The following is a 60948-nucleotide window of genomic DNA, read 5'->3' on the forward strand; positions in this document are numbered from 1 at the left end:
CAATCTCCTTACTAATGATTGGTCTATTCAGATTCTCTGTTTCTTCTTGATTCAATTTTGGAAGGTTGTATGGTTCTAGAATTTATCCATATCTTCTAGGTTATCCAATTTGTTGGCATATAGCTTTCATAGTATTCTCTTATAATCCTTTGTATTTCTGTGGTATCTGTTGTAATTTCTTCTCTTTTGTTTCTGATTTTATTTATTCAAGCCTCCTCTCTTTATTTCTTAGTGAGTCTAGGTAAAGGTTTGTTAATTTTGTTTATCTTTTCAAAGAGCCAGCTCTTAGTTTCATTGATCTTTTGTATTGTCTTTTTAGTCTTTATTTTATTTATTTGCATTCTGATTCTTATCATTTCCTTCCTTCTACTGATTTTAGGCTTCGTTTGTTCTTCTTTTTCTAGTTCTTTTAGATGTGTCAGATTGTTTATTTGAGATTTTTCTTATTTCTTGAGGTAGGCCTGGATTGCTATACAATTTACTCTTAGTATCATATTTGCTGCTTCCCATAGATTTTAGTATGCTGCATTTTCATTTTCATTTGTCACCAGGTATTTTTTTATTTCCCCTTTGATTTCTTCATTGATTTAATAGTTGTTCAGTAGCATGTTGTTTAGTCTCCATGCATTTGTGACTTTTCCAGCTTTCTTCCTGTAGTTGATTTCTAGTTTTATATCATTGTGGTTGGAAAAGATGCTTGATATGATTTCAATCTTCTTAAATTTATTGAGACTTTGTTTCCCAACATATGGTTTATCTTTGGAGAATGTTGCATGTGCACTTGAGAAGAATGTGTATTCCACTGCTTTTGAATAGAATGTTCTATATATGTCTATAAAGTCCCTCTAGTCCTCTAGTCTAGTGTTTCATTTAAGGCCAACGTTCTTTGTTGACTTTCTGACTGGATGATCTCTACATTGATGTAAGTGGAGTATTAAAGTTCCCTGCTATTAATACTGTCAATTTTTCCCTTTAGGTCTATTAATGGTTGCTTTATATACTTTGGTGCTCCTATGTTAGGTGCATATATGTTTAAAAAATGTTATGTCTTCTTGATTGATTATCCCCTTTATCACTATATAATGGCCATCTTTGTCTCTTGTTATCTCTTTTGGCTTGAAGTCTATTTTGTCTGATATAAGTATAGCTACCCCTGCTTTCTTTTGGTTGCCATTTGCTTGGAGAATCATATTCTATCCCTTTGCTTTGAGCCTATGTTTGCCTTTAGAGCTGAGATGGATCTCCTGGAGGCAGTATATTGTTTGATTTTGTTTTTTAATCCATCCAGCCACTCTGTCTCTTTTGATTGGTGAAATCAATCTATTTACATTTAGGGTGATTATTGATATATGAGGACTTAATACTGCTATTTTATCTTTTGTTTTCTGATTGCTTTATATTTCCATTGTTTCTTTTTCCTTCTGTTTCTGTCTGTCATTTCAGTTTAGCAGTTTTCTGTGATGTTTCTCAGTGTTTTATTTTCTTGTGTTTTGTGACTCTGCTCTGAATTTTTGTTTTGTGGTTACCATGAGGTTTTATAAGAGATCTCATAGATGAGATAGTCTTTTTCTGCTGATAGCATGTTATCTTCATTTGCCTATTCAGGTTCCATCTTTTTCCTCTTCTTTTTCTGTTTTTATTGCTGGAATTATCCTTTTTTGTATTGTGAGTTCATTACAAATTGAAGTGGTCATAGTTATTTTTAATGTTTTCTTTCTTTTTAACTTTCATGTTATAATTGTCTACTAACCTATTCTGATTTAGACCTGCAATTTTCTGATTCTGTCTTTCTATTTATCACCTTGCTTAAAGCTTTGTACACCTTTGCCTTTTGTAAGTCAGGTCTAGTGATGAACTCCCTCACCTTTGTTTGTGTGGAAAAGTCTTTATTTCTCCTTCACATTTGAAAGATAACTTTGCTGTATAGAGTATTCTTGGCTGACAGTTTTTGTCTTTCAACTTTCTGAATATGTCGTTCCACTCTCTTATAGCTTATAGATTTTCTGCTGAGAAATCTGATGACAACATAAAGGCGGTTCCCTTGTAGGTTATTGCCTTTTTCTCCCTGGTTTCCCTTAATATTCTTTCTTTGCCATTAACTTTTGACAGTTTTAATATAAAATGTCTTGGAGAAGGTCTTTTTGTGTTGAGATAATTGGGTGTTATATTAGTTTCATGTACTTTGTATTCAATTTCTTCCCCAGGTCTGGGAGGTTCTCAGCTATTATTTCTTTAAATAAGCTCTCTACTCCCTTCTCCCTCTCTTCTCCTTCTGGGATACCCATTATCCTCATGTTGCTTTTCCTAAGTGAGTCCTCATTTCCTATTTCTTTATTTTAAAAAAATCTTAGTTCTCTCTCCAATTCCAGCAGAATTATTTCCATAACTTTATCTTCAACTTCATTAATTCTGTCATATGGTCTGTTCTATTTCCAATGCTTTCTACTTTATTCTTTATCCCATTTATTGAGTTCTTCAGCTCCAGATTTTCTGCTTGGTTCGTTTTTTAGAGTTTCAATCTTTTAGGTGAAGTACTCCTTCTGTTCATTAATTTTGTTCCTGAGCTCATTGAACTGTCTTTCTGAGTTTTCTTGGAGCTCATTGAGTTGCTTCATGACAGCTATTTTGAATTCTCTGTCAGTTTAGATTGCACTCTTCTATGACTTCAAGTTTGGTTTCTGGAGAATTGTCATTTTCTTTGTGATACTGTGTCATCCTAATTTTTCATGGTGTTTGATGAGTTGTTTCTCTGCTGGCACATTTATAGTAGTGAACATCCTTCTTATTTAGATAAGGCTTTGTTTACTTTGATTCTGAGCTGCTTCTGGTTGTATTTGAGAGCCAGTGTTTTCCACCCTCTACTGCCCATGCCTCTACTTCAGTTTCCTTGTTTTGCTGCTTGTGACTTCGAGGTTGCTGGTGCCTTGCTGCTTCCAGTGTTGCTGAAGCTGTGGGTGTTGCCACTGGGGATACCAGGCTGGTGAGCACCTGTGCTGTTTCCAGGGTCGCTTGGGTATAGATTCTCCCATTGCAGTGGGGGAGTGGGAGGGAGAGGTGGGAGCAGGGGTCACAGGCACCACCACCTCATCTGGGGTTGCTGGATCTGCAGGTACCGCTGCCACAGGTGGGACAGGTGGGGTTGCAGGTGCCACTGCTGTTGTGGGGAACCAGGGTAATAGGCTTTGCTGTCACTACTACTGGGCTGTCCACAGCCTCAAGAACTACTGTGGCTGGGGGTTTGCTGCTATGCACACTGCCACTGCTGCTGCTCCTGGGTTGTCTGGGGGTACTGGCACCACCACTGCTGGGAGTGCTGGGTTTGCAGGTGTCACTGCCACTGCCAGGTGGGTCAGGGTTGTGGGCACCACCACCACGAGGGGAGTAGTGCCTGGGTTATGGGCACTGCCGTGATTCTTGGAGCCTCCAGATACAGGCAGCACCACAGTTCCTGGAGCCTCTGCTCTCAGGGGCCACCCTAGTCCCTGGAACCTCAGGTCACAGGTACTGTTGTTGCCACTGCTAGGGACACTGGGATCTTGGATGTAGCTCCTGCTGCTGGGATGGTCAGGTTTGGAGGTGCAGCCTTCAAAGAAGGAGGACGGGCCTGGATCCCAGGCACCATGGCAGTTCCTGGAAACACTGGTCACATGTGCTGCCTCGATCCTTGGAGTGTCTGTTTGTAGGCATTGCTGCAGTTCCTGGAACCTCTGGTCATGGGCACCACTGTGGTTCTTGGAGCCTCCAGTCTTGGGAGCCATCACTCCTGCTCTCCTGGTTCCACCACCTCCACAAAGTCCAATCCACCCACCTTCAGAGGTATAGATGTATGGGTCTCTCAGGTGTTACAATGTGCTATGTAGAGTCCTTTGTTGGTGTATGGATGTCCTACTAGTTGTAACTAAGAGGGGAGAGACAAAGGGAGCAACTCACTCTGTCACAATGCTGATGTCACCTCATAAAATAATTTTTGAAAAAGCTCATTACAACTGAAATTCCTTAGAAAATGAAATGTAAGCCTATCCTGGGGTATATAGGCCCATTGCCATTCTTCCATGCTTTCCTGTATCTGAAGTCTGCCTGGAAGCGTACAGTTAAATACTGAGATACATATTAACCTAAGTGTTGCAATTATCATTCTGTAGAAATCATTCTGGTAGAGAAACTTTTTATTTTCAAATTTGCATGAGTGATTACTTGGTTAAAAAAACTCTATTAAAATTTGATTATTTTAACTAGTTAACACTAGAGTTAGATGAAAATATGAAGGATCAAGTGTGATTTTTTTATCTTAGTATAAACTCATAGAATGTTGTATATATACTGCAAGTCTTGCCATCTGAAGATTTTTAAGTCTTAATTGACTGGTGGATTTCACAAATCGGTTATCTCAGGGCAAACAAGGCAGTAGTACGTATTTTTTAATTTCAGAACGAAGTCCCTGCTCTCCTGGTAACACCTCTCTGGTTGCACTGACATTGTGCAACCAGGCAAGCCACACACAGTTGCAAAGACTCTTATCTTCCATCTCTATCTGCTCATGGCTTTGTGTGTTCATTGTCAAACGATCCTCTTTGGAAGCTGAGTGACCTTGCAATTAGTGCCCTTCAACAGCTGACTTCAAAGATGAAGAACAGTGCAGGGCCAGCCCAGTGGCACAGTGGTTAAGTTCGCACATTCTGCGTCGGTGGCCTGGGGCTCGCTGGTTTGGATCCCAGGTGCGGCCATAGCACCGCTTGGCAAGCCATGCTGTGGCAGGCGTCCCACATATAAAGTAGAGGAAGATGGGCATGGATGTTAGCTCAGGGCAGTCTTCCTCAGCAAAAAGAGGAGGATTGGCAGCAGATGTTAGCTCAGGGATAATCTTCCTCAAAAAAAAAAAAAGATGACAAAGTGCAGGTGGTTGAAGGCACAGATAACACAGGTTTTGTGCTCAATTGTTGGTATATGCAAGAGATATTTTTGGAAATATAGTGGTAAGAACATGCTGCCCTAAACATTTTTTATCAGGATTACACACATAATTTCAAAATATTTCATATTGTAACACTTGATTTTGGTTTAATCCATTTGGATGGATGGATGGAATCTGAAGACAGATGGTGTGTTTCACAGAGCTCAGTTTCATAAGATGCCCTTACTATCTAAAGGGTAACAAAAGGACTGGGCCATTTGCTTGACAAAGCTGCACCCTTTTCACATCAGTGTTCCCTTCTAGCTGCTCAATTACCAAAGCACAGTCTAAGAAGGTGATTCTGTCTCATCAATATCTTTTCTAGGCGGTATCTTATTGGCCACTTGGAAAGTATTGCTCTTGGTGGTGTGTTTGTTTAAAATAAACTGCTTCCTAGCAACTCAAAGCCAAATAGATTTACATATAGATCCTTAGAGTGTGCAGTATTGGACAGCATTTAATCTGCAGGCAGAAGCTATGGTTTTTATTTTGACCTTTGCCCAATGAAAAATAAGTAACTCTTTCAGTGTTGAATGATTTATTCACTCCTGACAGTAGAAATAAGTAGCCTTTCCCCTGAAATTGGCAGCCATATTCATGACACTTTGTTGTTGCTTCGGGAAAAGGTGTTTTAATGGTGTTGAAGGTTTTCATAACAGAAATCTTAAAATGGAATGTCACCTAAGTCATTCGCAATTAATGAAGGTCTCATTCAGAATCTCCTTTGAGGCACCAAATCAGCATTTGACACTCTTTTCTCTTCTCCTGCTAAAGGAGATACTTTTCTGACAAAACACACTCATCCACTGTACTTTGTAGGTTTAGGGTTATAAGACAAGGCTTAGTTGGCCGTACAGCTTTTCAGAACGGGAAGGGCAGGAACTCAAAAATTGGACAGATCCATGGCCTATATACCCTTTGACATGTGATCCTAGCACGTCTTTTCTTTTAATCAGACCATCTGATCAATTCCCTAAAAGTGTTGCTTTGCCCTTTACACAAAACAATTATGTTTACTGATTAATTTACCTTTTTCATACTGACCACTCTGAATTCTCCTTCAACTTTAGTAGCTGTGTCGAGACATTAGTTAGATGTGTGATATTGGACAATTCCCTTCACCACTCTGGACCTAATTTCTGCCATTAAATAAGATGATTGGTTGAGCTCTAAGGTTCTTTCAAGCTCCAAATTCTACAATTATAAAAACATCTAAATTCATTTATTCATCCACTTATTTATTATTAAATACATATTCAGCCCACACTACATGGTGGGCATTGTATTGGGTGTTGGTGATACTGCAAACAACTTTAGATCTAGTTCCTTGCCCTCTAGTAGCTTATGTTCCAGGCAGGGAAATACCAGAATCAGTGCTGGGATGCCTGGGACAGGTGGCAAAACTCCCCAGGTGATCCTGGTACTCACACCCTCTATCAATTGAGAACTTGATATGCACTCTGAAAAGGTCATAACAGGCCATTAGGATACATTATTCCTCTATAGATTGGCTAGATAAAAGCAAGCTGGAGGTCACCCCACTCTGTATAGCCAGGGTTTCACAACTCTACTTGCGATGCATGAGTTTAGTTTAGTTTTATTTATTCTAGCCATGTGTCTTTTAGAGATACAGGATTTAATTTGTACTAAAGCATTAGTTACATACTCTGTGAATGACTCTGTTTCTTTTGCAGTGTTGGGACTTGTCAGAGAAACCACTCTCTGGTTGAGTGGCGCATCCTCTGACTTGAGCTCCTGTTTGCTCCACACCTCCTGGTTGAATGGGGGAAGGGGAGAGTTGAACATGACAGCTGTTGGCTATGAGGGTGCAGCTGCCACACGTATCTGTTGCCATTCTAGGGGTGAGGGCTTCTGAGGCACTTTGAGGCTTATGACTCTCCTTTGGTTTGTTACCTATCCCTTTCTAGGAGCCAAAGTAGCCCTCTGTCTACTTATCACATCCATCAAGCCTTTGAACACTTCCTCGTTTATACACACACACACACACACACTCATACACATACCTGTATAATGACGGTTTCACGTTGACATTTATCTGTCCTCATCATTCATTCATTTATCAGTCCATTGATTCTTTGAGTCATTCACTGATTTGTTCATTCAGCCATTCGCTCATTTATTCATTCATGGCCACCGACCAGTGGTGTAGGTCCACCCAATAACCTGGCTGGTGTCCTCGTCTCCTCTTAGAACAGGAGCCTCTCTTGGCCTTGCCAGTCCAGCTCCCAGGGACCAGAATCACAAATATCCCCAGTGCTGACAGACCTCGGTTTGGTGTACTGGACCTCTAAGGGTGACCCACCTTAAATGCCCCATTCCTGTGCTTCACACGCCTGCCAAGCTCCTGTTCCCTCTAACGGCCTGCCCAGGCTATCTGCGGTTACACTCGCCCTGGGCCGCGCACAAAACTGGAACTCACTGCAGCTGCAGCTGCTGTTCTCTCTCCCTCCCTTGTGTTTGACCCCTAGAGACAGAGATACATCCAAGTGTTGCTGCTTCCTCCAGTCCATTCACCCATCAGGATTGCCAGGCCTGGCTGAATCCCACAGAGTGACACAGGCGACAGTCATGCGTGAATTAAAGGTTATGGCATTTGCTGTTCTGTAGATGCATGCCACAAAAAGAATAGCCAAAACTTGAATGAGCAGAGAAATTTCAGGGCCACATGCAAATCCTTTCTAAGTGAAATGTTTCTAAGCAAAAAAAAAAAAGACAAGTTGCTAAGTAGTTTTACTATTTCCCATCTTACATTCTGGAACATGACTATGAAAGTGTCCTCAGGGCATATGCTGTGCAGCTTCCTTTTATGTTAAAACCCTTTATTATATGATTATTTTATACTACTTTATCAAGATCATTTTCATGTGTCTTCAAAGGACCTGCTTAGTAGCAGTGTATCCTGGTTGAAGGAGCAGTGGGTTGTGTCCCAGTCCAGCCTCTCTGGAATGTACTAGCTATTTGAACAGTGCAAAGCGTTAACCTCTGTGGGGTCAGTTTTCCCATCTGTGGAATGGGAATAGCATTTCTCTGCCTGCCAGCTTGGGAAAATGCCTGGGGTGAGGGAGTGAAATATATATGTAGACGTATATATATTTAAAGAGTTTGGTTTCTTTGACATTTACCATTTACGTTACCAAAGATATTTATTTTAGGTTATTTGTAAATCTTTCTGAAAACCGCCTTTATGTTATCATTTTGTTACAAACCGCTTTGTGAAATAGGTTGAAAAGCATTATTGTTTCCATTTTATGGATGAGAAAACTGAGGTTAAAAGATAAATATGAGATTTTGCTCAAGATATTTCTGATAAGGAGTAGAACCAAGATGAGAAGCCAGTTCTGCTGCTTCCCTGGGCCAGGCCTCTTATACTCTCTTCGCTCGAGGCCCTTCTCTCACCAACTCTAACCCCATGTTCTTCCTTTGTCTAGTCTCCTCTGGACCAGGGGCAGAGGTGAAGCAAGCGTTCAAGCACCAGGCAGCAGGGTGAGAGGCTGAACACTAGTGGGTGGGTGGAGGGGTGGACTCTCCAGAGAAGTGGACCAAAGTTGAATTGCAGGATGGGAGCAAAGTTTGGGTATCTAGCCGGAGATCAACTATTGAAAGAATTCTTTAAAAAAATCTTAGTGAGTAAGTACGACAGGCAAAAATGATATAAGCAGATCAGGATCAAACCAACTGCAATTGACCAGTTGTCAGATACAGAAGTTGGATCAGGCATTGTGGTCTGGATTAATTTTCTGGGAAAGGGTCTGATTATGCCCCTCTGAAGCTTGGGGTCTGACTCTGAGGATGCGCCCTCACTCATCTCAAATGCCTTTCACTCATTTAGTCAGTTTTCCTGCAGTGCCAACACACATTTATTAAGTATTTACTGTGGTCCCATGAGATGTCAAGTGCTAGAGAGGCAATTGTGAACACACACCTGTATGGTTACTGTTCTCCTGAAGCACACAGTCTAGGGCAGCATTCTCCACCTGGGCATTATTGAGATTTTGCTGTGGGGACTGTCCTGGGCACTGTAATATGTTTAACAGATTTCTGGCCTCTATCGCTAGATACTAGTACCACCTTTTCAGTTGAAGCAACCAAAAATGTCTCAGATATTGCCAAATGTTCCTAGGGGAAGGAAGGCATAGACTGCCCAGGACTGAGAGCCGCTGTCTAGTATTAATAATGATTAACAATTACTGCATGCTTACTAGGTGCCAGGAACAGTGTTCAACACAACCAGCAAAAAGGTGGATAACAATGCAAACTCCTAAGCAGATCCCACTAAAACAACTCATCAGATTCTCCAAGGCTCTCTATTTCCTCCGTGAACCACAAGGTTGAATTTCAAGGGCACGTGGAATATTTACAGCCAAGGACTCTGGTTTGCGCTTCTGCTCCCTCATGTGAGTCGTATGGTTATGAAAAGAAATTGTCTTTGTTCTCAAACTTGTTTGTGCCTATTGTACTTGTTATAATTGTGCAATTTGATTAGATAGTACATAAACATTAAATATGAGTGTGAAGAGTTATTTTAACAAAATTAAGTGGAATGCTCTGGAAAGATATGATAAAAAATAAAACTTTCTGTCAATTAAATATGAGAAAGAACAATAACAGGTAGAAAAAATTGTAAAAATCTGGAAGATATAAGTTCTTGCTATACCTTAAAGAACCCAAACTGGAAATTAGCACCAATGGGTTACGGATCTGGATTAGGTAAGAAAAAAGATGTGAAGTACAGTTAGCCAAAGAAAAGACCTATGCTCTACTCAGATGTATGAATAAATGCATATTTGTTTGTTTTAAGTTAAAAGAAAATGTTTAACCTTTGCATGGTGTTTTATGACTCTCCATTTTTAATTGATCAACTACCTACCTGTTCCAGTTGCTACAGATGAGTGGGATTCTCTTACATTATCCCCATCTTAGAGATGAAAAGTTGAAAGTTAGAGAGGTAATTTGCCTAGATGTACACGTCTAGGAGATGGTGAGCCAGGAATGAAGTCTGGGTGTGTCTAGCCACGGTTCAAGCTTTGGACCGTGATGTGGTAAGTCAACAACCCTCTCCTTCCCACAAAGATGCTCTTGACTGTATTAAAATCAAGGATTTCTGTTCAATCAAGGACTTTGTGGACAAAATTACTAGACGGTAAATTGGGAGATTTTTGCAATGTCTAAAACCAACAACGGTTCAGTATCTAGAATATACGAGGAATTCCTGAAACCAAAAAGAAAAAGAAAGCAATCCCAATATAAAAATGGGTAAACAGTATAACACAATTTACAGAAGAGGAATTCCTAAAGACTAATAAGCATATGAAGAAATGATCAATAACTTTAGTAATCAAGGAAAAGAAACTTAAGGCAACAGAGAAACCACTCTTTGCCTGTTATCTGGATAATGCCACAAAGAGACAAGGATGAAAAGATATAGGAACCCCACATACTGTCGGTGAGAATGGAGATGGGAGCAGCCCCTCCAGGGAGCAATATGGCTCCACCCAAGACCCCAAATTCCCCTTCGAGATGTACATCCCCAAGGAATCTTTACATAATTAGAGGACGTGTACAAGGATGTTTGGGATAGCATTATGGTTAGCCTGCGTCTTCCAAGAAACAGATGCCAAGATGTGGATTAAATCAATTAAATGTACAGAGATCTTATTAGGGGAGATGCCTCTGAGAGAGAATGGGGAGGGCTGGGAGGACCGTCATAACATGATGCAAGTCTGATCCCAAGTGAGGGAGAGAGGGAAGGAAGGCTTGTGGAAGTGCCCTACACTGCCACACAATCTCAGGAAGGTTCTTCAAGTCAACCAGGAAGTCCTCAAGCCAAAATCGGCTGTGAGAGACATCCCATGTCTCCCAGGAACGAGCCTGTCTTAGTGTCCCTGCTGCGCTCAGTCACTGGTTGGGAGCAGCCTGTGGGAAGTGTGACCTCGGGTGAAACACAGAGATGGATTTCAGAGCACAGCAGCTGGGGCCTTTTGTGAATTATGCTCCCTGTGGCTGGAGGTCTGTGAGGAGCTTTCTCATGGATGCCACACATTATTGGGAGTAGCAGGGAGAGGAAGGCAGCCTGTATGTCAATCATGAAGACAGTAGAAAGGTAATTTATAGTGGACACATACCAGTGAGCAGATGGAAGCAAAGAATTAGATGTACACCTAACAACTTGGGTGGGTCTTAAAAAAGAATGTGTGGAATGTAAAAAAGGAAGAACCAGAATGAGATAGTAAATACATATTTAGTAAATAAATATTTACTAAATTTAGAATACATGCATACAGGCGCTGGCCTGGTAGCCAAGTGGTTAAGTTTGTACTCTCTGCTTCAGCAGCCCAGGGTTTCGCCAGTTCAGATCCTGGGCATGGACCCAGCACTGCTCATCAGGCCATGCTGAGGCGGCATTCCACATGCCACAACTAGAAGGACCCACAACTAAAATATACAACTATGTACTGGGGGCCTTTGGGGAGAAGAAGGAAAAATAAAATCTTAAAAACAAAAAAGAATGCATGCATACAAAACAATAACACTCAATGTGCAAGTACACAAACCAAAAGATATTCATTATGCTCATTAGAACGATTGATTGGGTGAGATATGGGATTAAAAAGAATTAAATATAGAGGAATATATGAAAAAAGGCCTTACATGGATCAATGAGGATAAAGTGTCTTGGACTGAGTATGAGTAACTCAACTTCCTGACCCTGAGGACGTAAATAAACAAATCAACATGGTGCCCACAACCTACCCGCTAAAAAACCAGAACACAGAAGCAGCCTCTTTGGAATTCTTTAATAGCAACTATAAAAGCAGTCTTCTGTTATAAAAACCACAGCTCGCTGTACAGATGTCTAGCCCATTCCTGGTCCTTTAAATTCAACTCATCCTATTAGTGCCTCATGTTGCAGCAAACACAGAACACCAACCACAGCACAGCACAGCCTGGGAACTGCCTCAGGCTGCTGCCTGCTTACTCTCTCTCTCTCTCTCTCTCAACCTCTCCCTTCTGGCTAACTTCTGGGTTTTTCATTCCTGCCCTGGTCCCCGGGTTCTTTTTTTTTTTTTTTTTTTTGTAATAGCTTTGTTGAAATATAATTCACATACCATACAACTCATCCATTTAAAGTGTAAAATTTAATGGCTTTTAGTGTATTCACAGAATTGTGCAACCATCACCACAATCAATTTTAGAATATTTTCATCACCTCAAAAACAGAGACTGCACTCCTTAGCCATTAACTTCCAACCCCTCCATGTGCCTCCTCTCCCTCCCACCCCACACCTTGCTCTAGGCAACCACTAATCTACTTCCTGTCTCTATAGATTTGCCTAGTCTGGACATTTCATATAAATGAAATTATACAATATGTGGTCCTCTGTGACTGGCTTCTTTCATGTAGCATAATGTTTTCAAGATTCATCCATGTTGATCAGTGTTTCATTTCTTTTTATTGCCAAATAAGATTCCATTGTATGGATACGCTATGTTTTATTTTTCCTTTCTTCAGTTGATGAACATTTGGGTTGTTTCCACTTTTTGGCAATTATGGATAATACTGTGTATAAGTAGCTGTGTGAACACATGTTTTCATTTCTCTTGGGTATACACCTAGGAGTGGAATTGCTGGGTCATAACGTAACTTTATGTTTAACCTTTTGAGGAATGGCCAGACTGTTTTCCAAAGCAGCTGCACCATTTTGCATTCCCACCAGCAGTGTGAGGGTCCCAATTTCTCCACATCTTCATCAACACTTGTTATCACATCTTTTTGGTTATGGTCCCCTAGTTCTTGCTGTTGGCTCCTGGCTCCCCCTGGGCTCACTGACCTTAGGTGTCTTGCACTTCATTGATTTCAGGGCTCTTCAGGGTTTTCTGTAAAAGGCATCTTCCATCACACTGGCGGAATTAGCCCTTGGCTTCCCTCATTAAGGAAAAGAGGTTGCAGGTAGTGTGGTTCTCCAACTCCACCCCCAGAAGAAAAGAGTAGAGGAAGAGGACAGCTGAATGTGACTGACAGTTACCTTAGCCCTTTCTTTCTCTTCTGCTCTAGTTGCTGGACTGACAAGCTGAGGGGTCCAGTAGGAGCTGACCTGGGGACAGCAGCCATTCTGGAATTCCAGCCTGAGAGTGAAAAGGATGACAGCACGGCCAGTGAAATTACCAATTTACAGGTAAACTCTCGTTTCCTTCAGTCTTTTCTTTTTCTGCAAATGGAAAGATAAAGGAGAGAAGAGTCAACATTAGGCACAGTAGTAATAAATCACTGTTTTTACTGACAGTAACTTATAATTGATCTTGTTAATTGTTCCTTTTATCAGTGACTTCTCTTTTTGGCTGGCTTACTCAGAAACAACCATTGGCATTTGTAACATTTCTATTTGTTCCAGGCTGAAGAGTCCTAGTTCAGGGTGACAGAGATGGCAAGATTATCACAGCTAAAGGGGAAACGTCAACACAAACAGAAAAACCATCAGAAAAGTCATAGACTGCGTTTTTGTTTAACTCTCTCTTCTGAGGCTGGGGTCACTTACACAGAGGTTTCTCCCTTAGAAAATTGACTCAGGTTTGAACTTCACCCTGGGAGAGCAGCCTCAGTAAGTACACTTTCCTACAGTAACCGTTCTATAAGCAGCAGAAGCCTTTACTTAACAACCATTTAGACGTGGGAATAGAGTAAATCCATTAACCAGGCCAGTGTTTCCTCCATTATTGTGGTCATTAACCAAATTGCTAGCTTTAGTTGTGACACAGATAACTATGTTTTAGCATTTTTGTTTCAATGGGCATGACTAGAAAATACATTCTCAACATATTTAGTTTTGTAGAATTCAACTACAAACTTAAATAGCAATCTCTTGAGGTGAAATTCACTTACATTTGAGTGCCCTCATTTTAAGGGTATTAATCGATGAGTTATACATTTGTATAACCACCACCATAAATAAGATGTAAAAAAATTTCCATCGCCATTTCCTCCTGCTTTTTGCTGTCAATCCCACCCACTTTCTGGCCCCAAGCAAGAACTAATCTACTTTCTGTCACTGGATTAGTTTTACTGTCTCATGAATTTAATATAAATGGAACTGGAGCATTTTTGAGATTTATCCATGTTGTTGTATCTATCAGTTGCGCATGCCTTTTTACTACTCAGTAATATTCCCATTGTATGGATTTATGACAGTTATAAAGTAAAACTTATCCTGGGAATGAAAGATTTGTTAAACATTGAAAATCACCATATTACCAGAATAAAGCTGAAAACCATATGATCATTTCAATATATGGAGAAAATGTATTTGACAAAATTCAACATCCATTCATGATAAATACTTCCAGCAAACTAGTAACAGAAGGGAATGTCCTAACATGATAAAGGACATATACAGGGAACACGATACTTAGTGGCTATATTAGTTATCTATTTCTGTGTAAAAAAGTACCCCCAAATTCAGCAGCTTAAACAATAAACACTTATTATCTCACTATTTCTGAGGGTTAGGGATTTGAGAGCAGCTTAGCAAGATGTTTCTGCCTGAGATTCTCTCATGAGGTGGCACTGAAGATGTCAGCTGGGGCTGTGCTCATCTGAAGCCTTGACTAGGCCTGGAGAATTTGCTTCCAAGATGGCTCATTCACAAAGCTATTGGGATAACAGCTCTTTGTAGGAAGCTTAAGGTCCTCACCATATGGATCTCTTAATAAGGCTTCTTGAGTGTTTTCACGGCTTGGCAAATGGCTTCCCCCAGAATAAGTAATTCAAGAGAAGGAGAAAGCAAGGAGTGGGCCATAACGCCTTTTACGACCTAGTCTTTTCAAAGTTACAAACAATCATTTATGCCAGAGTCTATTCATTAGAAGCAAGTCATTAACTACGACCCACATTCAAAGGGAGAGGAGTTAGGTTCCACTTTTTGAAGAGAGAAGTACCAGAGAAATTGTGAATGTCTTTCAAAACCACTACAATGGTAAAAGATGAGATGCTTTTCCCTCAGGAATAAGAGGAACAAGGAAGGATAAGTACTCTCAATGCTTTTATTCAACATTGTCCTTGAGGTCCTAGCCATTTCAATACAGCAAGAAAAAGAAAAAGGTATATGGATCAGAAAGGCAGAAGTAAAACTGTCTTTATTTGCAGATGATATGTTTGTGAACATAGAAAATCCTAAGGATTCTACAAAAAATAATAAATAAATTTAGCAAAGTTGTAGAATGCAAGGTCGATATACAAAATTTAATTTTATTTCTATATACTAGAAATAATCAATGGTAAAATGAAATTTTTTTAAGTACCATTTAAAATACTATCCAAATACATAAAATACTTATGGATAAGTTTAACAAAAGATGTGCAAGACCTGTATACTGAAAACTATAAAAGTTTGTTAAGAGAAAATAAATAAGACCTAAATAAATGAGGAGAAATGTCATGTTCATGGATTGGAAGACTCACTGTTGTTCAGATGTCAGTTCTCTCCAAATTGATCTATAGATTCAACACAATCTCAATCAAAACACTGGCAGGCATTTTGTAGAAGTTGACAAACTGATTCTAAAAATCCTATGGAAATAACAAAGGATGTTGACTAGCCAAAATAATTTTGAAAAAGAACAAAGTTGAAGGGTCACACTACCTGATTTCAAGATTTATTATAAATCTTATTACTATAAGTCATCAAGACAGTGTGGAATTGTCTTAAGAATAGACAGATAGAACAATGAAACAAATATGAAGCCCTGAAATAGGCTATATATATATATATATATATACACACACACACACCCACACATCCTGGGACAACTGTATATCTATATGGAAAAAAATGAATCTTGACCCTTAACTCACACCATACATAAAAACAAACTAAAAATAGGGTATAGACCTAAATGTGAAAGTTAAAACTGCAACATATTTTGGAAAAAAAAAAAGATAGAGAAAATCTTTGAAAACTTGGAGTAGGCAAAAATTATATCGGCTACAAAAAGCACCCACCATAAAAGACAAAAAAATTATACATTGGACTTTTTCGAAATTAAAATCATCTTTTCCTGAAGTGTAAATGTAACCAAGAGAACGGCGGGGATTGGGGTGGAAAAGGCCATGTGTGCACCAGATCCTCAGTGGGTGAAGGGCAGTGGCCAGGCAGTCAGTAAATGACAGTGACCAGAGTGAAGGCAATATGAGTGAATGCCAGAATTCTCAGAAGGAGGGGCATCTTGGCTTCCTATCAGAAGATCAAGAACATGGACCTCAACTCCTGATCCTGAGATTTGTGCAGTCTGAAAGATGGCGTCCTGCAGGGAGCAAGGACAGGAGGCAGATTTCATTTAAGGCAGGTTGTGAGGGAAATGCCTGGGGAAGTGGGTCAGGGTGTAAGGGGTGTGTTGATCACAGACTCTGACTCCCAGGGAATTGGTGGAAGGGTGTGGGAGGAAAGTGAGACATGTTAGGAAGAAGAGTACTGAGGATAGGGGACGAGAGACACATTTTGGACCATGATTATGGAAAAACAAGGACATAAAGCCAGCAAGACTTAGTCCTCTCTGTTTCCTAAAGCAGTGGTCTTTAAACATTTTTGCTTTAATGCTCTCACAAAAGAATTTTGAAAAACCCCTTTACTTTTTTTTTGTGCTTTTATTAAAATACAATTTTTATAAGGTACACACATCTTAACTACGTGGCTCAGTGAACTTTTCCACATTCATACACTCATGTCATGCCACCAAGATCAAGATGGAGAACATTTCCAGCACCTTAGCAGGTTCCCTCATGCTCTCTTCTTGATAACTGCCCTCTCCTACCCATACATAGCCACTATTCTGACTTATATCATCATCTTCTCATATTAAGTTAACGTGTAGATTTTTCCATTATAAATCTAAATAATTGCAAAGGATGTCATTTCTGGCATATTATATATTGTACCTTGTTCTGCAGATTTAGCCAATTTAATTCATGGAAATGTCTGCTATATAATCTAAATGGCAAAGTCAGTCCTCATTGTCAAACCAATTAGCTAGATTGAATTTTCAGTCAGAAAAAAATCTGACTTCATTTATCAATTCATATAAATGTGTTCACATGTCTCCCTGTGATCATTTATCTTACTTTGGGATTCTAATTCTAAGACATATAGATAGGTTCATAAGGTTCAGAGACTTGCCAGCACTTTGTCACCTGCATGAAACAAGGCACTGCTGTGTTCATATTTTTATGAAGCTCCTTCGCATGGCACTCAGGGAACTGCCTCACAGTTCCTCCTCACAGGAGAGAGCCACACATTCTCAGATGGTCCCTAATTGGGTGCCTTGGAAGTGTTTATACCCAGGAATGTATATTTGGGATTTGGGAGAAGGGTCATCGTGGAAAGGATGTGGGAAAAGGGAACTGGCAGACTGTGGCAGACCAAATTCAGGAAAGAGTACAAATGGAAATTGAAGATAAGGAACAATCAGCTTAAAACAATCTGTGCCTGCTCCCCCCAAGAAGCCTATGTCTACCCCTAGGGCAGGATTTCTCACTCTCGGCACTATGGACATTTTGGGTCATTTAATTCTTTGTTGTGGGGGCTGTCCTGTGCACTCTTTAGCAAAATCCTTGGCCTCTACTTAGTAAGTGCCAGTAGCAACTCCCTTACCCCAGTGGTGACAACCAAAAATGTCTCCAGGCATTGCCAAATGGCCCCTGGTTGAGTGCCACTGCTAGGGTAGTCCAGTTTGAGGACTGCTGTCCTGGAAGATTGTAGCTTCACAGAACTCATATGCAAGCTGGAAAGGGCCCACGGTTGCAGTGTGGAACCCAGTTTTCCTTCTCTTCTTAGTCCACAGAAGTGCAACTTGAATCTCATTTCCCCAAGGGCTGGGTGGCAGCAAGAGCAGGGAGTCTGGGAGTATGAGCCAAGTGGTCCTTCTTGCAGGGGTAAGCAGAGGGGGTGAGCAGTGGTCTTCATCCTTGCGTCTAGCCTTCAGCACCAAGAAAAGAGTGGGGACCTTCCGTGAATGTAGTTTGATGTCATCATCAGAGATGTCCCTTAGAGATCCCAAGAAATAGCTGAACAGGACTTTGGAGGGTTAGAGATCTTTTAACAACAGAGAAGGGCAAGTGTTAGAAAAACTCTTTTTGACTCTTAAAATAAGCCATTTTTTAACCTCTATTCAAGTGTGGTCTACTGTAGTGCTTAGTCAAAGTGTGGATCCATGAACTGTTCGTTACTAGTCTCTGACTAGAGAAGGAGCTTGTGCCAAAATATCAACCAACACACCACTTCCTTCACTGAGAATATCTTGCAAAAAAAAAAAATGTCAGCTGAATTTAGTGCTTAATGATTCTGGCGCATAGTGACAGAGTTTATTTACATTCTGGCTCCAGTTCCCTGACTTGTCACAGCAGCAGTTCACACTTTGAGTAGCTACAATAATGAACTAAGGGTCTTTAGAGGGTCATAAAATCAATTTGGGGACTTGCAACCTTTGTTTAAAAAGATCTAATGAAATAAAATATCAGAGTACAAGCTAGTTAGAAGGAATAAGTATTATCTTGTTAAACTTTTGTTTCAGTTATATATGTGTATGTATACAAACATACACACACGTGTACAGGATCACAATGTAAAAACAGATTTCTAACTGTGAATGTTGGTCAGGAAAGTGGAAAAGCACTGGTCTAGGGAAACGGGAAAGCACAGCTGTGCTGATTTAGGGCCAGACTGTGGCTCATTATGATTCCCAGATCTTTTTCAGCTATACATCAGCAGCACATCCTGCCCATGCTTGATCCACGTTCCTCAGTCTACCCTGGGGTCGCTTGTACCCACCTGGTCCCTGCATCTCTCTGCCTAAGAGTGTTCTCTGGCTGAGACAAGGGGCTTGGCCCTCCTGAAAGGCAGCCCAAAAGTTCCTGGGAGTCAATTCCAGGAGTGACCTTCAATGGGATTGGGAATTGGTGGAGAAAGTTCTAGCTTCTTCACACCTCAGTGGGACAATTCTGAAGAATCACATAGTGTTTTTAAGAGGGTTACAACACACTGAAAAAAGGAAAGTGAGGTTCAGATAAATTAAATGACTTATATAAGTTCACATGCTACTAACGCTTGAATTCCAATGTCCACTATACTATAACTGTCTTATATTTTTTCTCCCACAGTACACTTGCTTGGCCCATAAGGTTACTGACTTTTTAACAATTTCTCCAAGTTAACCTATCTTGTTTTCTGGGCCAGTATTTAGGCTGTGCCGTTAATTCCACTCTACATCCTTTGCTTGAATGGTTCTCTCTGACAGCGGCTCCAAATCCTGCAAGCTGCACTTCCCAGGCTCCCGGGTCAGCTGGCTTCTTCCTGGGTTCGGGTAATGAGTGGCATTGGCAGGAAATTGGAAGAAGAGAAAAGCCAGGCTGCTTGTCCCTCTCTGTGTGTCTCTGGCTTCATCTCCAGCGTATCAGCTCTAGCTCGTCAAGCACATCATAGTTCCAACTTCCCCCAGTGACGGGCGTCTGGCTGTGGTAACACTGATTCTTCCTTTTGTCTCTCCAGCTTAGGAGTGGTGGCACTTTCTGCTTTTGCAAATCTCTGAATTGCTTCACAGTCCTCTGTTTGGCATCTCAGCTCTTTCATGAGCTGTGTAATCAATTCATGAATTAATTTCCTTTGTTTTAAATCTTAGAATGGTTTCCGTTTTTCCATTTGGAACCGACTGATACACTTTCTAATGTTATATTTCGTAAAGAGTAATGATGAGTCCTCTGAAGTCCACATACATAATGCAGGAGCATGTTATTGATTAAATGATATTCAGCTCAGAATCAGTCCCGAGATTCCTCGTCAATGTTTGTGTCCAATTGACAGGTTCTTTTTTTTTTATTTTCCAGTCTCATTTTCCATTTGGCAAGTATGGCAGTGTTCTAGCCTGGATTCCCTAGAAAACAGAGCCTGAGGCAACAATTAAGTGATGATGCATTTGGAAGCTGCAAAGCCATGGCAGCAACAGTGAGGAAAAAAGGAAGTTAAGCTGGAAAGGGTGGGAAGCAATGTGAGGTGATGCACAACCGTGCTGGTCATTGCTTCACGACAAAGCCGCAGGAGACCCAGCAGGTCGCTCAACTGGTACAGCTGCTCCACCACGCTGGACATCTTAGGACAGGCTGTGTGGGAGAAACAGTGCCCCAGAGTCATCCAGGCAAGTGAGAGAGGAGAGGGAATTTAACTGCCTGGCACCCTTTGGTCTCCCAATTTCCGCAATCATTGAAGTATGCCTCAAATTGCAATAAACCTCCGTGTTTCTGGCTTACACCATCCAACCCCTCCAATAGTCACTCAGGAAGCCAGATTCTGTGCTCTGCAGCTGGTGTGTCATCTGAGGGCAGATGTGGCAGAAGAAGCCAGACACCAGCACACAGCTGCCTGCATGGAGTTGGTCATCCGTGGTGGAGGCTGCAAGTCTGAAAGGTAGATTGGGTAGAAAGAACCTGAGGGGGTACATGTTGTGAATTGAATCATGTGCCTGCCAAATTCATATGTTGAAGTCCTAATTCCCCAGTACCTCAGGATGTGACTGTATTTGGAGATAGGGCCTTTAAAGATGTGGTGAAGTTAAAATGAGGCTATTAGGGAGGGCCCTAATCCAATGTGACTGATGCCCTTATAATAAGAGGGAACTTGGACACACTAAGAGACACTAGTGGCACAGAGGAAAGGCCATGTGAGTATTCAGCACGAAGGCGGCCATCTGCAAATTAAGGAGAGAGGCCTCAGGAAAAAACAAATCTGCCGACACCTTCATCTTGGACTTCCAGCCTCCAGAACTGTGAGAGTATAAATTTCTGTTGTTTAAGCAACCGAATCTGTGGTACTTTGTGATGGCAGCAGCAGACAAACATAGCACATAAGACGTTTCTGACACAACCAGTTCCTAAAATGCCTTCTTTCTACGTGGAGAAGTTCTCCCAAAGGATAGGCTTGTTCTTGTACAACTTTGACGTGATAATTTTGGAGAGAAATCCACTCAGTGGTGGGGCGGATTCATTCGTGTGTAAATATAAATGTTGGGAGCATAAGCATTTCGAAAGTTGAAATACAAGTTGGTGAGAGAGGAGGGCTGTTTTGCAATGTAGATTTATAGTGAATCTCCTGACAGATCCCAGCTCAGTGAGCTCATATATTCCTTCCTCTCCCAGATGGAAGGCCAGGCAGAGCTGATGTGGCCAGTATGGGGCTTGTGTGGACCAGGAGAAACTTGCAGCTATGTGTGACTGGAGGTCCCAGAGGGAATGCTGAGGGTGAAAGCCAAAGAAGTATGTTCCAGTGAGTCACACAAGTAAGGGGGCCCCAAGGGACATTACTCTGTGGTGTGACATCAAGGGGAGTTAGGTGTCTGAGGCAGAGGAGGGAGAAGAGACTACAACAGGTTACAACAGGTAAGCAGGAGGGCTACCTGTCTGCACAATGAAGTCAGAGGGCTCGTGTCTGTGGTGGGGTGTCTTGGTACCAGTACAGCATGGGCAAGGCCAATCCAGCCAAAGGCCAGGGATGAAAATAATTTGTAAATGGATTAATAATTAATAAATGATTGTTGCCTCTATAATCCCCTTCCTAAGGATGTTTTAGGAAGCATCGCCTATTATCATCATTATTGTATACCTTGGGTCATTTCTCTCCAAGGAAGTGGCTACCGTTGGACTAGATCTTGATTCATTCATTCAACAAATACTTACTGAGTGTGCATGCACTACGTGCCAAGCTGTGTGCTAGGCCAAGTGTATGCAAAGAGGGACTGACATGGACATAGTCTGTGCTCTCTTAGGCTACCATTTTTTAAGTACTGTATAACTCAGATTATTTTCCCTAAATCTATTATTGTTGCAATAAGTAGATCTGATATACATTTTTTTCTTTTATCCAGTTTCGTGGGTTCTTCCAAAAGTTGCTCCCTTAGGTTAGCCCTTTTTTCCCTCCAAAAGAGATTGCTTAGTCTCATTCGTAATTATCAATATTTCTCCTAAATGTTACCTTTTTGTTTTTTGATGGTTCTCGGTTTACTCATTAACATCTTGATATACAGAAAAGAGCTCAGGCTTTTAATTCAAGCAGACTTGGGCCCAAATTCAGCTCTGTCATTTACAAGCTGGGTAAGTTTCTTTGTGTGTGATTTTTTTTTGTGAGAAAGATTGGCTCTGAGCTAACATCTGTTGCCAATCTTCCTCTTTCTTCTTTTTTTTTCCTTTTTCTCCCCAAAGCCCCAGTACATGGTTGTACATCCTAGTTGTAAGTCCTTCTAGTTCTTCTATGTGGGACGCCGCCACAGCATGGCTTGATGAGTGGTGTGTGGGTCCACACCCAGGATCCGAACCAGTGAACCCTGGGCCACCGAAGCAGAGTTCACAAACTTAACCATGATGCCACCAGGCCGGCCCCTGGGTAAGTTTTAATTTCTCTGAGTGTTAGTTTCCTTATCTATAAAATGGAGACAACACTCATCTCCAAGGTGGCTGAGAGGATCACAATGTGCTTAATAGGTACTCAATAAATGCTTATAATGTGAGTCAATGTTTCATTTACATTTAGTTTGTGCAAATTAAATGAAGAAAAAGGAAGACGTAAACTATTTAAATGGGATACTTTTTGGTATTTCTGAAGCATTTCATAATAATAGTTTAAAAAGAAATTCAACTGAGAAAAAAAGGCTAGGAAAGTGCCACATTGAAGGTGGACATATAGCCTCTCAAAAAGCCCAGTGGTGCCATTTTCCTGCTGCATTGGGTGTTTCCTTTGTTGAACAGCAGATGAAGGAGTTGGCTTGTGTTTACAGGCCATGCTGTACCCAAAAAAAAAAGTGTGTCTATAAACATCAGAATTACAGTCAGTGCAGCAACATGCTCAGACTGTGAGAAGCCAACAAAGAGCACAGAAAATTTAAGTCTCCCATCTCAAGCCAAACCCAGAGTGTATTCATTGAGTGGAACAGAAAGCTAAGTTACTAGCATTCCTTGAGTTGTACCTTCTTTCTCCAACATAATTTATAAGTCTAGTTCTGCTAATACTTCCCTTGGGAGGCGCTAACAATCTTGCATCAAGAGATGTCCCTGTTGATCCTTGCCCTACGCATTTCATCTCAAACCCAGTTCTCCAAGCTGGTGGCCCAGTCACTTTGTGCTAAAATTCTGAAAGTGTCAAGTTAAGCTTTTTCAAAATTCTCTCTAGCTCCCATTCTAACACAGTACAACACAGAACTACAAAGCAATTGTCACTACTTACATTTTTTTTTGTTCAACCTGTTTTGGTGAGTCTTAGAGAATTAAATTTTTTTTTAATAATTAGGGTTAATGAGGTACAAGAAGAAATCTTCACAGTACATTTTTAGAAATACACATTGAAGTAAAGGAAATATAGTAAGCTTTTAGGCTATGTTTAATAAATGTTAAACTTCCTGTTTCATATATATATTAGTTAAAGGTTAAGCACAGTGTGTGGAATGGAGTATTTTGGCCTTTCCTGGGATTTTTCTGATATCAGAGACAGAACAGTGTGGAGTGTAGGTACTGAGAAGGAGAGCAATTTTCATTTAAGACTTTCTTCCTTCTCTCTTGACCATTGTCAACGAATGCATTGCTCTTGAAGGATTGTTCTTGAAAGAGCAAAGAAGCCAGCGTTGGTAGGAAATACTAAACATTATTTAAATTTTAAGTAAATATTTTCAACTAGTCCTAATACTCATCTGTAAGCCATGTCTTTGAGAGGAAACTGAAATATTTTCAGAGACTTCTACATTTCTATGAACAGTAGATAAAAGCCACAAATAAAAATCCTTATACGATTTCATCTTATAATATTTTCCCACTTCCTATTAAAAATAAAATGAGAGACTAACTCCTGGACTGATTGTTTTTAGCAGCATATTCTTTTCTCTGTCATCAAATATATAAGAAAAATTTGAATACAAATAAAGTTAATGGAGTATTTCTGATTTTTCACTCATAATTCTTTTTTATTCCCAAAGCAAAAACCAAAGTTCAGTACGTCACGTACTCATGTTTACCAAAAGAATGCTGAGCATTTTATCATATTCCTTGCAATATAAATAACATCAATTTTAGCTACACATTACATAGAATGATAAACTAAATAATGAGGAATTGCATATTGATTTCTCTTGTTTTTATAACCTATTATAAAATGAATGAATTAATTTTATTAGATCTTACATCATTTTAATCTTGAATTGTCTACTTTTAGTCATCCGTCTTATAGCAAATGGTTTATAATTTATTTCTCAATGGTTTTTAATATGCTTCAAAATAAGATTTAACATACTCATTAGAAGTGAAAAATGAAGTCACGCTTTTTCTGAAAGAAAGCAAGTTTGACCTGAAAGTTTGATTTGACAAAGAGAACAGTCTTTGCTAGCTGGGTTATATGGCAGACATTTTCCGCAAACTGAAAGGGCTAAATCCGCAGCTTTAAGATTTTGACAAAAATGCATTTAAAATGTGTGACAAGACAAAAGCATTTTATTTAAAAACACTGTGTCGGCAAGAAAGTATTGAAATTAAGAATATTCCCATTTTCCCTCCCTTTTCTGAGTGTGTTGGATTAAACAGGTGCTTCTAAGTAAAAAAAGAAAAATACCTACTATAATTAATAGTCATTTGATAAGTCTCGGCAAAGTTTTTTTTTTTTGTATTCTTCATCAAAACTGAAGTGCATTATAGTGAAGGAATATAAGGGCTGGGTAACAAATCCTTTTGCAAGTCAGGTAGCTTTCAACTCTCTGCTTTCACAAAATTGAACACAACCAAAATATCAGTGTATGATCATTAAAAATACTGTTTGATAGAAGATCACAACATGATATATTACTAAGGACTTCAAAGAATTGAGTGATGATTTAACAGCAAAACCCTTCCATTCCCATCTACTTATTGTATGAATATGGTTTCTCAGGGCTTACTTCTATACAAATAAAGAATAAGAATAGAATTGATATTAAACATTCTCATTCTAGCGTTAAGTAATATTCATCCACTGGGACATGTATCAGTTTTTTAAGGTCCCATCCATCTTATTAAGAGACTGATCTCTAATGCAATTTTGATTTTTGTTCACTAAGCTTTAACCGAAATTTGTAATACGTGTATATTGTTTTGATCAATTGTGAATTAATAATAATTGTAGCGATAACCTAATCTAAAGGAAAATTATTAATTTTCAGTGTCAATTTATAGAGATTTTCTTTTGAAGAGAAAGAAAAGACTTCTAGGCATAAAGCATATTGCACTAGGATAAAATATTTTGGAGGAAATAAAATGGGAATACAAGTTCAAGAAGAAAAAGAAATCATGTAAAATTTCCTACTGTTAAATAAGAAACATGTTCATGGTTTGTTTTTTTTTTGGTGAGGAAGTTTGGCCCTGAGCTAACATCTGTTCCCAATCCTCCTCTTTTTGCTTGAGGAGGATTATTGCTGAGCTATCATCTGTGCCAATCTTCCTCCATTTTGTGTGTGAGACACCACCACAGCATGACTTGATGAGTGCCGTGTAAGTCTATTTCCAGGATCTGAACCCCTGAACCCAAGGCTGAAGTGGAGCACATGCACTTAATCACTATGCTACTGGGCTGCTCCCCCTTTTTTTAAGAATGATGGACATATCAAATTGCTATCGTATTTAGGTTCCGTTGCATACATTTTAAAGTGTTATATAAAGGCTTTATTTTTAAATGACTACCATTACAATATGTTGGAAAGTATATCTTGTGCAACTATTTAAACATATAATGAAAAAATTAGATGTCAACTTGAATGTGTGGAAAGGGGTACAGTTATTCAAAATTCTTCTGAGTATATCCCTTAAATTTAAAACCACTGAGTTGGAAGTCACCTTACAAAGTTGGGTCACCTTACAAAGGTATGTCAGACTGATGCATCCGTCTTATAATGATGGCCTTGACTCGCGGGTCAGATAGACCCTCATTTCTATGGACCAGGTTCCCTTCTCCTTCGTAATGAACTGAGTGTTCACTCTCTCTTTTTATCTCTGTGATGCTCTCTCTCTCTCTTTTTTAAGTTACCATAAAGACCATCTCCCTTCTGTTAATCTTTGTTTAGGCAAAGCTTACTCCAATGAATTAGCTTTCTGGGAGAATAATCATCGTTTCAACAAAAAATAATTGAGTATCACACAGGAGAAGTGGATACATTTAGAAAAATGCAAGTAGTTTGTTCTGCTGGAGAGCTGAATTGTTGGCATTACAGTCTTATCCAAAGCCATGTTGAGAGGTAATATTAAGAGGACATTCTAGGTTAGAGTCTGCAAACTGGAAGCTCATGGCTAATTTACTTCACATGATTTATTTGGCCTACCCTGTGTTTAAAAAATTCTTAATTAATTGAAAAGTTTTAAAAACCAGGAGATTTCCAGCTTTCCAGTTGTTCTTGGAAGATCAGAAGGTCTGGAAGCACAGGGCCCACAATCTCACAAGGCAGGAGTCAGTCTGCTGAGACTAAGCTAATGGATGCCCCATTGAGGAAGGATTACCATCTACTGCTTTGCTATTGCCCTCGCTTGTCTTTACATTGGCTTGCTTCCCTCATATATTGTGCTTGCCTGACTGCCATAGGCACTTGAGATTGAGACATTAACTTTGGATAGTCTATTATTTTCCCTTGGGTTAGATGAATCTGTAGAAAGCTAAATATTTGTATTGCATTACCATGGCCCCATTAAAACTGCTTTCAGTAGGTCATATATTCATATGGTGCCCTCAACTGTCACGAATGGTCACTGAAAGAAACAGTGTTGTAAAACCTGCTAGTGTGTTTGAGGATCTGATAGGGGATTTTCCCTCTACACATCTATTTTTCTACAATGTAGCTCAGGCAAGACATTTCTTTTAAAGTATCCTGAAAAGCTTTGTCTCCATTGAAGAACTTGTATATTTCTCCTCAAAAATAATGAGCATCAATCAACTGATTGTATTTACTTTCTTTTTTTTCTTTCTTTCTTTCTTTTTTTTTTTTTTTGCTTTGGGTCCAGAAAGCTCTAAGGTAAATTTATGGTTTCTCTCTCATATTGTGTGTTACACCTCATCACTTGCATGTTCTTGTTCCAACTTCTCTGGTGTTAACCTCCTAGTCTAATTAGTTTCACTCATTTTTTTATAATTAAATTTTTTATATTTACATTTTATTTTATTGTATCCATTTATTGTAAGCCATCTCAAATCACACATTTATAATCTTTTCTTGATTTATTTCATTTCTAAAGATGGCTGGAGGATCTGTAACATTTTGGTTCTCCATAGGAGGTTGCGGTGGTTTCTTTCAGTCTTGAGTTTTCCTTGCTCCCGTTCCCATTGACCACAGACAAGAATTACTCAGTTCTATGGTCAGCTTTTGAGGGACAAGGACTTTTCTGGTGATCCCATAGAGCCCAGTATCCAGCATTGGACTTACTTCCTATATAATGCCACCTGTTGTGTAGTGACAGGATAATAACAATAGTAAAAAGTAATTTTTTTTCAACTCCTTGGAACAAGGGGACTTTTTATCTGTACCAACTCCTGGAAGCCTTGTCATCAAAAAGAATGAAAGATCCATGTACATACAGTAGACTTTACACACTTTACCTTAAAAGGAATGTGTTATGTAAGACTGGGTAGTAAACTTTTTCTCTAGTGATTAGGAGGCAGGACAGTAGCTCAGCTACTTTGAACTGTGAATTAATTTAGCTTCACTATCTCTCTATGAATCCTTATTTAATACCCTGGACACAGAGTGCATAAACCGTGTACTATGATGGAGAGAATATAAGCAGTCAAAATTACAAAATGCCTATACAAAATCATTACAGTTCAATAAAAAGAGAATCTGCAGAAACTCTAATAAGTTTACGCAAGTGCGTGAGTCTGTATATCTCTCAGATATGGGAAAATGGAACCTCAGGCTACATTTACAGTTTGGATTAGCCACGTTTTGCTATGAAGGAGACGTTTTTCCTTGGTGTTAAGTTTGAGGCAGGCTGTTGGAGACACTTTTTTCAGGGCTAGTCTGTGGGGGTTCAGACTGTGTTCCAGCTTGATACGCTGTTTAATGGCTCTGTCCACAGGGCGTGCTCACGCCACACTTCTAAAGTTAATCACCTGCACTGAAGTTCAAGCCATTTTTTACTTTGAAAACTCTAAATGCCTCATTGAGGACAGTACATACAGTGTGTGCCAAGCCACTGGTTTCAAAGTTCAGCTGTTTTTTAGTTATTTCACTGGACAAAAGGTCGAAAGATATCTTTCTCAGCAGGGAAAGTGTAACTTTCCATGTCCTTATGATGTTTTGAAATGGTTGAAGTGATTTTTCCCTCTAAAATTTCCATAAATAAATTTTTCCAGCAACTGTAATTTCGAGATGCCTTGTTAAAAGCAAGTTGAAAGTAACCTCCTGCCCTGCTATCCATAATCCAGTCTCCAGCCTCCTTGGTATGCACACTTCGGGGGGAGAATCGAAGGCAACCCCAGGTTAAAATTCAGAATTTTCACTGCTGGTCTAAGAGTATGGAAAGTTTCAACTTCTAAAAAGTGCCTCAACTTCTGAGATCACAGCAAAAACCTCAACTCCATCATTTAATACTACGTGTTTCTGCAAGTTGGGAGAAGAGCTCAGGCACCCAAGATCACTTTCCTCTCCAAGTCTCTGTGGGGTCCTGCCAGACTTTTCTGATTGTTTGCACCTCACTTATCTGTGGACCTCACAGCAGACTTTTCTTTTCCACATTTTTTACTTTCCTTTCCATACATATTGTTATTTCTGGCCTCCTGCCTCAAGACAATCATGTGCCAAGACAACTCGGCATGCTGACTTGAACTTCTTGCACAATTTTCTTTTTTAATAGAAGTATAGTTGACATACAATATTGCATGAGTTTCAAGTGTACAGAACTTCTTGCAGGATTTACTTTTGGGCTACCAAGGAGTCGTTAGTGAATATTTTTGGGTACTTTGCTCAAAGTCGTTCAGTGTGGATATGGACCTGCTGGAAGTGAGACTTACCTCTCCCAGTGAATAGTAAAGCGTTATAAGGCATGTGTAGGGGCAGGTATACCTGTTAAACCTTGCTCTCTCTTCTCCACTCAACCACTTGCCCACAGAACTAGTTTCTTTTCTGACCCTAAGCAAATTTTGGACTTTTTGGAGGTAGAGTTTTTGAGACTCAGTTCAGGGTCTTTGAATACTATTCCTATCCTTCCACAGGTCTACCAAGCGTGTACCTCTGGGTCATACCCTGGACTATTTGGTGATTAATGACCCTTAGGACTGTTCTAATTTTTTTCGTTCGTGCACAGTTTATATTTTACGAGCGTCTTCTTTGAATAGTGCAAGTCTATTCATCATCAATTCTTCGCCCTGTTGATCTTCTGTCTTTTCTTCTGTACTGTCACTGTCTTCCACAGCCTGTCTGGCAAATGACCACTGCCTCCGTCCGTGAGCCAGTGGACGGTGGTCTGCATCCCCCATTCCTGCAAGTCTCCTCCGGGAAACCGCAAAGTGCCCGGTCGCTGTCCTTTCATCTGGACTGACGCTGCCGTCCATTAGCCACTTCGACCATTTCCCGGGGCTTCCTCTCGTCCATCAGTCTCCTCCATCGATCATCTCCTCCTCTCTTCCCTCTCAGGGAGGTCAGTCGAGTTGTCCCACCAGGTCTCCTGCCCGCTTCCCCCACGCCCTACCGGACCCGAGTGTCTGTCGGTCGGTCCTCAGCCGCCCCGGCCGATTCTTGGGCCTCGGCTGGCTGGCCGGGGGTCTGTCCCGCGCCCGTGCTTCCATCCATCCCCTGCTCGCCTCCACTCCGGCAGGAACTTTACTCCAGCCGAGAGCGGACAGGCGCCGAGCGCGGGTGCGGGCTGGGCGGCCGGCCTCGGGCACCGGGCGCGGGTTGCGGGCGGGGTGGGCGTGCGCGGTCCGGGGGCGTCGCGGGCCGCCCTGCCCTATAAGGGGCCGAGCCGCCGCCGCCGCCGGGCGGGTGCCGGGCGGACCGCGGCGGCGGCGGCGGCTGCGATTGGCTCAGGCGCCCCATCCGGGGACTGGGCTCGGCGCTGCTCGTTCGCCCTAAAGGTACCAATATGGCGGAGGTGAGCAGGGAAACCGGGCAGGAGCGGCCGGGCTGGGGCGGGCGTCCCGCGGCCCCCTCCGTCCCCGGCCCGGCTTGGGGGACCCGGGGCCCTTCCCGCGGCCCCACGGGGGGCGGCGCGGCGGCGCGGGGGCCGCGGGGCGGCGACGGGCCGCGGCGGGGCCGGCCGGGGGGCGGGAGCGGGCGCGGGAGCGGTCTCCCTCCGGGACTAGGCCGCGGCGGCTCCGGCCCCGACCCGGCCCGGCGACGGGGCGGGACGGGAGGCGGCGGCCGGCAGCAGCGAGCCCCGGTCGGGGGACGGCGCCGTGCCGTGTCCCCGGGCCGCTGACGCGGGCCGCCGGAGCCTCCCGGGGTCGGGGTGGGTGGAAACCGGCCGAGCCCCCCCTCCGCGGCCGGATTGCAAAGCGGGGAGCGGGCTGCGCCACTGCCCTGCGGGAGGAGTGCTCTGTGCCCCCGGCCCCGCGGGCCCGGGCTGCGGCGGGGAGCAGCCTCCCGCTCCACTTTGCTCCGGGCGCGGAGGCGAGCGGGATGCGCGGCCGCCGGGCTTCGCGGGAGGCGAGCGGGACTCCCCGCCCTCAGCCCGGGAGGTGCCGGAGCCCCTGGGGGTCAGGGGAGCCGACCAAGACCCTCGACGCTCCTTCCAGGGACCCTCGGGGGCCCCACTTTTCTCTGGGCTGGAGGCGGGAGGCAGGGCGAGCGGAGCCGCCCTGGCCGTGTCCCCCGGGACTAGTGAGCTGGGGGGAGGGGGTGGCGCAGCAGGAGCCCCTCTGCAGGAGCCCGCTGAGGCGAGGGTCTCGCTGGCGGGCCCGAGAAGGGGCTGAACGCCCTGGAAGGAACCAGCATCTCTGGGACGCGGGGCCCGCGTCTCTGAACTCGGGAGAGAGGATGGGGGGCTTGAGCTTTGGTTTGGGGGCAAATGCCCTGTTGCGAACCGACCTACGTTCGGGAGCAGGGGACAGCCCAAGAGTTGGGGCTCCCGGACCCCAGGAGGTGGACCAGGTGCTCGGAGGGCGAGTCCCTTCCAGGAAAGGTTGTTGCGTTGCGAAGTGTTGTTTGGGGCGGTGGAGAGCCGGGTGGGATTTGGGGGACTCCCGAGATGCCGAGGGTGGGGGACTGATGCTGCGAGCCGACTGCTCTGGGTTTTGCTCTTCTGCTTTGTAACTTGCTAAGCTCCAAGGGGCGGCTTGGAGTTGCCTTTTAGACTCCGGGCTTCGTCCCGGGTCTGCGAGTTTGTACACTGGGGACTCGAGGAGGAAGGCGAGGCAGCCAAGAGGGGCCCGAAAGGGGCCGGGAGCGATTGGAGCGAAGCTACGTCTTGCACTTTTGGCAGCTGCGGAGGATCGCTGGGCTCCGCCTCCTCTGCGCCCTGTTGCCGGCGCTGTCTCTTTCCCCGGCTGCGCGATCTAACCGCACATTTTCTTCTCTCTCCTAGGCTTCTTTTGGAAGTTCGAGCCCAGGTTTGTCTTGTTTTCTTACCTCTTCAGTGGGTCCCAAAGGGTAATGGGGGTTCAAAAATCTGTTGCTAAAAGTTTTCCCACAAAAATTTGTCCTGCTACTTTCTCATCATTTGTTTTCAAGAGTTTTAGTGTACATTTTGGTAATTAAATTGTTCGAGGAAGGAACAGTTATACTGGCCTGTCTCTTTTTTTTTGCATGTTAAAAAACTACCTTGTTGCAAAGCTGCCAAGAGACGTGTTCTTTTTAAGTAATATATCTTTGATTCTCATCTATCTTGTTTTTTCTCCAAGCCTGAAATAGTTAATCCCAAATCAACTTTACACTAACTTTAGATTTTAATTTTGGTTTCTCCGAGAAATCGACTCTTTACTTGGTCAGAACTTTGGGGTTGCTTATATCAATTATTAACCATGACTCCGCATCTTCTCTTATTTTGTCTTAAAAATTTTTATAATTGGGAAATGTCTATAGATTGTATTAAAATTGAAAATTGAGAGGTAAAGCTGCCTTAAAAGACACACAGAATTTCCAAGTTTGGCACAGAAGAGTGGTAATAAAGAATCTTTAAGGTGAGACAGCTTTAGATCACCTAGTACAGTATTTCTTATCCTTTTTTGGGTCAGAAACCACTGTCAGGATCTGATGAAAGTGAGGGACTCTCTCCCCAGAACTACGCACATATGCATAATTGCATACATTTTGGGGTTTGTAGAACCCCCGAAGCCGATCCCTGGCAGGGACCTTTCCTCATGTGCTGAAATGTAAGGACAGTTTTGTTTCAGTTTCTCATCCTTTTTCCAGCCTCCTCTGGGCTGCCTCTTTTCCCTCTCATAGTCTCCAGGAAAAGTACTTCTGAACTAGTCCAACTCTCTTATTTTACTCTTGAGGAGACTTTTAAATAACTCGACTGAGAGTCACCAGTTAATAGCAGAGCCTGGATGAGCTCCCAAGTCTTCCTTTACAACATGTGGCCTTAGAGGGAACAGTCCATTTCCATGCATATTACTTTGTGTATTTAATTGACTTTTAAAGTCTCACTTGATTATTGTTATAAGATATTATAGAATAATTAATGCCAATTAGAGGAAATTTGTGGCTATTTTAAAAATAGCTGTCTATGTCTTTACATTTAAAAATTGTTCTAAAAAGTTTCTCTTGTTTTGAGACAAACATTTCTTTGTTATAACTTATTTCAGGAAAAGACTATTTATGTACCTGATGCCAAACATCTGGATGATAATGGAATTTTTCCATTTTGCATCACTGTCTGCTTTTAAGAAGTTGCAATGTAAATAAAAAGCAAAAGGACAGTGTGGTTTTGGTGTTTAAACAAACTTATAACCTGTTTTTAATCAATTAGCCAATTTTAAAGACAATTTTAGAGCTACAAGAGACTCTTGAGGTCATTTAAGCCAACCCCATGTATTTTACAAATGAAAAACTGGATCCAGGCCCAGAAAGTTTAAATGACTTGCCTCAGGTCTCAGAAAGGCAGGGACAAAGCCAAGAGTAGACCCTTGGGCCCTTCATTTCTGGCTCTTATTGAACACCTTCCACTTTAACGGGGAAGCCTGCTGTGCCAAGGGATATGTGGATTACAAAAGACGGGAGAGTTCTGCCCTCAAAAAGGTGGAAAAGTTACCATTTATTTCATCCCTGACACTTGGGCGTACCACAGAGGTTTCCAGGAATTCCTCAATAAAAGAAAACTTGTGATGGTGGATGTTCTGCTTTTGAGCTATTTAATAATCATTCATCTTTCTCTTTAAAATTAAGTTAAACTACCTATACTTCAACAGGTTTTAAAATGAGCAGATAAAATCTTTCAACATTAAAGGAAATAATATCATAATGTAGACCTCCTAAAGAATTAAGTCCCATAGAAATTGTATTATTTTTAGGACTAAGGGTTAGAGTTCTCCAAACTCAGAATCAGAAGCACTGAAATGTATCTGTGGTTTTTCTCTGTAGTGGAAAATCTTTGGTCTAGTTCAGTGTTTTGGTAATGTTCTCACACCGTCCTTAAATGTTTGAAATTTTAAACTGTTAAATAGCTTGACTAAAACCAGATCACACTTTTTATGTTGCATATGCTTCCTTCTACTTCTTCGTTCCTCCATCCCAAGGTTCTGATACTTCTTTCCTTCCCTGCTCTGAGAGTCACTGGTCTAATTGAATTAGATACTAGAGTAAAACAAATGGAGAAAATCCTATTGTTCATAAATTTAGTTTCATTCTCTTGGGATTATGGATTTTATTCATTTCTCCACTTGGTTTCCCAAGGATCCCGTTTCATATTTGCCCTTAAAAAAGTATTATGATTTTATAAACAAAGTATGAATTGACCAGAACAACTTGCAATGGGATACATCTTCCAAAACTTTTACATATGATTTTGTATATTCCCTTCACATAATCTTAAGAACATTATTAGTAATCCAAAGGAAAGCATGCTCCTACGGTTGAATGCCTGTTTGATTAATGCTGGGGAACTTGAAATACTGTTCCAGACATGACAATGATATCGTGCTTTTAAAGATTGAATTGCTGTGTAGCTACTTCACAGAAATCTGTATTTGTTTATAAACCAGATTTCTGTTGTGTTTTGCACCTCTATTTGAGGTTTAGAATTTGGGTAAATTTCTCTTCACTTGAAGTGTTTAGTCTTAGTATATAAGAGATTCTTGCACAATCTTCCATTCCGACATAATCCTTCTGACGTTTTTCTGTTGCTTTTAGACAAATATGTTAAATTGAAAAAGTTTGACTTTTCTGTTAGAACCTTTTGTTAGGACCACTCCATTTAAACCCCTTGCTGTTCTTCTAAGTCGTGTTCTCATGGACTTGACCTCTTATAAAAGTGTTTTTAAATTACTCTGCCTTGTTCTTTTGCTGATTTAGATATCTTTTCAGAACTGTGTAGTCTTACCGTATAACTTGAAAGCATATAATACATGCATTTAATAAAGTTCACATATAAACATTAAAAGGAACTGACAGTAGAACACAAGTTGTTTTCTTTTGTAAATAGCCTTGTCAACATGTAAAATGATTCAGTTTGTTTCATTCCAGTTGGGTCTTTGTCTTCTGAGGATCATGATTTTGACCCCACTGCTGAGATGTTGGTCCATGACTATGATGATGAAAGGACTCTTGAAGAAGAAGAAATGATGGATGAGGGTAAAAACTTCAGCTCTGAAATTGAAGACTTAGAAAAGGTAAAGGATTTTACGTTAGTATTTTTATACAAACTTAGAGATTTTGAAATTCTCTTGTAAATTATTTTAGAGTATAGCTGAAATAAAAATAGAGATCAGCATCTTTGTTTTTGACCTGACTTTTACAGAATATCACTGACTTCTTCATTATTTTGTAGAATAGCCTAATGAATACATTTTCATTTAATATTTCAAAGTTATATCTGTTAACCTAATTTTTAATTTTATACCAGCATAGTGAAGTAGGTAAATCTGGTCATTTTACAGATGAGATTATTGAGATGTAGAGAACTGTGGGCCCTAAACTTAGTTTGAATGCTAGCGCAGCCCTCTTTGCATTTTACGACACTGTTCTACTGAGGGTTAAACTGAAGTTTGACTAAGCACTGCAGTAGATACAGAGAGAAATCTTTTCCTTCAAATAGCTTGTAATCTGGTAGAATACTGTAAGAAAATTGGAAGAGAAAAAGTTTTACTCTGTTTTTAAATGTAAATTAGTAATATCCCATTCCCTACCCATCAGTATCTTTTAAAAAGTTGGCAAGAGTGAATGTAGTTTATAACTTTTTAAACCCAAAATCAGTAAAAATTCACATGAACTGGATTTTAAACATGTTTATACCACGACTACAAAGAGAGGCTTCTATAGGCGTCACCTTGAAAAACTGTAGAATTATTCTTATGTATAAATTTATTTGCAAATTTCTAATCAGCCCAGAAGGACAAAAGCTTTCATGAGTAATGTTGAATAGTAACAATCCTTTGAGTTTTCATACCTCTTTTTCTTGAAGAAGACCTAGCACGTTCTTACGTATTCTCTTGTGCTATATTTGGGAGGGAGGATGAGCTGTTGTATTTCTTCCTGCGTGTTAATACACAGAGAAACGCAAGGCAGAGTCTTCAGGGACTAGACCTCAGGCTTGGTCCTGTAGACCTGAAATTTTCTAAACACATTCACTCATTTGGCAAATTAATCCAACACTTTGCAGTTAGATTAATCATTTTCTTTAAAAAATATATCTCCTGTAAGAGCCAAGCAGATTTGGGAATGTAGAGATAAAATTGTTAGAAAGTACTCAAGAAGAAAAGTCTTGCCTGTCACTCCTTTCAGGGGTGATGATAAAATGTTGCTTGTTGATGAGAAAAGATCCCAAGAGTCTCGAGCTCTGCCTTGGCTTTATTCAGGCAATTCCTTCCTACCTCTTGTGAGTGGGTAGCCTGGAATAATTGAGAATTATAATCCACCTAACGTTATCTCTAAGCCAAGGACAGTGGTAGGGCCTGGGATTGCAGAAATGAGCAATTTGACAATATCCTTGAACTGTAGGAGCTTACAGTCTAATTTGGGGTGACAAATGGGAACAAAGATTTTTAGTATGATATGTTAAGAACTATGAAAGTGATAAGCAGTGAGAGCTGTGGGACAAGTAGTATATATCCAGTAAAAGATGGTTAGCCTGATGTGAAAGCTCATGAAAGGCTTCTTAGAATAGACACTTTTCTTCTGTAGTTTTTTAAGTCAGGACACTGCTGTAGGCATGGGGCAAAAGTCCCAGGTGGTCTCATAATGCACCTTCCTTGATTACCTGTTTGTTGTTAAAGATAGGGAGCTCCAGTCTAGTTACAACATGACATAAGAAAATGAAATAAATGTGCTGGACTGCATTTTACCCATGCAGAGCTGTTTTGTCAGTAAAATAGTAAGGATTAAAAATCTCATTTTACGTGTTAATTCAGTTACTACTTGAGTGTGGGTAATTTGGTAGAGATTTTTATGGGCTGGTAAAATTTTATTTTTCAGATTTGAAAGTTTTGTTCTTCTAGAGATGACAGTAATAGCTGCTTTGATCTGTGTTTAGTGAGTTTTAAAAGGAAATTGGGGAAGATACAGAGAAATAATCAACAGCAAAGAGTTACTCACTTAACTATTCACAGAAATATCTAGTCCCTATTCTTTGACTTTCATTTTGTCTAGTAAATGCTGGTAATTACATCTTCACTTTGTAATGCTATCTATCATTGAATTTGTAGATTCAGAAAAAGTATAGGCCTTTAAATATTTCACTTTCTCCATTCTTGGACAGTTTTACTTCTTGGCATTTTATCACATTCTTGGAAATTGAGACCAAAAAGTACAGGTGATCTTTAAACAAATGCTAGTGAAGACCTAAGAGCTGTGCTCCAACCCAGAAGGCCAGTCCTTTTCTCATTGATCAAGGAGCAAGGGGAGCTGTTTCTAAGAGTGACTGACTGCCCACGTCCTCTGATCTGGGATTCCTATCTGTACTAAAGCGTAACTCTGTAGATGTGGTCTCTCTTCTTTATTGATATTTATTGAAACATGAAAATGAATAAAAGAAACAGTAGATAGAGACACAATATTGAGTAAAGATCATTTAATTTTTAGAAGAAATTTAAAATTATTTCTATACAATTTAAAATAATGTATTAATCTTTTATTATTGAAACAGTGATTTAGGTATTGGCACACGTTAACAGTCTTAGGGGTTTGATGTTAATGTTCATTTTAAAAAATTACAAGAAGTTTTTATACTCATAGTAAATAAACTCGATAGTTTGTGGACTAAATATGGCTTATATTTTGGTGCCTACAAATTTTTAATACATAATGTATTATGGAAAGTAAGAGAGATACAAAATCAGCTTTCTTAGAGTAGTGCTTTGATAAGTATAGAGACTTATGTGACTAGATTTTTGTGATTAGACATTAAAATAAGGTTTATGTTGTATCTTTCTATGTTTTAATTTATTCATGTTTCTCTTGCCTGACAGGATTTAATTTAACACCCCTTGATTTAGAGCTGTAACTTTAAAAATGTTCTTTACAGTTCTGCTTTTATTAATATATAGATTTCTCTCTCCCCTGATATTCATTGTGAAATGAGAAAGTAGAAATCACCTTTTTACCACTTAGACTTTGGTATAGGTCTTTCCTTTTTTTTTTTAAAAGCATTTTAAAAAGTTGTTTGTACACTGTTTTGCAAACTGTATTTTAAGATATCAGAATGGTGTTATATTAAAATTGATCTGCACTTCACTTAGACAATCTCGTATGACTCATCCAGCAATACCATCAGGTATGTCAAATGAGTATTAGCATTATTTCCTTGGCTCAGAGGCCTTGTTGATTGTAAGATGTACCACAGATTTAGAAATAGTGTAGATGGTGGCAGGGAGGAACACTGCTGTGAGAAATCTGCCTGTTGGTAATGGGATGCATCCTCAATTCTGATATGTGAGGGTATGCATTATAGGGTCAAGGAAATTATGGGATCTTTCTATTCACAGGTGAGGAAATGGACCTGAGCAGGGTTAGGTGATTTGCCTACAGTAATAGTTAGCAATTACTGAGTCCTCTGTCTCTAAATCTTGTGCTCTTCCTAATGTAAACCCTTCAGCTTATACAACAATTCCTTTATAAGTTTGACTAGACTCAATTGGGTCTCTTAAAATTTAAATAGTTTTAACAAAATACCTGAGAAGAAGGCAGAAGAGAAATATCCTCATACCTGGGATAAGGTGCTGGGTCAAACTTCTAGGCTGAGTTAGCCACCACAGATCCTCAGAGACTTTGAGATTTACTAATTCAATTTTGAAAAAAATTTTTTGTGCTTCAAAGGACCAAGTGCTTTATTAATAGGCTCTAGTAGAAAGCTCCTTTGTGAAGTGTTTCAGAGACTGGATTCACCTTTTCCAGTTTTGCCTTAGTTTTGGTACAGATAATTTCTGTGTTTTAGTACCAGCTGCCTTTCGGGGACTACACGTTGTCATCCCTTGAATGTATTAATGAGGTTTCCGCTAAGATGGTTACCTTCTCCCTCAGCAGATGATCATGTTTCTGTCTTTATAGGGAACGTAGGGTTTTCGTGAATGACTGACAGGAAGCTCCTATTCGCCCCACACATACAGTCTTAGCTTTGTATTCATTCTTCCTTCTTTCCCTTCTGTCCCCAAGGTAACTACCACTTCCCAGGCTAACCCCTAGATTCCATCCCTCCTGCCCTCAGTTTATTCTTCTGCTTATTTTTGTATTTCAGCAAAGAATCCTCCTCGTACATTTCCTACATTTGGAAAAAATTCTCTTTTAACCCTGTGTTATCCTTAGTCATTCTTTTATAGTGTATGTGCTTGCTTTCCTTCCATTCGGTCCTCAGCTTTGCCTCTCCTGACAGGCCGTAAGGTCACCAATAATTCCTGATTGACAGATACAAAGAATTCTTGTCTTGTCTTTATCTCGCTTGATGTCTCTTTGATATTTGACCCAAGTGACCATCCCTGGTTTCTCCACACTTGCTTCTTCCTCAACTTACATAATTCTGTTTCTCCTAGTTCCATTTCTACTTTCTGGTGTCTCCCTCTGTCATATTTATGGGCTTTTCTTTCTGTGCCCACATTTTAATCGATGGTATTCCCCTGGGTTGTAGCTTTTGTCTTCTCACTCTGTATGCCTTTTATGGATGATTTCATGCAAGTCCATTACTTTAGCTTTCACCTTAAATCATCATTTACCATCCAACCCTCAAGTTTATTTGTCTTGTGTTTCTGTCTCATAATGGTGCTATAGCTATTTAGCCTTCTCAGGCCAGAAGTGGGCAGTCTTTTTAGATTCCTGTGTCACTTTCATTCACTCTATCAAGTAAGTCAAGAAACAAATGCTTTTTTCTTAATTTTGCTTAGATAATTCCATTCCTTAGTTCAGGTTCTCATTCTTCTACTCTCCCTAGAACCTTATTTCCAAAATGCAAATCATGTTTAAAATTTTCCATATACATACTATAGGGTAATATATCTGAAAGTTCTTCTAATAAAGTATATGTCCCCTTCTCTTTTCTCTCTACCCTCTCCCTGAGTGAGCTCATCAACTCCTGTGGCTTTAAATATCATCTAGATGCTAATGAATGCCAGATTTATATCTTTAGCCCAGCCTGATCCTCTGAGCTCCAGGCTCCTGGCCAACTTGACTTTTCCACTTGGATGTTTCATAGTCCTCTCAAACTTAACTTGTGTCCTCTACAGAACCCTTAATTTTTTCTTCAAAAACCTTTCATTTCTTGAGTCTTTTCTATCTCAATAAAAGTTACCAGTATCTAGGCAATTGCTCAAATACAAATCTGAGGAGTCATATGCCCTCCCTCTCCCTTCCACTCCTACATCCAGTAATCCATTGGATTCTACCTCAGTTCTTATCTTGCCTATTCATTTCTCTCCCTGTCTATGTCGCTACCCTAACCCAGCATGAGGCTTCTAAGTGGTCTGCCTGCTTCTGTCTTATCTCTTCACCTCCCCGAACTTTCCTTCATGCAGCTGCCCAACATTTAAGAAGAAAGAAAGTCATGTCGCTCTGTTTTTATAATTCTCTAGTGGCTTCTCATTGTCCTGGGAATAAAGTCCAAGTTCCTTTCCCATGAGGCCTTTCGTGATCTGCCTGTGTCTGTCTTTCCAGTCTCCTCTTGAGCTACTCTTCAATCTACTCTCCATGCTCTAGCCACTGGCTTAGTGGGAAACACCTTCAGGGCTTGAATTTGTCATTTCCTTTGCCTGGAATGCTGTTCACAGGATTGGTCACTTCTCAGACTTCGGGCCTCAGCTGAAGGTCACTCACTGTCTTCCCCTGTGACTCTTTGAAAGTAGACTTCCTACATTACTCTGTATTTCAGGATCCTATTTATTTCCTTTACACGCGTCATAATTGGCAGTTCTATATTTGTGTATTGTCAGTATCCCCCTTAGACTGTAAGTTGTGGAAGGGCGAGATCTGTGATTCATACCAGCGCTTGACACAGTGGCCTCCTGGCGCACAGTCACTGCTCAGGCAGTGTTTCTGGTGACAGACCACAAGTGCCTAGTACACTGCCCTCTCTGCATCTTTTAAGACTTAGCTCAGACTTTGCCCTCTGTGTGGTACCTCCCTACCCTAGACCGTTATTCCCTTCTCTGTACCCACCAATTTATAGCACCAATTCCAGAATGGATTATTGCAGCCATCATGTTGTATTATAAATTGTTAACTTATAGGCTCCTTCCACTAAGACTGAGCTCCTTGAGAACACTGATTTTCTGTAAATTTCATTTCTGTATCCGTAGCCGGTAGCTCTCCACACAATACCGAGAACCCCATAAATGCTATATTGATGGGAAGGTGGACTATTAGTGTATGGTGAATGAAAATTGCCATCTCCCCAGCTCATGGAGGGAATCTGAAACTGAGGTTTTGGAGAAATATTACTGACAGGTGGTTGGCAAAGGCTGCACCCCAATCTCCTCTTATGTTATAATCACTATGAGCTAAAGGGAATGGCTGCATGGACTCTTCGAGGAGCAGGAGTTAGACTCTAAATCTGGTTCTGGGCACCTCAGAAAGCTTCTTTGGTTTGGGAGAAGAATAATTTATGAGGTTTCTCCATAGCATGGGTAGATTTCTGTCCATCCTGACCATCCTACTCAGTTAGTACTGACTCCGTGTTCCCAAAGCAGCTTTGTACTGATTTGAATCCCAAGCTGAAAAGATTTCATGAGTGACATGATTGGTATGGTCATTGGAAAGGTGCATGTCTACTACTGCAAATTTACAAATTAGCATTCTGTCATATACCTTATTTTAAGTTCATTTAGCATGAATCTGTTTCAGTCGGCCACAGTTAAAAATGTAAGTTCCACACCTGCAAAGATGAAGGCCAGATTCTTGGGGACCCCCCCAAAGCCTGCGTCCCCTGTGGGCCCTGGTGGGTAGTCAGCTGGCTCTCTAGGAGTCATCACTGGCTCCTCTCAGCTCACTTTGTGACTAACTGTGTGTATGTTTTGTACACTTTGCTTTAGCATTTTTGTGCTGTTTGCTTCATGACTTAGGTATTTTGTCTTAAAGGGAAAACTAAACCAAAAAGTAAGCTTTAAAAACAAATCTCTTAATAAATAGACTTAAACGTCTTTAAAATATTTTACAAATTAACCAGTCCATGCATATGTTGTTTCAAATTTATTTCTTTGAATAATTATAAATAGTTCTGTACACTTTAGTAGGTGAATTAAAATATTTTTTAAAAAGGGAGTATAGCACTTATTTTCAGATGGATTCGAGGAGGGAAAAACAGTGACTGGGTGCCGCTCTGTGGCCTGGCGCAGGTGTTTCTAACGCAGGCAGCGCTGTAGCCGGAGCCGGTGGCTTTATCAAAGCAGCGCAGCCGCTGAGAGAACTGGGCAGCCTGGGCTTCCAACCCAGAGCGGAGCCTCAGGTTTCTCATCCATAAGATGGTGGTACTGATACGCACTTCACTAGATGGTGCAGGAAAAAACCCCAAACAACTGGTATAGAATATAGATAAAGTAGTAGGAATGAATATAAAAGGATAATTGTGTTTTGAAAATTAATAAATATTGTTTGCATTAGTAAATGTTCAGCAAAGTTTTCCCATCAGGGGTCTTCTAATGAGCACGAAGGATAAACCAAGTGATCAGCTATTAGTTACCAGGAAACAAACTGAAAATTACATGAAGTTATTGATTGATTAATCGGAAATATTTTCAAGGCAAATGTTTATACTAATGTGAAAGCTGAAAAAAGGAAAAAAGGTCTGCACTAAAGCAAATATTTGAGGAATTGTTAAGAACCTAAAATGGTGGTGGAAAATAAAAATTCAGATGTTAATTGTTAGGCTTTTGTTGATATAGGTGTTTGAGTCGTTTTCTGGCAGTGATACAAATAGAAAAACTAAAACTTGGCTTTGATTTGATACTGCTGTTTTTATAGTGTGCTTTATGAACAGTGAGGGCATCACAGTTTATCTCTGGTCCGGCATTGTGACATATGAGTGTGTGTTTGTGTCCTGGCTTGAATAGGAGGGAAACATGCCTCTAGAAGATTTACTGGCGTTCTATGGCTATGAACCTGCAATTCCTGCGGTTGCAAATTCTAGTGCAAACAGTTCCCCAAGTGAACTTGCAGATGAACTCCCAGATATGACACTAGACAAAGTGAGTACAAGCGTTTAAAAGAAAAATTCCAGATCTGTTACCATTGACTGTTTTTATTAGACTTGCCTTAATTTAAAGCATTTCAGAATCCTGAAATGTAGATTTCTTATTGTCCCGTTGCTCTCATCATTTTGGTGACTGATTTAAATATTGTTTGGCTTTGTTCACACTACTTTAAAAGTAGTAGTAGCATTGTAATACTTTGTGTTTGAGTGTTCTCATAATTTTTTCATCTTTCCTATGTAGACACGTTGTATCTAAACTTAGATTTTGCCCTAACTTCTTTTGATCCTGTGAACACTTGAATACATTGATTAATAAATCCCCCAGAAGCTTGAACCCAAGCTGGCTTAGGCATGGAGTAGTTGCAGAGAAGTTCTGTTTTCTTGGGCTCTGGGAGTGACAACAGCCACAGCGGCCAAGGCCTCAGTGATCTGTCTCTAACATAGACTGGTTGTGGGGGCGGCTTGGTCCCTGCTGAGGAAAATTCACACAGCCACAGTCTCTGCTAACACATCCCTGGAAAGCTTTCCTCGCCTTTCAGATCTCAGGCAGGGAAGGGAATCCACGCCTTGGAACCTCTTCCTCTGAGTTGCATTGTTCCCAGTTTTGAGTCAAATGTGATATTAATGTACTGGAGACCTTAATGACCGAAGTCATCCAGCAAATATTGAGTGCCTACTGTGTATCAGGCACAAGGGTGACTATACACTTACGTAAAAATTAATTCAAATCTGTTCCTTTTAAAATTATATCACTAGTCCGGCCTGTTCCTTACTTAGACTTTAAAAATTATTGGAAGACTGGAGTTTGGAGACTTTTTTTTGTTTTATATATTTATGTTGGCAGAAAGTGAGTTTAATTGTTAACCACTTAGAAGTAAGATTTTTTTGGTAAATTCACTAAAAATTAGCCTGCAGCTTTAGATAAGCTCTCTTGCATACCTACAAATTAGGCAAATTGTTTGTTAAAAGTGTATATTAATGTAGTTATTAAATATTATATGTAATTAAATATTAAATGTTATGAAATATTTATCTACATAAAGTCAATTATAGGAGAATTTCAGATTTACGTCTCTCAAAACTAAGGTTTCAACTAGTTCTTAACTATATCATAATACCATAATATGTTTATGAAAATGTTATAAAAAGACTTTTTTTTAATTGGTGAGATGTAATCATTTCTAACTCTGCACTGCACTCCTGTTCTTACAGGAGGAAATAGCAAAAGACCTCCTGTCAGGTGATGATGAGGAAACGCAGTCGTCTGCAGATGATCTGACACCGTCTGTGACTTCCCATGAAACTTCTGATTTCTTCCCTAGGCCTTTACGATGTAAGAAGCCCAATCATTACTGATTATTAGTAACATTGATACTCCCACTTGAGTACATTTATTGTATTCAGTAGTTTGTCAGAATATTCTAAGTGTTTTATTTAATTTAAAAGAATGCTGTTATTATCTGAACAAGATTATACCCTTCTTTTGTTGAGTTAGAGGTAAACTAATATACTGTTTAAAAATTAAAACGTTTGCTTAGTTTTGCAAGACTGTCTGCTTTCTTTTCTTTTCCAAGACTCATCTGTTGCTATGGTAACCAATCTTAGTTCAACCATGAAATTTTATAGACATTCTTTGGACTTCTGTTAAAAGGCCCTTACTGTCCTGGTTTTGAAAACTATCAGCTCCTCAGAAACTATTTTTTATTTTTACTGATTTATTTAATCCTTTTCTTTCCTTTTGGGTCTTGGTGTTTTCTTTTAATGAGTATCAGTAGTATTTAACAGGTCTTTGAACTGAAATAATTTCTTTTCTTTCTTTCTTTCTTTGGTGAGGAAGATTGCCCCTGAGCTAGCATCCATTGCCATTCTTCCCCGTTTTGCTTGAGGAAGATTGTCTGTGCTAACATCCATGCCAGTCCTCCTCTATTTTGTATGTGGGACACCACCACAGCCTGGCTTGATGAGCGGTGTCTAGGTCTGTGCCCAGAATCCAAACCGACAAACCCTGGGCTGTTGAAACAGAGTGCACCAGACTTAACTGCTATGCCACCGGGTTGGCCTCTGAAATAGTTTCTAATATGCAGCTTCACTTATTTCTCAGATATTTTTATGGTTGAAGAGCTGTTCAGTTGAGTTTAAACACACATACACACATTTATTCCAGAAACATAATTTTGCTGGATTTAACGTGCAGCTCTTTGTGTGGATCTTACTCTGGTTAGTATAATCAGAACTCTTGTGCTTTATATTCTTTTTTAAGGTGACCATAGTGGTTTTCCCTTTGCCTCCCCGAACTATTTGAATGTATACAAATAATTATAAGGATACTATACACTTTCTTAGTGTTTTCAGTGTCTTGTTTTGACTAGTGTCAAAATGTGAGACTAGTACAAGAGGGTTAGTGTATTTGTGCTGATCTCATTTATTCAACAAATTTTCATAAAATCCCATGTGCCAGACAGTCTTCCAGGTGCTGCACAAATAGGCAATAAAAACCTGTTTTAAAATTTGGTTTTCTTCTCTTAAGCAAATACTACATGTGATGGGGATAAGGAATCAGAAGTTGAAGATGTTGAAACAGACAGTGGTAACTCGCCTGAAGACTTGAGGAAGGTAAGTTTAGTTACCATCATAACTTATCAGACTGTTTGGACTAAAGTAGCTTTGAAAAGCATTTCTTAAATAATTGGAGATAATTTTGTTGTTGCAAGAAGTTTCTTCTGACTTGTAGTAACTGATTAATGAGTTGGAACTTTTTTCCAGTGTTTATTTTTACAATGAATTGTTTTCTATTTCTCAATTTTCCTGTAGGAAATAATGATCGGTTTACAGTATCAGGCAGAGATTCCCCCTTATCTTGGAGAGTATGATGGTAATGAGAAAGGTAAGGAAGGCTTTTGATTTTGATATTTGGTAGGGCAAGTTACCCTTAATATGTTTATTTAAATATCTGATTATAGCCTTGGCTTTATAAAGGTAGATTTGGAGTCAGGGAAAATTTGGATCTGACTTAGGAATAATATATCATAATTAACCATGAGACTCGGAGAACTACCCCCTCTCCATACAGTGCTTCTTAGCCAGTATGCTGAGCTCCTTTTAAAGTTGTGGAGAGCCTCTTAAGGTGCAACTGCATGGCCTGTATCCCCCTCCAATAGAAGTGGGTTGAATCTTAGCACCTGAGATAATGGCAATGTTGGGGATATAATCTTCTTGGAAGGAAAACTGTTGAGGAGAAAAGAGACCAAAGAAATTCTCCTGCCCCAGCCCTGATCAAGAAGGTGGTGGGATATAAGGATTCTGCTGCTTTTGTTGTACACCCTTGATTAAGTGTAATCAGTTTTTCTTCACATTTTTGGTAGATTGCAACTATAGTTGGTTCTGAAAATATGGAAGGGTGAGGTGGTGGAAAATAAAAATACAGGTACACCTTCCTAGTGGAACTTGGGAACCAAGTAGATTTGACTGTGGGCAGTTGACTTTTTCCCTAATGAGTTCATTGGTCCCTGTGAGGTCATGAGGGTAAAAGCAGGACAGCGATACAACACTTCCTGAGTTCTTTCTTCCTTTTCCTCTGCATTGGGTCATCCCTCATTTAAAGGAAGGGAGGACTGGCTACCATGGGGTCAGTAGCCTTGACAGCCCTTAGCAACACCGTTTTCCTATACCTCTTTCTACGTGATGGAAGACAGTTGTTCTGGGGAAGCAGACAGTAGCTGATCATCTTCAGGTGCCCCAGCCTTGCCCCCCCAACCCAAATGCCACACGCACCCTTGGAGCTAAGCACATGCAGAGCAGCTGTTGGTCCACAGCTTATATATAATGGAGGTAATAGCGTCTCAGTTCTACACATTCAGGAGGGAAGGCATACCTTCTCTATCTCTTGAGAGAATAAATCCAAATTATTTTACCTGTTTCAGTTTTGACCAAAAAGTAAAGAAACTAGTTCCAGAAACTTACCTCAAAAATCAGTCTTATTGCTTCACAGCACACTTTATTTTTAACTTTCTCACTTACTAGGAATGATAATGTCTACCTTACACAGTTGTGAATACAGAGCACTTACCACGGTCCCTGCTACATAGTGTGCTCTCAATACGTTATTTTTATTAGCTATATTCAGTACTTATACCCTTGAAGAATGGATTGTACGTGAAGCAGTGGAATAAATACTTAGGCCGTCTGTATTGTCTGAAGTAGAAGATTTGAGTATGGGGGCAGTGTGTGCATTAGTGTACACCTTGTTTTAGTGACATTTTGCTTATTAATAAATCAGCCTCTAAGAGACTGTGGAAAGTTTCCTCCCCTTCTATTTATCGTTCTTTTCCATTTTTGATTAATCTGCTTCTTCCTTTAGACAGAAATTCACCTTCTGGGAGGAAATTGGTAAAAGAAAAATATACCTTTCTTAGGTGTTTCATTATTGGCACATATTTCAGTTTTTGTTTATTTTTGTTTGTTTCTTTTGTTTGTAATTTTTAACCTCTAGACGTCTCATAGAACCATTTTGGGAGTTCAAGAGAAAACTCCAATCAAGTCATTAAAGAATTTACGTAGGGTTTTTTATCCCCTCATTAGAGGAATGTAAGATACCACTGTGGGGTTTTACATTAGACTTTACTAGGCATAGAAAGCCTGTGATTGGTTAGTAAATTCAGCCACCAAAAAAGCTGCAAGCTCTAGCCACTGGAACACTTGGCCCTTAATAAAGTTAGAAAGAACTTTTTTAAACCTTTACTGAGGAAAGGCTCAGCTTGCCAGACAATCAAATCAGTGGTGTCCTCAAAGTTAGTTACTTGTCTCAGTGTATAGCCTATTAAGAAAGAGAAAGAACAGTTTGTATACATCTTGGAGGGCATTCACTATTTTTAATGTGTTAATGGGATTTTTCTTTATCAGTGTATGAAAATGAAGACCAGTTACTTTGGCGTCCTGGTGTGGTTTTGGAGAGCAAAGTTAAGGAGTACCTTGTTGAGACCTCATTAAGAACTGGAAATGAAAAAATAATGGATAGGATTTCTGCTGGAACACACACAAGGGACAATGAACAGGTATACTTTAACGTCTGTTGAAACAGCAGCTAGTAGTATCTTCTTGATTTTCTTAGATTTGATTCTTCTGTTTCTTAAACGTGATGTGGATACCTCTTTTTCTAATAGATTTTCAAAACTTAGAGTATACTGGTTTAAAAGAAAAATCCCGAGACCTGGTGATAACCCCTCTCTATTATTTTGTGTCTTTTCTTCTGGTCTTTTCTTCTATACATATACACATATCTTACTTTAGGTACCATTTAATATCCTTATGATCACGTAATCTTATTTTCTTTTGCTGTTGAGGATTCTTTAATACTTCATTCTTGATGACTGTGTATTCCACCCTGTAGTTGTAATAGCACTTGTTTAAACATTTTCCATGGTTGGACTTTTAGATTTTATGATAAAGGTATTTTTTGGATTATTCTTGAAGTTTCTTCAGGAAGTGATTAAAGGTAATGTCTGTTAAGATTGTATAAATTTGCTTTAGGAGCATTTGTTAAACACTGTTTACCTGTAGAAGCAGAACATTCTCCTGATCATAGGTGGGATGAGGGTGGGAGTATTGCCTATTAAGGGCTTTTTGAATGCCCCTAGTTTTGCCCTTCTGACATCATTTTGCCCCTATCATATACTTTGTCACTCTGTATTGCCAGCCAAGATGATCCTGACTAATAAATACCCAAAGATAGGTAGACTCAAACTCGAATCCCCAAGTAACATAGAGAAGTCATACAAGCTGAACTTCAAAGTAGTTTTGTCAACTGTCTAAAAGAAATCCCCTTGGGTTTTTGTACTGACATTCCTATAAACTAATAGTGGAAGAATTAGTCTTTAGAACGTTAAACCTTCCACTTCAAGAACATGGTCTGACTCTCCATTTATTTGCCTTTTTTAATCACTCAAATGTTTTTGTTTGAACATCACATGCATCTAATTAGCTTAATTCCTCAATATCTTTTGTATATAATACTCTTGTAAATGAGATCTCTATTATATGTATAATTGTATATTGTTGATATAGAGAAAGCAATCTTTTAAAAATTTTTTTCTCAAGCTATTGAAACTCTTTAGTATAATGAGATGTTTCAGTTGTGTCTCTTAGGTTTTCTAGTCTTAAAATCATTACTGAATTATACTATTGTTCCTTCCTTACCATTATTATATCTCTTATTCCTGTTATATGTCTTACTGCATTAGCCATAACTCTCAGAGACATTCGGTAGTAATACTGATTTAAGGCCTGCTTTTGCTGGAAAATAGTACATCTTCAGATTTTTACATTAAGAATAATAGCAGCACTTGGTTCAATGTAGGTTATCTTTATTATAGTAAGGTAGTATCCATCTACTTATAGCTATTATATTTTTGTCTTATTTTAATTAGAAATGAATACTGATTTATCATGCTTTTTTAGTAACTGTTGAGATTATTGTTTTTAATGATTATTAATGTATTCATTATTAATCTATTGATGTATTAATAGATATCCTAATATTGAGCCATCCTTGCCTTTCTTGAAACTTACTTGGGAAGGTGATTATTATTTCTTACCCTCAGTTGAGTTCTGTCTGCTACTATTTAGTATATTCACAATTCTAAACAGATTTAGTAGGAAGAAATTTTTTTTAAAATGGCACCTTTCATAGTAGATGGAAATAATTGAGACCATTATAAACTCTAGTCACTAATGTAGCTGTCCTCCTGTTCCAGACCTGCTGTTTTTCTATTTTGTTAAAACTGTAAAAGGCAGGGTGTAGGTGATATCAAGAGATAAGACCATAGTTCTAATTTTTCCCAGCTACGAAAAATGTCACCTAAAATAGGGGAATTCCTCCAGCCCAGAAGGTGTAGCAATAAAAAAAAAAAGTCAAGCATGATACTGGTAGATGACTTCTGAGAGATAGAGTGAGAATGAACAAACTCATGGGTTGCCAGAGTCCGTCTGCAGGATTTATATGGACTAAATGTCCGGGCAGACATACGTCAGGTGTCCTGAAATTAGAGACATTTCAGCCACTAGTTTTCAGGATTCTTACAGTATGCCTTTTTTTAAAAAATACTGTTAACATGAACTTCTGGTGATTTTTATTGAGTTTTTTGCTCTCTGTCCTAGGCATTATATGAACTTCTCAAGTGTAATCATAATATAAAGGAAGCCATTGAAAGGTACTGCTGCAATGGAAAGGCATCTCAAGGTACGAAACAGTTGGGATCAAGAGAGGGAAAAGGCAGGGGATGGCCATTTGGGGATCAGAATAAGCAAAATAGCATAAAGGATGGAGCAATCCTATAACACTTTTGTAAGATCTGTGTTCATCTTCATAGCAAATAATTTTTTCCTTTTCTTGCCCTCTATTTTTAGACGTACCAGAGATTGTTCAAATACAAATTAGTTACCCCCCTGTCACCTCCACTTTCTTGAAGAAATAGTTACAGAACAAAGCAGACCCCAGAGATGACAATATATCCAAAGTAATTAAAAAGAATGATTTTATGATTTCGTTGACAAAAAAAGTTGTTTTTTCTTTTTTTAAAAAATCGGACAGGAAGTGAAAAGGAGATTAAAGATTAAGAAAAGAAACATGTATATATATTCCATTGATTTATTGCCAGAAATGTATTTTTCATAGTTATGTAATAACACTTTTACAATGCTAAGGTTTTGTGTGTGTCGGAAAAATGGTTAACTTTAATTTCAGTCTTTTTGTCATTGTATAAATGGATTGCATGCACCATAGTTCTCATTAAGAATATGTAGAGTGAAACAGTACTTAGTAATATTATATAAATGACTTGGAAAAATGTAAAAGCTGGAAACTGTACATTTAAACTTGTAGATTGTGATAGCCTGTTGAAATGTTTCCTTGTAAAAGCTATTTTTTTGAAAAAATTATTTTAAGCTCTCATAACTCTCAAAAACTAAATACTGATTTCCTCCTCAGTTCAAACTATTTGCCACCTTTTTGATGGACTACTGTTAATGGCTTTGGGGACCTGGTCTCCATGGTCATTGAGTGAGGCACTTTGTCTCCTCTGCCCCAAGTAGATTTGACTTCACCATTAACATCTGCCCGGAAGTTAAATGGGATTTAGTCTTTTGAGAGCATGGGCTGTTTCTTATTCCCTTTATATTTACAGAGTATAGCACTACAAACTGACTAAATAAATACGTCTTGTTTATGTATGGTCTCTGATTAAAGAACTTAGGGTTTTGATGTAAGACCAAAATAAGGCTTTTTTTTTCATGAAGGAAATAACCTAATTTAAAATATATGCTCACTGTTTAAAAAAGTCAGAAAAATGGTGAGCATAAATTATAGAAAAACATTAAATTCTAATCCCACCATGCAGAGGAAAAAAACAGTGTTTATATTTTCGTAGTCTAGATTTTTTGATAGGATTTATAGTATGCATTCTTTCGGTAATCCTAACTGAAATCTCCTACATACAGAACTTGTGTGTGTGTGTGTGTGTACCTTTATGGCCTTTTATTGGTAAAACATACTGAAAGTAAATCAGTGATTCATAGAAAAGAGTTTTGAGGCCAATGAGTTTTGTTTTAAAATTTCTTTAGAAGGAATGACTGCATGGACGGAGGAAGAATGCCGGAACTTCGAACATGCACTCATGCTTTTTGGAAAAGATTTTCATCTTATACAGAAGAATAAGGTAACTTAGGCAAATTAGTACAGAGAAATTGCTTAGTGATTACAATGAGTATAAGCTACTAACTTTTAAGTCACTTGGGTAGGAAAAAAAAAAAAAGGCAGCAACTTGTTAATGCTCCCCTGCCGTTAACATATCTCACATTGCTCTAAACATGACTAGGATTTGCTCAAAGATGCCATAGCCTGCTCATGGGTTGGCTGATAGTACACTCAAGTATCATTTGACAAATACAGTTATCATGCTCTACTCACAGAAAATGGATTCACTGTATTTTTCAGGAAGTGTTACTCTTCTACTTTTTTCCTTGACATTCATTTCTTTCTAAGCTATTCAGAGGTTTGTGGCCTCAGAAATGTTTCTCTTTAGCAGTGAGAACTGCAGTTACTGAAAGAAGAAACATTGGTTACTAAAAGCAACTAAAATATTCTAACAACATCAAATGTTGACAAGGATATGGAGCAGCAGGAACTCTCTCATTCATTGCTGGTAGGAATGCAACATGGTGCACAGTCTCTTTGAAAGACAGTTTGGTGGTTTCTTACAAACCTAACTCTACTCTGACCATACAATCCAAGAATCTCACTCATTGGTATTTACCCGAAGGAGTTGAAAACATGTCCACACAGAAACCTGCATGTGAATATTTGGTAGATTTAATCATAATTGCCAAAACTTGGAAGCAGTTAAGATGTCCTTTGAGATGAATGAATAAATAAACTGTGGCACATCCATACAATAGAATATTATTCAGTGTTAAAAAGAAATGAACTATCAAGCTACAGAAAGACATGGAAGAACCTTAGATGCATATTGCTAAGTTAAAGAAGCCAATCTGAAAGGCTACATACTGTATGATTACAACTATATGACATTCTTGAAAAGGCAAAATTTTGGAGATGGTAAAAAGATCAGTGGTTCCAGGGGCTAGTGGGGAGGGAGGGATGAATAGGCAGAGCGTGGAGGATTTTTAGGGCAGTGAAACTGCTCTGTATGGTACTATAATGGTGGATATATGTCATTATACATTTGTCAAAACCCATAGGACGTACAATACCAAGAGTGAACCCTAATACAAATGATGGACTTTGGGTGATAAAGATGTGTCTATGTACTCATTAATTGTAACAGATGTACCACTGTGGTGGGGGATGTTGATAGTGGAGGAAGCCACGTGTGAGTGGGAGTAGGAGGTGTATGGGAACTCCATACTTCTCAATTCTGTTGTGAACCTACAATTGCGTTAAAAATAGTCTATTGTTTAAAATGTGTGTGTGTATGTATATTCTAATAGTTTGGAATAATTAAGTCTCATTAAAGTATGCTTTGTTTATTATTCTCTCTCTTCATCCTAAAGGAACCTAGGATTCTGAAGTATTTAGGTGGGTAGGTCAATATTTTATGCCTTTTTCTTTTTAATTAATAGACCTTTTTAGAGCAGTTTTTGGTTAATAGAAAAATTGATCAAAAGTACACTGAATTCCCATACATCCCCTCTTATCCTGTATAGATAGCTTCCACTATTACTAATATCTTACATTAGTGTGATACATTAGTTACAATTAATGAGCCAATATTGATACATTATTTTCAACTGAAGTTTACATTATGGTTCCTTCTTTGTGTTGTATATTCTATGGATTTTGACAAATGCATAATGACATATATCCACCATTATAGTATCATACAGAAGAGTTTGAGTACCCTAAAAGTACCCTGGGCTCCAACTTATTCCAACGTATTTCTCCCTTCCTCCCTGCGTGTCACCCTAACCCCTGCCTTTTTACTGTCTCTGTGCTTTTGCCATTTTGGAATGTCATATAATTGGAATCATACAGTGTGTAGTCTTTTCAGATTGACTTATTTGACTTAGCAATATGCATTTAAGGTTTCTCTGTCTTTTTGTAACTTGATAGCTCATTTCTTTTTATTCCATTGTATGGATTTATCAGTTTGTTTATTCACCTATTGGAGGACATCTTGGTTGCTTTCAAGTTTTGACAGTTACGAATAAAGCTGCTGTCTACATCCTTGTGGAGGTTTTTCTGTGAACATAAGTTTTCAATTCCTTTGGGTAAATACCAGTGGGTGCAATTGCTGGATCATTTGTAAGAAATTGCTAAACTATCTTCCAAAGTGGCTGTACGTTTTGCATTCCCATCAGCAGTGAATGAGAGTTCCTGTCGCTCCACATCCTCACCAGCATTTGGTGTTGTCAGTGTTTTGGATTTTGGCTATTCTGATAGGTGCGTAGTGGTATCTTGTTTTAATTTGTATTTCCCTGGTAACATATGATGTGGAGCATCTTTTCATATGTTTATTTGCAAGCTGTACATCTTTGGCGAGATTCTGTTAAGGTCTTTAGCCCATTTTTTAATCAGATGGTTTTCTTATCATTGAGTTTTAAGAGTTCTTCGTATATTTTGGATAACAGTCCTTTATCAGAAATGTATTTTGCAAATATTTTCCCCTAGTCTGTGGCTTGTCTTTTCATTCTCTTAGCACTATCTTTTGCAGAGTAGAAGTTTTCAATTTTAATGAAGTCCAGCTTACCAATTTTCTTTCATAGATCAAGCTTTTAGTTTTGTATCTAAAAAGTCATCACCATCCTGAAGGTCATCGAGATTTTCTCCTGCTATCTTCTAGGAGCTTTATAATTTTGCATTTTACGTTTAGGTCTATAATTCATTTTGAGTTAATTTTTGTGAAAAGTCTAAGATTTGTGTCTAGATTCCTTTTTTTTTTGCATTTGGATGTCCAGTTGTTCTAGCACCATTTATTGAAAAGACTATCCTCCTTTTATTGAATCACCTTTGCTCCTTTGTCAAAGGTTAGTTGACTGTATTTGTGTGGGTATATTTCCGGGCTCTCTGTTCTGTTCCATTAATCCATTTGGCTATTATTTTCCACCAGTACCACACTATTTTGATTACTGTAGCTTTTATAGTAAATCTTGAAGTCAGATAGTGTCAGTCCTCCAACTTTGTTCTTCTTCAGTATTGTGTTGGCTGTTTTGGGTCTTTTGCTCTTCCATATAAACTTTAGAATTGGTTTGTCAATATTTACTAAATAACTTGCTGGGATTTTGATTGGAATTGCACTGAATCTATAAATCAAGTTGGGGAGAACTGACATCCTAATAATAGTGAGTCTTTTCTGTCCATGAATATGAAATATCTCTCCATTTAGATCTTCTTGGATTTCTTTAATCTGAGTTTTGTAGTTTTCCTCATATAGATCTTACATGTCTTTTGTTAGATTTATACCTAAGTATTTCATTCTGGGGGAGTGCTAATGTAAATGGTATTATGTTTTTAATTTCAAATATCAATTGTTTATTGCTGATATATAGGAAAGCAGTTGACTTTTGCATATTGACCATGTATTTTGCAGCCTAGCTATAATCATTTAAGTTCCAGGAGTTTTTTTGTGATTCTTTGGAATTTTCTATATAGACAATCATGTCATCTACAAACAGAGACAGTTTTATTTCTTCTGTCTTAATCTGTATACTTTTTATTTCTTTTTCTTGTCTTATTGCATTAGCTAGACCTTTCAGTATGATGTTGAATAGTTTCATGCATTTTTGTATGTATGAGAACTTAATGTTTTCTCAAAGATGAGATGAAGTGTTTAATTTAGTAAATAGATAAAATATTTTTTAAAAAGTCTGGATTACCCTTTTAAGTCAAAATGAAACATCAGTTTTGCATTAACTTATGAAATGTATCCATTCGTTCCATAAATAAGTCCCACCATTTACCAGACATTGTTTTAAGCACTAGAGATACATCAGTGAACACAGAGAATATCCCCCTATATTCTCTACAAAAACTTGCAGTTAATGATGTTTATTGAAAAGTATACTTTATTTCTTAGTTTAAAAAGCTTATCCCTATATTATGATCTTATATTACAACATGCTCACTAATCAGGATAGAGATGTTGAAACTTCCTTTTGGATACCAATTAAGTAGTGGAGAAAGTGTTTCTTGGATAAGCACAGAGAATTTTGTCTGTACTCATACCTATGGCTATACAGAATTAGAGGAGCCCTGGTCTGGATGTAGAGCCAAGTTGGTGAGGCTCAAATTTTATTACTGGTGTTATGCTTACCAAACTCTGTTGGAACTAAGAGCCAAACATGCATTAGAGGAAAAAAATCCTGCCTTTAGCTGGCAAATCATCTTAAATTCCAGATGCTGTAGAGTGGTGATCTATTTGCCAAGGATTCTTAATCTCCTTTGAGTCATGGAGCCCTTTAATAATCGGATGAAGCTGCAGCTCTTCTCCCCAGAAAAGTATCCCTGCTTGTAATTTGGGGAATGAAACCCATTCATGGATCCCTCAGGGTTAAAAAGGACCTTTGCTGTAGTCAGAATCACAGTGAGAGTTCACTGAAGAAAAGTAAAGAATGTCAGTGTTTTAGGATTTTCAGTAAAGGTGTAAGATAATTTCTGGATACACATTTGTGTTATAAACTAATACATTATGATTTAAATAAAAACCAAACCTTGGGCTGTTTAAGGTAACCTCATTATTAAATAGTGTAAATCTAAAGACATTTCACTAATAAATGTTCAGAATTTCATAATTGGGAAGATAGTAAATAAGACCCATGGATTGAAGTTATATTGTTGTAAAAAAAAAAAAAGTTAGTAAAAAATGGGTTGAGTTTGTTGATTTGTTTTTAAGAATCTAACTTTTTTCGTTAGGTGAGAAGTAGAACAGTTGCTGAATGTGTGGCCTTCTACTACATGTGGAAGAAATCTGAACGTTATGATTACTTTGCTCAACAGACAAGATTTGGAAAGAAACGATATAACCATCACCCTGGAGTTACGTAAGTACTGCGGGCTTGATTTCAGGGACTTGTTGTAACTGTGATATGCAGCTGTAAAGTTACTGGGGTGTGTTTTTCAGGGACTATATGGATCGTTTGGTAGATGAAACGGAAGCTCTGGGTGGGGCGGTAAATTCTTCAGCCTTAACTTCTCACCGACCTGAGCCTCTTCCTGATCAACAGCTGAACATTCTCAACTCTTTCACTGCCAGTGACTTGACAGGTAAAATGAGATCTGTTTACACTCTTTAGTATAGCTTGGGGCAAAATTGTGTCCTCTTTGTTTCATGACATAGGATCACTTACTTAAACCATTTTCGATTTCTTTGTAGCTTTGACCAACAGTGTAGCGACGGTCTGCAGCCCCACGGATGTGAATTGTTTGGATGATAACTTTCCTCCACTGGGCAGCACACCCCGTGGACAAGTAAATCATGTGCCTGTTGTAACAGAGGAGTTACTCACCCTGCCCAGCAACGGGGAAAGTGATTGTTTTAATTTATTTGAGACTGGATTTTATCACTCGGAGCTAAACCCCATGAACATGTGCAGTGAAGAATCAGAAAGACCAGCAAAAAGATTGAAAATGGGCATTGCTGTTCCTGAATCCTTTATGAATGAGGTTTCTGTAAATAATTTGGGTGTGGACTTTGAAAATCACACACATCATATCACCAGTGCCAAAATGGCCGTCTCTGTGGCTGACTTCGGCAGCCTGTCTGCCAGTGAGACCAATGGTTTCATCAGTGCCCACACTCTGCATCAGCATGCTGCCCTTCACTCTGAGTGACATGAGTGAGGGGCCCAGAAACAGTGGGTGTGCAGTACCAGTAAACTTGAGGAAACTATCAGGTTTGCTTAGTCTTTCACTGGAAGTTTGAACTTTTTCACTATGACATCAGTGATGTCAGTATGTATAGACCTATATCTTGATTTATCAAGAGTATTTTCATTTTTCAATCCATAAATGTGGAAACGAACTACGATCAGCAGAGTTGGGAACTAAGATTGAACTCTGTGGTGCAGCTTTAAGCTCTGCTTATCTCTTCCTCATCCCCCAATACCTCTTCCCCACTCCCCTCTTTTTCTATTCTTTTCTGTTCCCCACTACCCTCACTCCCAATTTTAAAACCTGTAGACAGAGGCCACCAGCTCAAAACCAGCACAGATGTTCTGAACTGAATGGAGTGGCTTCTCTTTGTGTAAATTCCTTTTGCCGTAATGGATGCAGTGGAATAACAATGTTTACAGGTACCGATCCCGATCCCTGCTCAATGTAGCATTTTTTGGTTTTATTTTCTTAATTGAAAAAAGCAGGGGTAGGTTTCTTCAAACTGCACAAACATGCAAGGATTTTTTTAAAATGGAAACTTCTCTCATGTTATTCAACTAGAGCACTTCAGTTTACAAAACAGCAAGTCCATCTTTATGGAAGCCAGCATGAGGAACTGCGTGCAAATTATGAAGACGCTTGGTTGGATCCTGTTTCAAAATTCTAGACCAGGGCTACCTTACACAGAAGTGGTCATTTTACTGCTGGAAGATTTCTGTGTAACTTCATTTATTGGCTAAAAATTTGGCATTTGAAGATATGGTGTTCAGATGGGGTTTTGTCCACCATTGTCAAGATTGTAATCATAAAAATCATCCCAGTCATTGATAATTTAGCTTATCCTGAGGCAGTTGACTTGCAGGGCACAGCCTGCAAAGCCCAGGATGTTGCCACTCAATGGTTTACATTTGGGGACACCTCTTACGTTGTTTGTAGCACTGCAGTTCAGAGTGTTAATGTGTAGGAGGGACTTCTAGATTTTACACATGATGCAGTAGAACCTTGAAGTATATTTAAACTTTTTGTTTAGCTTGAACAGTTGGCAAGAAAATGTGAGTTTCTATCTGAAACAGAATGGTACGTTACCACTTTTAAGTTTTAAAAAGTGATAGACGTTCAGATGCATCTCAAACTCAGTTTTATTTTTATTCTAAACATTGTGAATGAGAAGCCATTGTCATAAACTTTGGCCTTTTTTGCTCTGTAGACATGCATCTTTAAGTTATAAGGTGAATTAAAACAATATGTAATACAGTATTAGGATGTAATAAGCTTTGCATTTATAGTTCAGTTAAAACACATTCTTTTACTTTTTTTTTTGCACCATCTTAATTAAAATTTTCAATTTTTATTAGTTGTCTGGCTTTGCAAAAAACTTAAATGTTTGGCTGCTTTGCTGATATTTGTAAGTATAAGTCGCTTCAAGGTTGTGCTGATGAGTAGATAGGATATAGTGACCTTAGTAGTGATGGAAAGGGAGGGTATTTATTATACAAACTGTGAACTGCAATGACATCCTTAGTTTTGGATGATGTGTACTCTTGTTTTTCTTTGCAGCATTTTAATGAAGATTGCTTTGAAGTGTTTACGCAGTAGCACATTTACTATAAAATTTAGTTTAGCACAGTGGACAAAAGTAGTTAAATTAATAACTTAAAATCAGTCTCTAATTTATACATCTGAAGTCTAGCATTCCTTTATGCACACAGTCAATAATGGGTAGCCTGGGCTCTGTGTTGCTTTCAGATATTTTTATCCAAGTTGTCAGCTTCTGATTGCTGTGGGTGTTGTGCTAAACTTTGAACCTTATTTCTTGTGTTAAAAATCAATACACTTTCTATAATTTAGAAAGATACTGGCCATAATCTTCCGTTGTTATAACTTTAATTTTCACTCTGGGTTTACAGTGGCTGGTCTGTATAAAATAACTTACACAAAGATGGCTGAATGCTTATACCAGTTGCACTTAAATGAACATGCCCATTCTCAGTAGCTGATGCAGTAATATATTCAGTTTATCTATGCATTGCTGGGATCTTGATATAAGATGGAAACAGTGTTTCTTATCTAAAGTTTTGATTATCAGCAAGTTGAATGGACACTTTAGTTATTTAAATAAAGATTTTTGACCAAAATCCAGAAAATGATATGAGAGAAAAATAAATTCCAGCTAGTTTAGTAGATTTTTAAATGCCAATCTGATTTTAGCCTCTTAGAGAGTGCTAACTAGCTGGTAACGTTTACTTTTAATTCCTTGTTAAAATGAGGCAATAATTTGCAAGGTTTTGTATATATGTGTACATTCTTCATATCTTTTTAGATCTAATTCAATATTTTCTGACTGCTTCCACCATGTATAATATACCAGTTTTGTGCATGCTTGATGTGACATTCATAAATTGTACCACTATGACTTTATCCATGTAAAATAGCTATTTATTGAATTTTCTTTTAAAAGCTGGATTTACTGTTTTTTTCTTTCCGTTTAAGCATCTTAACAGAGAATTTGTTATTGTTTATTAGAAGAATTGTGTTTGAGAGCATGAAAATAACTGATTTGCAATCATATGAAGAAACAATAATGCCTTTATTATCAAGTGTTAAGCACAATTCTTATAACAAACTGTGATAAATTCTTTTTGTTTTTTTTCTTTGCCGCATTATTTTTGTATGAACAAACCAAAAATCCACCGTGAGCGGTTGCAGTGTTGGCTGGTGTATCTTTTGTGTACAGGGAGTTGGAAGAGGCCAGCGGACTCGTTTAGAAGTGTACCTGGTGCTGTGATTATAGCAATACTTTACTTTTGTTAGTCATACTGCATCTTTTTCAGGCTAGCTTCTTAAATGTTTAGTTTTCCTCTTGTCATGGTCAACTGCTGAATTTACTTGAAGGATGTAGAATACTGTTTAAACAATACTAAAGTGTGTACAATTAGGTCAAAGAATTGTGCAATTGTTTCCTTTTTAATTTTTAAAATTGAGGGTCATAAATATTTGCGAATGTCAGATCGAATAGAGCATAATGATACTATTTAATTTAACCAAAGTCTCTAGTGAATATTTCAACTTTGAATGTAAACTGATGAATAAACCTGACCACCAAGGAGATTGTCTACCCAGAGTTTCAAAGCACATTGTCTACAAATGGAAATTGAAATAATTTATAAAAATATTGACATTACTATGTTTTTTAAAAAGTTCTTAATTTTTTCACTAAAAGGAGGAAACTATTAGTTTTATTGTTAAATATGGTAGATATGAAAATTCCTCTTAGATGACCAGTGATTCCAATTGTACCAGTTTGAAATAAGTACCCTGTGAGTATGAGATTAATTAGTGACAATCAGAACAAGTTTTAGTATCAGATGTTCAAGAGGAAGTTGCTATTGTTGCATTGATTTTAATATTTGTACATAAACACTGATTTTTTTGAGCATTATTTTGTATTTGTTGTACTTTAATACCTGGTGTACAGTTCCAGAAATAAAAATCTGGAAATCTTTTTTTTTCTTGGTTTGTGTGAATGTTTGCCACAAATAGATTTTTATTTAATGAATCTTAAGCTATAACACATGGGTAGATATTTAACCACTGTTAAATTGGTTTTAGATGTAGTAAATAAGATATTTGATAGGTAAAGATAAAATAGATTTTCTTTAAATCCTCTATAATAAATTTCCATCTATAATAAAATTCTAGTCACTCAAAGTGAGGATTATACTTTTAGTTTAATTCAGGAAATATTTATTGAATGTCTATTATGTTTCAAACACTGTTCTAGGTAGCTGTATCTTTTAAAGGAGGATGACATATCTG

At 39.0% G+C, this 60948-nt stretch overlaps 1 protein-coding gene across 1 annotated transcript; it reads left to right on the forward strand.

The window, feature by feature from the left end:
• Nucleotides 1-29960: 29960 nt before the first annotated feature.
• On the forward strand, nucleotides 29961-60634 carry MIER3 (MIER family member 3). Its single transcript, XM_023625648.2, has 13 exons — nucleotides 29961-30083; nucleotides 31515-31539; nucleotides 34613-34758; nucleotides 42613-42747; nucleotides 43965-44085; nucleotides 45280-45365; nucleotides 45564-45636; nucleotides 47652-47803; nucleotides 49905-49986; nucleotides 51366-51460; nucleotides 56173-56300; nucleotides 56381-56523; nucleotides 56633-60634. The coding sequence occupies exons 1-13, from the start codon at nucleotides 30075-30077 to the stop codon at nucleotides 57088-57090; spliced, it is 1653 nt and encodes a 550-aa protein (XP_023481416.1). The 5' UTR covers nucleotides 29961-30074; the 3' UTR covers nucleotides 57091-60634.
• Nucleotides 60635-60948: the final 314 nt, after the last annotated feature.

Source organism: Equus caballus, chromosome 21 (genome assembly GCF_041296265.1).
Source record: "Equus caballus isolate H_3958 breed thoroughbred chromosome 21, TB-T2T, whole genome shotgun sequence".
Classification (NCBI taxonomy): domain Eukaryota; kingdom Metazoa; phylum Chordata; class Mammalia; order Perissodactyla; family Equidae; genus Equus; species Equus caballus.

Excerpts from the sequence above, each read along its gene's own strand:
- MIER3 (XM_023625648.2), top strand. Across the intron at positions 51,461-56,172 it reads ATCTTATACAGAAGAATAAG|GTGAGAAGTAGAACAGTTGC; the intron begins GTAACTTAGGCA and ends TTTTTTCGTTAG. Across the intron at positions 56,301-56,380 it reads AACCATCACCCTGGAGTTAC|GGACTATATGGATCGTTTGG; the intron begins GTAAGTACTGCG and ends TGTGTTTTTCAG.